Source organism: Gossypium arboreum, chromosome 5 (assembly GCF_025698485.1).
Source record: "Gossypium arboreum isolate Shixiya-1 chromosome 5, ASM2569848v2, whole genome shotgun sequence".
NCBI lineage: Eukaryota > Viridiplantae > Streptophyta > Magnoliopsida > Malvales > Malvaceae > Gossypium > Gossypium arboreum.
Window position 1 is genome coordinate 35,680,428 of NC_069074.1, and position 71,616 is coordinate 35,752,043.

Consider the following 71,616-nt stretch of genomic DNA (forward strand, 5'->3'; position numbering starts at 1 on the left):
CATTATCATCATTATTAACATATACATACACATGTGAATCTTTCATGTACATATTAGTATTTTCTATTACTATTACAAATATATTATTTCTTTGATTATATTATTAGAACATTATTTTTATTATAATTTCTTTATTGTAAGTATTATTGTATTTTTATTCTAATATTGTATTTTAATATTTTTCATTAATTGTATCGTTGTTTGCATTATTTACAAATTTCTATTGCAAATGATATTATTTTTTTAATTTCAATAAATAAGGTAACATATCGATTTCAACACTAAGTCGCTGATTTCATCGCTACGTTGGGTGGATATCATTGGCTCATGTTAAAAACGAGATGTCCTTCTAAAAAACCAAAAATTTCAAATTCTCGTATTTCAATTGGATCGCGATTAAATAATAAATTAAACTTGTATTTTTTAGAATTAAGACAACGCGTGTTTAACAATATACCAATTTTGGGTGTCGCGAGGGTGCTAATACCTTCCTCATGCGTAACCGACTCCCGAATCCTGTTTTTCTTTAGATTTTCGCGTAGACCCAAATTCGGCCTTCATTTTTGTTCAAAAAATAAATTTTCTTTAAAAAAAAAGAGAGGATTTATTAGGTGTCTGATCACACCTACAAAAAAGATCAGTGGCGACTCCTTTTCTCTTTAAAATCGAAATTCTGTTCTCAAATTTTCAAATAATCGCCTCAACTAGCGACCAAAGCGAAATTTTTACGTTGCAACAGCTGGCGACTCCACTGGGGACCTCTTTTTTTTAGAGTGGAGTCTAGAATTAAACGCGTGTTGTCAAAATTTTCAAAATTCCTTGTCAAATTAATATTTAGTCGTGATCATTAAATTTTGTTTTTGAAAAGTCATATATTTGCATCATGTCGTAAATATTCTTCTAACTTGTTTTGTCTTGTTGTTTTTCAGCTCTAAGTTTGTATGGTTTTAGTTTTTTAGTTTAGTTTTTAAATAAAACGTAAAGGTTTGTGAGTTTCTCCCCACACACCGTGCACTTGCATTTTTGCAAAACATGAGCTCTCTACCCGGGTTCCGTCCGCTTAAATGGAAGTAAACGCTATGCCTTCGTGAGTTAACTCGTCCCTCCGCACAGGCTAGTGAATACTTCCGGGTTACATACGATTTATGCTTCCGTGAGTTAACTTGTCCCTCCCCATAGGCATAAGTAAATGTAATCCCTCGAATTAAACTCATGAGCTTGTGATGGGCTACGACCGAGGCTTCGTACTAGTCTTAGTAGACGATAGTACGAACAATTCGAGTACCTATCTAAGACCGAAACCGCATATAGTGAACCATACGAGCAACTTATTTAGAGCCATGCCGAACTTCTGTCCGTTAATAGTCACCAAAATAAGTACACAGGAGAAACGCCTCTTACCTTTCATTTCTTTTACATTTATACTTTGCAAAGGAATCCGGTCTATTGGACCGGGTAACCTAATTTGTTAGATTCTCCATAGTTTTTTCTCTGTTCATATTTATTGTGATTACTAACCAAGGTTGTTTATTTTTATTTTTATGTTTCATCATGCATCATAGGCATCTTGATTAGGAAGGTGTTGATTAGAGATTGGTTGCCAAAAACGGGTTTCTAATGGAGGAGTCAATTACGCAAGTAACCGAGAAAAATGTCGTGGTTCGAGACTGGTTTTTGAAAACTCAGAAAGCGAAAGGGGACAGTTTAACGGAAGGATGTATCTCCAATCTTCCCAAGCAAGTAACTTCAAATGCTCGTCAGAATAACCTAAAGGATTTGACTCAAATTTGGAAACAGTGGGATTCAGACACTAGGGGCATCTTCACCGAAAACTACGGGGATATAGCACACTTGATTGCCGTCAACATAGACGAACAACTGATTCAAGCAATGGTTCGATTCTGGAATCCAGCTTACTAGTGTTTCACTTTCAATCAGGAAGATATGACTCCGACCATAGAAGAGTATGCTGCCTTGTTTCGCATTGACAATGTACAATTCAGCAAGATATATGTGAAAGTGTAACGTCTCCTAACCCTATACCGTCGCCAGAACAGGGTTACGAGACATTACCAGTCAGTACAGTCCAATTCTGGTCATTAATTAAAATAAATATTCATACTCATCCTAGTTTTAAGATGTCGTCCCTTTAATGGGCCCTCGTGGTCCAATATGAACAGTAAATTCAATTCGGGACTAATTTAGAATCACTACGAATTTTTAGTAAATTTCAAAAATTCATATTATATACTGTTGCCAACCATAATTTACTCATTTCATCAATACTTCTACAACCTAAATGACTTTCATAAAACATCCTAGGTATATGCCATTACCAATACTCAACATACTTTACCTCATTGAATTCGGGATCGGCCTGGGATGTTGATTCAACGGTCTAGCCTTAACTTAACCTACGCACGAAAACAAACCGTACGCTGAGTATACACTCAGTGGTATTTCTATAATCTGAACACTTAAACAATTATAAAACATATTAATTTATATATATTGAACTATTCAAACTCAATGAGAATTCAAACATTCACTTTCCAACCAATGTTTTAGTCTACTTTAAATTTCAAATCATTATTATTTTTCAATAGCAATTAATCAATCAGTAATGTTCATTAACACTCAGAATAATTATTTATTCAAGAATGATCGATTATTCGGTAACAATCAATTGTTCAATAATAACCAGTTATTCAGTATCGATCAATTGATCGGTTATCCAGTAACAGTCAATTATTCAGTAAAATAAGATATTCAGTAACTATAAAGTTATTCAGTAGCAGTCATTCATTCAGTGACAATCAGTTATTCAGTAATGATCAATTATTCAGTAATATTCAATTATTCAAGAATACTAATATCCAAGAGAATCAATTATCGATAATATCAATTATTCAAGAATAATCGGTTATTTTATATCTTTGTTTACCCTATTAACATGACTCGGACTCGACGGATACGAATCCAACCAACACACCAAGACGGCACATAGTGCCTCATCGGCAAGCCGAGCAATAATAATAACGAGAGCGATGACGGTACACGAGTACCTCATCGGAACAAATCCGAACAAGAATGAAGAATAAGAATATTCAACACAAAAGTGTTGAATCGGTAATAACGATAATAATATTCGACACACAAAGTGCCGAATCGATGTGATAATAGTAACTATATTCGACACACACGGTCAATCGGTAACAATAGCAGTAACAATATTCGACACACAAAGTGCCGAATTGGTAACAGTAACAGTAACCATATTCGACATATTCGACACACAAAGTGTCGAATCGGTAACAGTAGCAGTAACAATATTCGACACACAAAGTGCCGAATCGAATGATAGCGATGCGGTAATAATAAATTAGCACATAAGTGCCTAAAATACGGCACATAAAGTGCCCGATCGGTAAAGTCGATAAATCCCGTACTCTTCCAATCCTATGGCATGCCAATTATATCTGACTAGCCCGACAAGTTAATAGGAAATTTAATTCTTATTCTAATTTTACTTAATATTCATATTTACCCTTATTAACAAGACTCAGACTTTGGCGGATATACGGATTCCAACCAAACACACCAGTATGGCACTTAGTGCCTGAACACTTCCAAATCCTATGGCATGCCAACTATATCCGACTCAGTCCAACTAGTTAATAGGGTATTTATTTCAAATTCGCTTTCAATTCAATCACAATTTCTCATATTTCAATATCCAACCAATACACATTTTAATTAATCATAATTCCATTCCATTCAATTCAATTCAATTCAATTCAATTCAAATTCACTTTTCCACTTTCTAATCAGTATACAATTCAATACCAATATGTATTTCAGATATTCACATATAATCATACTTCGGTTCAATTCCAACCACTTTTCAATCTATACACAATTCACATGTTTACACATATTCATAATTTATTTTATTTTTATTCAATTCATATTTATTTATTTATTTATTGTCCAATCAAATTTAAAATCACTAATTCCTTTTGAATCAATATACATTTCAAATAATCACATTCAATTCAATTTGGTTCAATTCCATATCATCCAATCAAAGCCATTCCAATATTAACTTCTCATGTATTTTTATTTGTTTCACTTTTCCAATCAATTTACATTTTAATTTCAATTTCAATAACAATTCACATATATTCATAAATCAATTCAATATAATCAATATTCAATCCAATTCATATAATCATCTCAAAACACCTACTACATATATATATTAAATAATAAATCCAACAATTTAAGTATTAAGTTCGGATTATAAAAATACAAACCGTAATTTTTGAGCTAACTCCCGTTGACTTTGTCTTGTCCTTTCTTAGCTGAGATTTCCGGTACCACATTGACTACGAAATTAATACAATTCATAATCATTAATACATTACTAATTTATATCTTCAGTTACAGAATTCTAAATTAAGATCCGCTAATTTCTCCTGAAACTAGACTCACAAATATTCTTACCATAAAATTTTTAGAATTTTTCGTTTAGCCATTAAATACAGTTTATTCTTTAAATTCACCCCTATTCTGCTGTCTGATAGTTTCGATCCTTCTTCACTAAAAATTAATTATCTCAAAGTACAGAACTCGGATAATATTTCTGTTGATTTCTACTGAAAATAGACTCATTAGGGATTCTAAACATATGACTTTAAGCCTCTAATTATTTTTATTCAATTTTTGGTGATTTTCCAAAGTCAGAATAGGGGAACTCAAATTCATTCTGACCTTGTCTAACAAAACTCATTATATCTCATAATTTACAATTCAATTGCTTACACCGTTTCTTCTATAAGAAATTAGACTCAATAAGTTTTAATTAAATATTTTATTCATTCTCTAATTCAATTTATACAATTTTTTGTGATTTTTCAAACTTAAACTACTGCTGCTGTCCCAAACAGTCATAATACAAAATGTTGATTTTCTACTTTAATTTCAATTTAATCCTAACTAAATTCACTTACTTTTCTATCTTAATTCATACTTTATTTCTACTCAATTTTAACCAAACTTAGACATAATTATCTATTTTTCATCATAAAACCATAATTTTGAAATTCTTTCAGTTTAGTCCTTAAAGTATAAAACTTATGAATCACTTTACAATTCAATCCTTATTTCATTTCTAACTTGAATTTCTATCAATTTAGCCCTTAATTCATCTTTTTGTTCAACTTAATCAACACATAAAAATTTATTAACTTCCTAACTTTTGATATAATTCATGTAGTACTCTTTTCTAGAATTCCCTAAACATCAAAATTGCAAGAAAAGGGAACAAATTGACTTACCTAGTAAGGCTTAAGGCTTCAAAACCCCCAATTTTCCTTTTATTTTTCTTTCTGTTTCGTCTCCTTCTCTGTTTCTTTTTCCTTCTCTGTTTCTTTTTCTTTCTCTCTTTTCTTTTGTTTTACTTTATATATATATATATATATATATATAATATAATAACAATAATAATAATGACTTTATTAAATATCTACTTAATATCAAATATTTATTTTACACTTGGGCACACATATATTATTACATTTGTATTTCATCCTCACCATACACTTATAATTTTACATTTATTTATCATATAAATATATTATAATATAATTATTTATATAATAAATATCTTTCACTAAATAATAAATATCCATTTAATGTCAAATACATATATTACAAATGTATGTATTTTTTATTAATACATTTGTACCAAATCATTACCATACACTTGTCTTTATTTAATCTATTCATCATATAATATCAATTTAATAATAATGAATACATTAATTATTTACTTAAATAATAAGTAAATACATACATGTATTACAAATGTATGTATAATACTTATTACACATGTATTTTATTTTTGCCATACACTTGGCACTCCTTTGGCTTATTTACTTATTTAGTCCTTTCAATTTCTTTATCCTATAATTAAACTTTCACACTTCATTCAATTTAATCTTTTTTATCTAATTATCCTTTATTTAAGCTAATTTGCTTCATTAAACTTTAATTAATCACTCTTTTAACTTCGTAAATATTTTTAATAAATATTTAAAGATCTATTTTTCAAAAACGGAGATCCGGAAATGCACTTTTTCGATAACTGTAAAAATTCAGGTCATTACAGAAAGAGCCCAAACCAATGACCTTCAAGAAAAAGTTAGTGAGGTTGAAGGGAATGACTGATATGTGGGCTGAAAAACAAATAAAGAAAAAGAACGAAGTTAGTTGTGTTCTGTGGTTTTCTCTACGAGACTTAGTTCAAAACCATCCAGATATTGTGAAGAGGATGGATATGTTTGCTTTGGCCATTTATGGATTAATTGTCTTCCCAAAGGTTCTCGGGCATGTAGAAGTTGCGGTAGTGGATTTCTTCGAAAGATTAAAGCAAGGGATCAACCCCGTCCCGACTATCTTGGCGAAGACTTTTAGATCTCTAAGTTGTTGTAGGAGGAAAGGGGAATGATGTTTTGTCGGATGCGCGCAGTTACTTAATGTCTGGATTCTAAGCCATTTCTGGAAAGTGGAGCGCACACTTTTCCACATGTTTTCAAGAACATTTGCCCCATTGAAAGCTTGCCTTGAGAAAGAGTGGCCAAAGGATGTCACCGAATAGCATTGGGTTTCAGTTTTTCAGAACCTTCGCACCGAAGATATAACCTAGAGAGCACCATGGATCTGTCCTTCAGTTCTATTATACAAATGTGGAAGCCAAGAATAGGTGCCTTTACTAGGATTATGGGGAGGAATGTGATACGCTTCGTTAATGGTTCAAAGGCAGTTTGCTTCACGACAGTTCATACCCGCTACCGGAGGATTGGCACAATTAGAGTTTGCCTTTACGGGTGAAGGCTACATGAAAAGAGTCCGAGATACTACAAAGTCTTGGAAGGAAATTCACCTAATGGAATTAGCCCTTTATGATAATACTATTACTCAGGATTATGACTTATGTAGAAAACGATGAGTGAATAGTCAACAAATCTCACCGACGAGTTACACTTTCCAGAATCCCTTCTCAGAAGAAATGCCATCTGAGCTGGAAGTAGCAAGACATGAATTTGAACGTGAAAAAGCTAAGCTGTTACGAGATATCAATTCTCTTCAAGAGGAAAACTACCAGTTAAAGATTGATGTTCAAATTGAAAAATCTAAAACCGGGAAGGCTCAAAAAGATGCTGAGATCGTAAGAAACAATTTAAGCGATCTTCATTTAGAAAATAAGAAATTAAGAAGCACTATAAAAATAGTGGGTTGGGCAAATCATCGGCAGAATGGAAGGAAGAATTAAGCAACATCAAAGGTGGGATGGAATTCTGGAAAAGGAAAGCAAAGAAAGAAGAGAAAAAAGCTGCGCGTGCTATGATAGAGTTAAGGAAGAAGAATGCTGAGTATGAAACTGTGTCTGCAGAATTTGTGACTAATCAGTCTGAAAGTTAAAAACTAAGAAAAAAATATGAGATTTAAAAAATACACTGCAAGCTCAACAGCAACAATTAGATAATCTCCTAAAAGCCCTGGAAGAAAAGAATAGTCAATACGACAGAGACACTCACGCCTACGAAAGAGCTCTCCAAGAAAAGGAAATGCAACTCGACTTTTTGATCAATGAAATTCGCAAGGCGGCTATGCAAGCCATGCAATCATCAGATGAAGCTGAAGCTCTCAATTACCAATTCCCTCCGAGTCAAAGATCAAACATATCAGAATTCTTAGAACGAGTGAAGAAACAATGCGATGTGGCTAGAAAATTTATGTAACTGTTGAATCAAAGATAGTGAAACGTTTTGTAATAGACTCTTTTGATTAATGAAATGCCTAAGTAGGGGCCATCTTGGAATCAACACCAAATTCTTGCACATTCATTCATGACTAACATTTATTCGTCATTCATCCATTCATCTATTCATTGCATGTACATATCACCATAATCATTCACTGAGACTAAAACCGTATAATCCGCAGTTGCGACACTCTAAGTCTGGAATCACGCCATTCTTATAGGACGCGCCGGAAAGCAAGAATTATGGAAGCCGAGTTCAATGAGAGAATTGAAAGGATGGAAAGGACCCAAAGAGAATTGCAAGAGCAGTTGACTAAGTCACAATAGGAAGCAAGAGATCTAATGTTAAGATCTCGAGAGCAATCGCTCGAACAAAAAGATCAGATGACCAAAATGATGGAGATGATGACAGCTTTGGTCAAAGGAAAGGGACCTATGCAAAGCCTTGACACTATGGAGCCTTAGTCGAGAGTTAATCATGATCAGGATCCGCTCTATCCCCCAGGATTCACTCCACCTCATGCACATGTAATGCAAAGAGAATGTCCTTAAGGAGGACCTGCAAGCTTGGAGAAATGACCCGTACCCCCTACTCATTTAGGGCAAGGTATATTCGTATCAAACCTAGGATCTAATCCTACTGATCCCAATATTCCAGATTTAGATGATCCGATAGAAATATTCAGGTTGAAAATGGATGATCGTGATGCCCAGGACAAGTATAGGAGCTTGAAAGAAAGGCTCAATGCGATAGAAGGTGCTGAAACCTTCTCTGCACTAAGTGCCAAAGAGCTTAGTTTGGTGCCCGATCTGGTTCTGCCTCCAAAATTTAAAGTGCCAGATTTTGAAAAATATGATGGAACGAAATGTCCAAAGACGCATCTCGTCATGTCCGGAAGATTACTAGTTACGTAAATAAAGATAAATTGCTAATACACTGTTTCCAAAATAGCTTGGTCGGATCGGCCCTTCGATGGTATAATCAACTTAGTAGAGAAAGGATCTGATCATGGAAAGACTTGGCGTCAGCATTTTGTGAACAATACAAGCATGTATCTGACATGGTGCCTGATCGGCTAACTCTGCAGATGATGGAAAAGAAGCCGACGGTGACTTTTAGGCAATACACGCAAAGGTGAAGGGATATCTCGGCTCAAGTAGAACCCCTATTGACTAAAACTGAAATAACGGTCCTCTTCATCAACACTTTGAAAGCACCGTTTTATGATAAGTTGGTAGGAAGTGCCACGAAAAACTTCGCAGATATTGTCATATCCAGGGAACTTATAGAAAATGCCATCAAAAGTGGAATGATGGAAGGCTCCGAAAGCTCGAAAAGGGCAGCACCCATAAAGAAAAAAGAAGCAGAAACCCATATGGTGGGAATTGGGAGCCACCACACTTCTAATCTTTACCCAACCCAACCACGACCTAGATATCACCCGCCTCCAAACTTCTATTATCCTCCCCAAAACCCTTACTACTAAGCACCTCCTCCTTACCCCGTCTACGCCACAGATAACCAAAGACCATTTGCCATGTTCCTACCAAATACCAGGCCTGCTCAAAACCAACCCAAAAATGAACAAAGACCGGTAAAACCCAATTCTGAAAAACCTCAATTCACCCCTATCCCTGTGTCATACGGAAAGCTGTACCCAAAACTTATGGAAAAGCAATTAATATCCCCACATTATATGGTACCCTTGAAGCCTTCATACCCAAAATGGTACGATCCTAATGCCAGTTGCATGTACCACGCCAGAAACCAGGGGTATTCTACAGAAAATTGTCTAGCCTTTAAAAGGAGGGTTCAAGGTCTTATCGATGCAGGTATTTTACGATTTGATGGTGCTATAAATACGATTGGAAATCTGCTCCCTAACTATACCAAAGGGAACATGAGCGCGGTGACAAAAGAAGACAGGTGGCGTACCAAAAGTTGTGTTCCTGAAATAAAGACGCCGCTGCGAAAGATTTGGGAGGTAATTGTTAAAAAGGGGCTGTTCTGTCACCACAACAGAATTTTCAAAGAAGGAAATACAAAAAGTCAGTGTTTTTGTGATTTTCATGGGATCGAAGGGCTTGACATCCAGTCTTGTGAAGAATTCATAAAACTACTTCAAGACATGATGGACAACAAAGAAGTCGAGATCTTTAACAAAATGAAAGAGGTCAATGAAAAAGAAGTATGCGCTTCTGATAATCAATCATCAGGTCTCCCTTATAGTGCCTATCGACCATTGGTGATTTATTACGATACAAAAAAAGAACAAGTGAAACCAAAAATGATAATTGAAGTACCATCTCCTTTCCCTTACAAAGACAACAAGTCAGTACCATGGAAATATGATGTCAACATTATCATACCTGAAAGTGAAAAATCCAAGGTTACAGCCGAAAATGTTAGCGAAGTAGGACACTTCACCAGCAGCGAGAGATGTTATTCTAAATCGGTCGAACCAATAAAGAAGACTAATGACTCAAAGCAGAAAGGAAATGTACCGATGCATGAGGCCGAGGTCGAACTTGAGACTCCATCAGAACAAGAAGTTAAAAGGCCTGTGGATGAAGAAGAAGCACATGAATTCTTGAAGTTCATCAAGCATAGTAAATATAACGTCGTGGAACAGTTAAGCAAACAACCGGCACAAATCTCAGTATTATCCCTACTGTTGAATTCAAAACCACATCGGAATGCTTTGCTGAAAGTGTTAAATCAAGCTTACGTGGCAAGCAATATATCTATCGAAAAACTTGATAGGTGGGTGAATAACCTGAACGCGGATAATTTTATTTCTTTCAGTGATGACGAAATACCACTAAATAGTAGGGGCTCCGTAAAAGCATTGCATATCACAACCCGTTGTAAGGATTATATAATACCAAAGGGTCAGCACTCAATGTCATGCCTTTGGCCACGCTTTCTAGAAGTCCAATTGATATATCTTATCTGAGGCCTTGTCAATCTACAGTAAGAGCATTCGATGGGACAAGACGAGAAGTCATGGGAAAAATTAAAATTCCTCTAGAAGTGGGCCCCTATATATATGACATCGAGTTTCAGGTCATAGACATCACGCCTTCATATAATTGCCTTTCAGGAAGACCTTGGATCCACTCTGTTGGGGCAGTTCCTTCATCTTTCCATCAAAAAGTGAAGTTTATCATGGATGGTCTTTTGGTCACTGTCGTGGGTGAGGAAGACATTGTCGCATCTATCTCTGCTGAGACGCCATACCTCGAAGCAAGCAAGGATGCAGTAGAATGTTCCTTCCGTTCCTTCGAATTCATCAATATTACGTTCGTTGCTGAAGGAAATAAGATTCCCATGCCTAAGCTGTCAAGGAATGCCTAGATAGGAATTAAGCTGACTGTGGGAAAGGGAGCCCGAGCGAAGAAAGGTTTGGGAAGATATCAGTAAGGGATAGTTAGAGCTCTAAAACTAGTGCCCCATAAGGCTCGATATGGTTTAGGGTTCCAGCCGGATATACAACAGAGAAGAAAACAGTTACATAAAGATCGAGAAAGACGGATTGTAATAGTCTTAAACTGAGAATTGGAATGGGAGCCCATAACGTACCCTCCTTTGTCAAAAACATTTACATCTGTAGGAATGATATACCCCAGGCAAGATAATCCATGAAGCACACTGTTATTAATTGAAAGGGGTCTTCAGAATGTCAGTATAAATGTCATTGACAAAGGAAATGGTATAATTAAAAATGTTTCAATGATACGCCATTGTCCTCCTAGATTCGTTTTGAACAATTGGACTGCTGTGGATCTCCTTGTAGTTTCTAAGTCTTCTCCAGAGTAATGTTTAATGTTAACACTCTTTTTTTTTTGTGTCCCTAAGTAATAGTAGGGATTCTTTTGTAAGAGCTTATGATTTGCTCTTTATTATTTAAATGAATATTAATGGAAATGCATTTTGTCATGATCTTTTCATTCTCATTAACTTCATAATTTTTCCCTCTTCTCATAGCCTGTCATTGCATATACCTCACATCATACCATTATGCTTGTTGGTTCCAATATTTTGATGCTCCTCTATAGCTTTCTTTTTCATTCAACTTTCAGATGCTCAAATATCAATAATATGAACAAACCCGTTACAAATCTTGAAATCGATTTCGATAAAGCTATTTGTTCAGGAGAGTTCAAAGCTGAGGAAAATGTTGAAGACTATATCTTGTCGCCTAACTTACTAAGAATGGTAGAACAAGAAGATAAACAGATTCTACCTCATCAAGAATCTGTTGAGATAGTAAACTTGAAAAATGAAGAAAAGAGGCAAGAAGTGAAGATTGAGACCTCCATTTCAGATAACACCAAACATGATTTGATCGCTTTGCTTCATGAGTACAAAGATGTATTTGCATGGTCGTATCAAGACATGCCAAGATTGGATGATGATGTAGTGGTCCATGGACTCCCACTGAAACCAGAATGCAAACCCATTCAACGAAAGCTAAGACGAATGAGACCTGAAATACTGTTAAAGATAAAAGAAGAAGTCAATAAACAATTCCATGTTGGCTTCCTACAAGTCTCCAAGTACCCACAATGGGTAGCTAACATAGTCCCAGTACCAAAGAAATACGGCAAGGTACGAATGTATATAGATTATCGTGATCTGAATCGAGCAAGTCCTAAAGATAATTTTCCTTTGCCACACATTGATACATTGGTGGATAACACAGCCAAACATTCATTATTTTCGTTCATGGATAGATTCTTGAGTTATAATCAGATAAAGATGGCTCTTGAGGATATGGAGAAAACTACTTTCGTAATGATGTGGGGAACATTTTGTTATAAGATGATACCGTTCGGATTAAAGAACGCTGGGGCAACATATCAGAGGGCCATGGTGATGCTGTTTCATGACATGATGCACAAAGAAATAGAAGTCTACATCGATGATATGATCGCCAAATCCAAGGGGGAAAGAGAGCATGTTGGGAACCTCAGGAAGTTGTTCGAAAGACTAAGAAAGATCCAGCTGAAGCTTAATCCAGCCAAGTGTACGTTTGGGGCTACCTCAGGAAAATTGCTAGGCTTTATCGTCAGCGAGAGAGGCATTGAAGTTGATCTAGATAAGATAAAAGCCGTACAAGAACTACCACTTCCGCGGATACAAAAAGAAGTCAGAGGATTTTTAGGGAGGTTGAACTACATCACTCGATTCATTGCTCAACTTACCAACCAGTATGACCTAATTTATTGACTTCTTCGAAAACATAATCTGGGAGAATGGAACGAGGAGTGCTAAGTGGCTTTTGAGAAGATAAAACAGTATTTGTCTAGTCCCCCAGTGCTAATACCGCCAACTTCAGGAAGATCGTTAATATTGTACCTGACTATTTTCGAATGGGGCAACATGATGAGTCAGGGAAAAGAGAAAATGCGATTTACTATCTTAGTAAAAAGTTCATAGAGTATGAGGCAAAGTACTCATCAATTGAAAAATTCTGTTGCGCTTTGGTTTGGGTAGTTCGGAGGCTCAGGCAATATATGTTGTATCATACGACATGGTTAATTTTGAAGCTAGACCCAATAAAGTATATGATGGAATCACCTGCATTCTCAGGAAGAATGGCACGATGGCAAATCCTACTATCATAGTACGACATCGTCTATGTAAGTCAAAAGTCGATAAAAGGGAGCGCAATAGCTGACTTCTTAGCAACTCGAACAAAGGAGGAATAAGAGTCATTGAGATTTAATTTCCCTGATGAAGACTTGATGTGCATTATGGGAAAAGAATGTGAGTCATCCAAAGAGAAGTCATGGAAGATGAGCTTTGATGGTGCATCGAATACATTAGGGCATGGGATTGGAGTAGTCTTAGTATCACCAGAAGGGAACCATTATCCGTTCACTGCCAGACTGAATTTCTTCTGTACCAATAACATAGCAGAATATGAAGCCTGTATCATGGGACTTCATGCAGCTATTGAACGAAACGTCAAAATCCTAGAGGTGTACGAGGATTCAGCGATGGTGATATACCAAATCCGTGGAGATTGGGAAGTGAAAGATTCAAAATTAGTTAAATACAGCAATCCAGTGGCAGGACTGATTAAAGAATTCAAAGAAATAACTTTTAATTACTTCCCACAAGAAGAAAACCAAATGGCGCCCTGGCCATTTTGGCTTCAATGTTCAAAGCGAACAGAGAAACAGAAATAATGTTTCTTCAAATGAGCATATATGAAGTCCCTGCACATTATTTCAGCATTGAAAAAGAGCCAGATGGACGACCATGGTTCCATGATATCTTAGAATATGTCAAGAATCAAAAGTATCCCGAACAAGCAAATGAGAAAGATAAAAGAACAATCAGAAGAATGGTAGTAGGATTTGTTTTTTATGGGGACATTCTATACAAAAGAGGAAAAGATCAAGTGTTTTTGAGATGCGTGGATGCTGTTGAAGCCAGAAAAATACTTGAAGATGTCCATGAGGGAATTTGTGGGACACATGCCAATGGTTTCACTATGGCCAGGAAGATTATGAGACTCGGTTAGTACTGGCTGACGATGGAAAGTGACTGCATTAGTTTTGCATGAAAATGCCACAAATGTCAAATTTATGGTGATAAAATTCATGTAGCCCCTTCGCCCTTCATTTCATGACTTCTCCGTGGCCTTTTTCTATGTGGGGCATGGATGTTATAGGGCCAATTTCCCCAAAAACTTCTAATGGACACCGATTCATTTTTGTAGTGATAGATTACTTCACGAAATGGATAGAAGCAACTTCATTTGCTAATGTGACGAAGATTGCAATTTGCAGGTTCTTAAAAAAAGAAATCATTTGTCGATATGGTTTGCCTAAAAGAATCATTTTAGATAACGCCTTGAATTTGAACAACAAGATGATGAAGGAAGTGTGTGAACCATTTCAAATAAAGCATCATAACTCATCACCCTATCGCCCGAAAATGAATGGAGCAGTTGAAGCGGCCAATAAGAATATTAAGAAGATTATTGGGAAAATGACCGAGACATATAAAGACTGGCATGAGAAGCTACCATTCGCTTTGTATGCATATCGCACATCTGTGTGGACATCTACGGGAGCAACTCCTTTCTCTCTGGTCTATGGAATGGAAGCTGTGCTACCCATTGAAGTTGAGATCCCTTCTCTACGAGTCTTAATGGAGTCGAAACTAGAGGAAGTAGAGTGGATTCGAGCTCGATATGACCAGTTAAACCTTATCAAAGAAAAACATTTGAAGGCAATCTGTCATGGACAGATGTACCAGAAAATAATGATCGCGGCCCATGACAAGAAAGTACGGCCAAGAGAATTCCACGAAGGAGAACTCATGCTGAGAAAAATTCTCCCAATACAAAAGGACTTCCGAGGAAAATGAGCACCAAATTGGGAAGGACCATATGTCGTAAAGAAGGCTTTCTCAAGTGGGGCTTTGATTCTCACTGAGATGGATGGGAAAGAGTTACCTAACCCAATGAACTCAGATGCTGTAAAGAAATATTATGCCTAAAAAAAAGGAACAAGGTGAAAACCCGCAAAGGGCGTATTGATAAACAAAAAGGATTAGGATGAAAACCTAAGAGGGCGTCCTAATGAAGCAAACCTGGGCTTAAAGAGCAAGGCGATTTGAACTGTGGGTCAAACGGCAAGGCTATAGTATTTAAAGCATCTCTGAAAGCTCGAAATCTTCTACGTAAGAAGCCATGTTCGAAAAGATTCTTGATTAAGTAACGTGGAAGAGATCATGCGTTGAATATCTAGAGCATTTGTATTTACTGAATGTGATCCCCTTTTCTTTATGACACTTTTTTTACTATCTTTGTTTAACTTTTACAAACCCCTTGGGTCATTACGTGCTTGTCAACAAAGTGTGTAAGAAAAGTCCCCTAGTATTTCGAGGTTCTTATTTTTCGGCGGACTTGATGCTTTTGTCGTTCGACGAATTCGACGTTATTCTTGGTTTGGATTGGTTGACCATGCCCGATGCGGTTGTAAATTGCAAAAGCAAGACTATCGATCTGAGGTGCCCGAATAACGAGATAATTCGGGTTGAGTCTACGGACTTAAAGGGGTTGCCACCGTAATATCGCAATGTTGGCCCGAAATATGTACGAAAAGGGTGCGAAGCGTACCTTGCGTATGTGCTCGATGACAAGGAGTCAGAAAAGAAACCCGAATCTGTGCCAGTGGTTTGTGAATACCCGGATGTTTTTCCTGAAGAATTGCCGGGTTTACCACCTGTTCGGGAATTAGAGTTTGGCATCGAATTGGTACCGGTACCACTCAATTTCGATAGCTCCGTATCGTATGGCACCAACGAATTAAAGGAGTTGAAAGCTCGATTGCAAGAATTGGTGGATAGAGGTTTTGCTCGTCCGAGTTTTTCACCTTGGGGTGCGCCAGTGTTGTTTGTGAAAAAGAAGGATGGAACCATGAGGCTGTGCATCGACTATCGTCAGCTTAATAAAGCGACGATAAAGAACAAATATCCGTTATCACAGATCGACGATTTGTTCGATCAAGCGAAGGAGCCTCGGTGTTCTCGAAAATAGATTTGAGATCGGGCTATTATCGCCATGAATTTGAGATTGGACGTACCCAAGACTGCCTTCAGAACAAGATATGGTCACTACGAGTTCCTAGTGATGCCGTTTGGGCTTACAAATGCCCTTGCGGTATTTATGGATTTGATGAATCGAATCTTCAGACCATGTTTGGATCGGTTCGTAGTCGTGTTCATTGATGACATCTTGGTCTATTCAAGAAATGAGACCGAACATCTTGAACACCGAGGTTAGTCTGCAAATTTTCTTGGATAAGCAATTATATGCTAAGTTCAGCAAGTGTGAGTTACGGTTAGAGAGGTTAGCTTTCGGGGCATGTGGTATCTGCATCGGGTATTCGAGTCGACCCGAATAAAATTTCAGCCATACTTAATTGGAAGCCTTCGAGAAATATTACTGAGGTTCGGAGCTTTTTGGGGCTTACCGGTTATTACCGACGATTTGTAAAAGGTTTCTCAACGATAGCCACGCCAATGACAAAGCTACTCCAAAAGGATGTTAAGTTCGAATGGACGGAGAAATGTCAGAAAAGTTTCGATCAACTGAAAACTTATTTGACTGAAGCCCCAATTCTAGTGCAACCCGAATCGGGCAAAGAGTTTGTCATTTATAGTGACGCATCCCTACTTGGGTTGGGTTGCGTATTGATGCAAGAAGGGCGAGTTGTGGCCTATGCGTCGAGACAATTAAAGCCACATGAGAAAAATTATCCGACCCATGATCTCGAATTGGCTGCCATCGTATTCGCCTTAAAGATATGGCGACATTACTTATTTGGTGAGAAGTGCCATGTGTATTCGGATCACAAAAGTCTCAAATATTTGATGACCCAAAGAGACTTAAATCTGCGACAAAGACATTGGCTCGAGTTGTTAAAAGATTATGAGCTCGTCATTGATTATCACCCGGGAAAGGCTAATGTGGTTGCGGATGCCTTAAGCCGGAAACCACTGTTTGTTTTACGAGCGATGAATGTACACTTGTCTATCTTACCCGACAATGTGTTAGTAGCCGAATTAAAGGCCAAACCATTGTTGGCTCATCAAATTCGGGAAGCTCAGAAAGTTGATGAGGAGTTGCTTGCAAAACGAGCTGAGTGTGTTCTGAACAAGGAATCGGATTTTCAAATTGATGATGACGATTGTTTGAGGTTCAGAAGTCATCTGTGTGTTCCAAAGAATTCGGAACTTATTTTGATAATTCTGAACGAAGCCCATTGTAGCCGAATGGCAATCCACCCGGGGAGTACGAAGATGTACAACGATTTGAAACGTCGACTTTGGTGGCATGGTATGAAACGAGACATCTCCGACTTTGTTTCGAGATGTTTAATATGTCAACAAGTGAAAGCGAAACATCAAGTGCCTTCAGGATTACTTCAGCCGATCACGATACCCGAGTGGAAATGGGATCGAGTCACAATGGACTTTGTACCCGGACTGCCATTGTCAGTGAGTAAGAAGGATGCGATTTGGGTCGTTGTAGATAGACTGACTAAGTCGGCTCACTTTATCCCCATACGTACGGATTTTTCAATGGACAAACTAGCCGAATTGTACGTTTCTCAGATTGTGAGATTACACGGGGTGCCTATTTCCATCGTGTCAGATAGAGATCCGAGATTTACCTCGCGATTTTGGAAGAAGTTGCAAGAAGCTTTGGGTACCAAGTTGCATTTCAGCACCACCTTTCACCCCCAAATCGATGGTCTATCCGAGCGGATAATTCAAATACTTGAGGATATATTGAGATGTTGCATCCTCGAGTTCAGTGGTTCATGGGAACGGTATTTGCCTTTGATTGAATTCGCTTACAACAATAGTTTTCAATCAAGTATTAGGATGGCACCTTACGAGGCTTTGTACGGTCGTAAATGCCGTACACCATTGTTTTGGTGAGCTTGGTGAAAGCAAAATTTTCGGGTGGATTTGATTAGAGATTTGAATGAAAGTGAAAGTAATCCGTGAAAGTCTGAAGATAGCCTCTGATCGTCAGAAGTCGTACGCGGATCTGAAACGTAAAGACATCGAGTATCAGGTGAGAGATAAAGTGTTTCTCAAGGATTCACCTTGGAAAAAGATACTCAGATTCGGCCGTAAGGGCAAGTTGAGCCCGAGGTTCATTGGGCCATATGAGATATCCGAGCGAGTCGGTCCAGTGGCATATCGTCTGATTTTGCCCCCTGAACTCGAAAAGATTCACGACATCTTTCATGTTTCGATGCTTCAACGCTATAGATCTGATCCATCGCACGTGATTAGTCCATCAGAGGTTGAAATTCAAGCCAATATGAGTTATGAGGAAGAACCGATTCGTATCCTGACACGTGAAGTGAAAGAGTTGCGAAATAAGCGGGTTCCGCTAGTGAAAGTGTTATGGCTCAAACACGGGATGGAAGAAGCTACTTGGGAAAACGAGATCTCTATGAAGGAGCGATACCCAACCCTATTTACCGGTAAGATTTTCGGGGACGAAAATTTCTTAAGTGGGGGAGAGTTGTGACATTAAAATTGACCCTAGCGGGAAGTGGTTTGGGACCGCTAAACTGAGTCACCGAAATGTTTGAATGTAAAATTTATTGTCTAGAATATGTAATTATGAATGTGTGAAAATTTCAAGTTCCGATTTAGCCGATTGCATGTGAATTCAGTTAGTAGGACTTGTGTGACACTTTTGAAAAGTGAAAGGCTAATCTATAAGGACCTAATAGTGCATGTAGTCAAAGGGGAGGACTTGCATGTCAAATTTCCCCCCCAAGATGTAGTGGCCGGCCATGACAAGGAATCATGGGCTAAACATGTCATGAAACATGTTTTGTTAGGCATTAGGGAGAAATGATAAACAAATAAGCATGGGTAATAAAGAAAGAAAAGAAAAAAATGTGAGTGTGAGTGTGAAACCCCATTGCCGTGTATTGTAGATGAAAAAAAGAAAAAAATTGTTTATCCAACCTTGCATTCTCTCTTGACCGAAAATACTAGAGGAAGGAAGAAATTTTGCTTTCACCGAGCTCAGTCCAAAACAATGGTGTACGGCATTTACGACCGTACAAAGCCTCGTAAGGTGCCATCCTAATACTTGATTGAAAACTATTGTTGTAAGCGAATTCAATCAAAGGCAAATACCGTTCCCATGAACCACTGAACTCGAGGATGCAACATCTCAACATATCCTCAAGTATTTGAATTATCCGCTCGGATTGACCATCGGTTTGGGGGTGAAAGGCGGTGCTGAAATGCAACTTGGTACCCAAAGCTTCTTGCAACTTCTTCCAAAATCGCGAGGTAAATCTCGGATCTCTATCCTACACGATGAAAATAGGCACCCCGTGTAATCTCACAATCTGAGAAACGTACAATTCGGCTAGTTTGTCCATTGAAAAATCCGTACGTACGGGGATAAAGTGAGCCGACTTAGTCAGTCTATCTACAACGACCCAAATCGCATCCTTCTTACTCACTGACAATGGCAGTCCGGATACAAAGTCCATTGTGACTCGATCCCATTTCCACTCGGGTATCGTGATCGGCTGAAGTAATCCTGAAGGCACTTGATGTTCCGCTTTCACTTGTTGACATATTAAACATCTCGAAACAAAGTCGGAGATGTCTCGTTTCATACCATGCCACCAAAGTCGACGTTTCAAATCGTTGTACATCTTCGTACTCCCCGGGTGGATTGCTATCCGGCTACAATGGGCTTCGTTCAGAATTATCGAAATAAGTTCCGAATTCTTTGGAACACACAGACGACTTCTGAACCTCAAACAATCGTCATCATCAATTTGAAACTCCGATTCCTTGTTCAGAACACACTCAGCTCGTTTTGCAAGCAACTCCTCATCAACTTTCTGAGCTTCCCGAATTTGATGAGCCAACAATGGTTTGGCCTTTAATTCGGCTACTAACACATTGTCGGGTAAGATAGACAAGTGTACATTCATCGCTCGTAAAGCAAACAGTGATTTCCGGCTTAAGGCATCCGCAACCACATTAGCCTTTCCCGGGTGATAATCAATGACGAGCTCATAATCTTTTAACAACTCGAGCCAACGTCTTTGTCGCAGATTTAAGTCTCTTTGGGTCATCAAATATTTGAGACTTTTGTGATCCGAATACACATGGCACTTCTCACCAAATAAGTAATGTCGCCATATCTTTAAGGCGAATACGATGGCAGCCAATTCGAGATCATGGGTCGGATAATTTTTCTTATGTGGCTTTAATTACTAGAGGAAGAAAGAAATTTTGCTTTCACCGAGCTCAGTCCAAAACAATGGTGTACGGCATTTACGACCGTACAAAGCCTCGTAAGGTGCCATCCTAATACTAGAGGATGGAAGAAATTTTGCTTCATGTTTGTTTTGGAAGAGGATTAGGGAGAGGTTGGCTAAACTTGCATCAAGATTAAGGTATGTTTGAGATTGTGCCATGAAATTCATGCATGTTTTTAGTTGCTAGCTTGATGTTCTTGGTATCCCATGGTTCAAATCTTTGCAATGTCATGGGAATGAAATTCGGCCAAAGTAAATGTGGTGTAAATGCCATTGCATGCTAAATATCAAGCTTGATAATGATACATGTGATAGGGGGGATTGAGGACTCTTAGATTTTCTTTTAGCATTTTCGAATGAGATGCTAAGTTCTTTGTTTAATCATGACCAAAATTATGGTGTTGTGATGTATTCGGCCATGGTACATCCATAAGTGTGATTTATGCTCATTGCATGGAAAGTAAGATTTGTGTTTTGAAATTTTGTTCGTGTTTAGTTACAATCAACTTGAGATTCGGCTCTAGCATATATATATGTATATATGTTGTACATGATGTATTGGTATGACATATATACTATTTCAAGGTGTATATTTGCTTGTGATGATGTTTCGATCATGAAGGAAATGATAGATGTGTATTGAGTTACATTATGGAATGCATTAGTTAGTAAAATGTATGCTGTTTTTTTTGGTGTGGTATAAAGTGTATAATTGGCCTCAACATGGACATGCATATTCGGCCACATGAGGGGAAATTGGTGTGCATGCACTCGGTTAGAGGCAAGCATATTGATGCCTATTCTTGGCTTAGAAAATTCGGCTAAGAGGAATATTAACTAATGTGTTGAGTTCGATTCATGATTTTGTACATATGCGACTTTGATGCCTAATGAGTATATATATATATTGGCTAGGCATCTTGAATTCCTCTTTCGATGCTCAAATGATAAAACCAATTTATTTGTTAAATTAAGCTCAAGAGCAAAGGGGAGTTAAATCCGATAAGGGGAAGGAAAAAGTCGTCGAATAGCCGTCGAAATCGTTCGACCACGTCCGATTTAAGTTCTTGAGTAATAGAGCTTAAATTCTGAAATGATTAGATCATGTTTAAAGCAAATTAAAATCATGCTCTTTGTGTGTGGCTATTGAGCCGAAATTGCAAGTGTAAAAAGTGCCTTGTGTTTGAGTTTTGCTATTGAAAATGAAATACGAATGTGTCATAATTTATTGATAATCGTGCTCGGTTATTCGAATGATGTCCGGGCTAAGTCCCGAAGGCTTTGTGCTAAGTGACTATATCCGGACTAGGATCCGAAGGCATTCGTGCGAGTTAATAAATCCGGGCTAATCCCGAAGGCTTTGTGCAAGTTACTAAACCCGGGTTAAGTCCCGAAGGTATTCGTGCAAATCGCTATAACCGGGCTTCGTCCCGAAGGCATTTGAGCGAGTCTTTATATCCGGTTAAATTCCGAAGGTACGTGATTCTAGAATAAGCAATCTTGCTGTAAAATTTCAGTTAATGCGCTTGAGAAAAATTCCAGCAATGAGGTATGTTCATATGAGCTTGAATCAGTTGATTCCCTTCGAATAATATTTGCTCAGTCGAGTAATGAGTTTCCGGTATGTGACTAAGGTGATCCCTTATGTATGATCATAGGGGTTGAAATGTGAAATGAGTATGATATTGAGAGTTTGTACATATGAAATTATCCGTTAGCTTTATGAATGCTGAGTTTTTGTTGTGCTGGAATTTCTTGCTCAAACTTACTAAGCATAAATTGCTTACTCTGTTTCCTCTGTTTCTCTGTCTTATAGATTTTGCTCGTTAGCTATCGGATTCGGGATCCTTGAAGTCGAAGTCATCCACACTATCAAAGCCTCCATTTTGGTATAATTTTGGTTGAACTTTGAAATGGCATGTATAGGACTACCCTCGGTTGTTTTCAAGTGTTTTTGTGATGTATATGTGTACGGCCATGCGAAAATGGTTCGTAAAAGTGGAGTACGGAATTAGACCATTTGTGGTTTGTAATTTATATGGTTTCATGATGATATTATGGATTGGAATGGGAGTGTTGGTTATTACATGATCAGCCATTGGAATGGCTAAATATGATCATAGGTGGACCTATGTATGACTAGACTATAGTTGGTCCATGGAAACTACAAAATAGGTACGGCCTACCTTAAAAACAGATGCTGCCAGTTGCAGCGATGTGGATGTGAAAAATCACCAAAATTTTTAGGAAGGGTATTAAATTGTGAATAAATTATGTAAACGAACCTTGACGAGTCTATTTTCATATGAAAGTAACGAAACGATCATATGAACAGTATATCGAGAGATATTAAAGTTCTCGTGAGACAGGGCCAGAACGGTTTCTGGGTCCCCTAACGCGACTTTGAAAATTTACTATAAATTATCCAGAAAGAATTAGAAGTCATGCCTTATATTTGAAGATTCCATTTTGAGTCTAGTTTCATTAGAAACAAACGACACCAGTATTAAAGCCCTGTACAGAGAGATATTCAAGTTGTAACACGCGAAGGTCAGCGTAGTCGACCCCTGTAACATGGGTGACTTTAACTAATAAACTGTACCAATTGGCCTGACCAAAAATTCTAGAAATAAATCCATGGATGGATATATGAGTCTAAATTCAGGGAAAATTTACGGAATCAGTTTCCGAGTTTTGAAACTCAAGATATGATTTTTAAGGCGACGGTGACGCATTTTTCCAGCCTGTCTGGAAATGCCAAATTGGTCGGTACTTTAAGAGGATTTGTCTCGTTAACCCCTCGTGTCCGACACCGGCGATGGTCTCGGGTTCGGGGTGTTACATTTTTGTTTGTTACCTTCGAAATAAATAAATGAGAGGTATCTTTTTTGTACCTACCTGACCATTTTCATGCATCTCATTGTATGGTTTATTTGAATAATAAATAGTAAAATGACATACTCTAAACAAAAGAAAGGTTGAGCATTACTCGGATGAGAATTCGATAAGTACGAGGCCTCAAAGTAAGGACAAAGTTCAACAGGGGGCAAAAGAGTGATATCTGAGAAACACAGATTACTCGTAAAGTTGGAGAATAAGTACAAAGCCTGAAGAGAAAGTCAAGAATCGAAGTAATGAATGCAGATCACCACAAAAATCGTGACGAAAAGAGATATGTGACAAACAAATCCAAGGCGCATAGCATAATCATGTAGGCATACAAGCATTTAAGACAAGCATGTGCATATCATGATAACATCATGCATGATGTATACAGGTACTCTAGCAGAGTGAGAGGTTTTGATGATATTTATACTGGATCAAGGAAAAAGACATCTGAAGTTCCATCAGATGATATGTTTTGGTATCCTGATATTTTTATTTCTGTTTTTCAAAACAATCAACTCATATTGCGAGAGGTGAGTTGAGCCTCGGGTCACGCACCGAGGTATTTTCAATTTCTATTTTTCAAAAAAATCAACTCATATTGCGAGAGGTGAGTTGACCCTTGGGCCACATACCGAGATATTTTCAATTTCTGTTTTCTAATTTCTGCTTTTCAAGAAAATCAACTCATATTGCGAGAGGTGAGTTGAGCCTCGGGTCACATGCTGAGGTATCTTTAATTCCTATTTTTCAAAAAATTAACTCATATTGCGAGAGGTGAGTTGAGCCTCGGGTCACACGCTGAGGTATTTTTAGTCTTTATTTTTCAAAAAAAAATCAACTCATATTGCGAGAGGTGAGTTGAGCCTCGGGTCACACGCTGAGGTATTTTTAGTCTCTGTTTTTCAAAAAAATCAACTCATATTGTGATAGGTGAGTTGAGCCTCGGGTCACACACTGATGTATTTTTAATTTTTTTTACTTTTTTTCAAAAATTAACTCATAATCCGAGAGATGAGTTGAACGTCAATTTGTATGCCGAGCTATTTTCGATGTTTGTTTTTATAAAGAATAATTATTAGAGCTAATCGAATATATAGATTTTGCTTCCCTGAAGTTGCAGTGAAGCAGGTTGAAATTACAAGTCTTATCTCCATGAAGTTGTAGTGGAACCCTGAAGTTGTAGTGGAGCGGACCGAAAGTATTAGACCTTATCTCCCTGAAGTTGCAGTGAAGCAGCGAAGTAGATCGAAGCTAAGAACCTCATACCCCTAAAGAAGCGAGCAAAGTGAAGCTACGAGTCATATCTTTGAAGTGGCGGAAATGTGGATCAAAGCTATAAGATGTGGTGGATTGGAACGAAGCTACCTAAAGAAGATGAGTGCCAAAGAAGTTAATACTCAATAAGACCGGGCAAAATTGGCCTTTTTTTATGTCTTGCTCTATTCCCGTTACACGATAATGAGCAAAGAGGGGCAGCTGTTGTAGGCCAATTTTGACCTCATGCATAAAACCCACACCCATTTTAAACCCATTTAACCCAATACATTAAAACCCAATACAATTACCCCAAAAACTAAAAGCCCAATCAGCCAAACCCAACAACACCTAATCCTAGCCCAAACAAATACAAAACAAAAAAAAGAAAAGAAAAATCAGAATTTTCAAACCCTAGGTGCGCCGCACCTAGGGCCTTCTGCCCTCAACCTCCCTCTACCACCACCACTGTGGCCACCATCCTTTTGCACCTGCAAAAAATAAAGAAAGAAGTGACAGCAATAATAAAAATTTCTTGTAAAATGGCTATATAAAAGCCTAGAAATCGGTTTGTAAAAAAAAAAAGATTTTTGGAAATAAAAACAAATTTATAGGAAGCATTGAATATAAAGAAAAAAGATAGATTCAAATATCAAACGGAAATCTCCATAACAAATTCGGAGAAGAAGCAAGATCTACAAAGAAAAGGTTGCCTTTTTTCTTTTTATCTTGTTTTCTTTTTTTCCAAGCTATTCATAAACGCATGTATATTTTCTCAATTTTTCCTCAAAAAAAATCAGTAGAATATAAAGAATAAAAAAAATATATATATATACCTTTTTGAAATTTTCGGCCACCGTGCGCGGTGGCCGGCGACGGACGACAACGGAGGTGCGGTGGCCCACCTAGCCGAATTTTGGGTTTACCCAGAGAGAGAGGGGAGAGCCTTCAAACTTTTTTTTTTTTAAAAAAACACCAAAAAATGAAAATTTTAGAAAAAAAATTGAATTTATAAGCTTCATGAAACGACGTCGTTTTGGACTTGAACCCCAGTGCCAAAACGACGTCGTTTTATCCCTTTGCCCATGCACCGACTCGATTCGACCCGACTCGCCTCAGGATCCGCGTGTTTTCAAAAGAGGGGCTAATTCCGCTTTTAGCCCCTCCGCTTTTTATCGCTTTGAAATTAGATTTTTTTCATTATTTATAATTTAGCCCTGTAATTTATTTTGCTCTGCAATTTGGTCCCCCGTGCTGCTCTGCGTTTTGAGGGGAAGTAGTAATTTTTGTTTTGGTCCTTTCAGATTACGCGCGTGTTGCATTTTGATCCTTTTCCCTTTATTTCTTTTAAATTTGCCCCAAAACTCTGTTTTTAGTTCAATTTTAGTCCTTTCTTGTTTATTTTATTTTCTTTATTAAATATTATTATTATTATTATTATTATTATTATTATTATTATTATTATTATTATTATTATTATTATTATTATCACTATTATTATTATTATTATTATTATTATTATTAGTGTATATTTTTATTGTATATGTATATGTATATATATTTATATATAGTATTATTTTTATTACTTTATTTTAATATTTTTATTATATTTGCTTTTTTGTATTTCATATTATTATTATTATTATTATTATTATTATTATTATTATTATTATTATTATTATTATTATTATTATTATATATTAATGTATATTTTGATTGTATATGTATATGTATATATATTTATATATAGTATTACTTTTATTACTTTTTTAATATTTTTATTATATTTGCTTCTTCTTTTTTGTATTTCAATATGATCACTATTATTATTATTATTATTATTATTATTATTATTATTATTATTATTATATATTAATGTATATTTTTATTGTATATGTATATGTATATATATTTATATATAGTATTATTTTTATTACTTTATTTTAATACTTTTATTATATTTGCTTTTTTGTATTTCAATATGATTACTATTATTATTATCATTATTATATATTAGAGTATATTTTTTATTATATATGTATATGTATATATATTTATATATAGTATTATTTTTATTACTTTGTTTTAATATTTTTATTATATTGGCTTTTGTATTTCAATATTATTACTATTATTATTATATATTAGTGTATACTTTTTCTTATATACGTATACGTATATGTATATTTATCTATAGTATTATTTTTTATTATTTTATTTTAATATTTTTATTATATTTGCTTTTTGTATTTCAATATTATTACTATTATCTAGAGGTGATCATGGGCCGAGCGGCCGGGTTCGGGCAGACCCAAATAAAATTTTAGGCCCGTCTACTAGGCTCGGGCCGGCCCGCCTGTAAATATGGGCCTAAAATTTTGCCCAAGCCTGGCCGAAATAAAATTACTAAGCCGAGCTCGGCCCGGCCCGGCCCATATTAATTTTTTTTCTTATTTCATTAAATAAAAAATTTAAAAATATAATAAATCAAATATATTTAAAATATTAAAATAAATATTAAAATAAATAAAATAATACTAAAACAATTTTAAAACAATACACAAATTAACAATATAATAAAAATAGTTATATTAAAATTTAAAATAATTAAAAATAAAATAAAAAATTATATATTAATATATAATTGGTCTGGGCAGGCCGGGCCCGGCCAAAAACTCTTACTCGAGGCCCGGCCCGCTTTTTAAACGGGCCTCGTTTTTGCCCAAGCCCATTTTTCGGCCTATATTTTTACCCAAACCCTCCCATTTTTTAGGCGGGCCTTGGCCGGGCAGCCAAACCCATGATCACTCTACTATTATCATTATTATTATTAATATTAGTGTATATTTTATTATATATGTATGTATACGTATATATATTTATACATAGTACTATTTTTAATTACTTTATTTTAACGTTATTATTATATTATATTTTCTTTTTTTGTATTTCATTATTATTGCTAGTTTTATTATCATTATCATTATTATTAACATATACATACACATGTGAATCTTTCATGTACATATTAGTATTTTCTATTATTATTACAAATATATTATTTCTTTGTTTATATTATTAGAACATTATTTTTATTATAATTTCTTTATTGTGAGTATTATTGTATTTTTATTCTAATATTGTATTTTAATATTTTTCATTAATTGTATCATTGTTTGCATTATTTATAAATTTTATTGCAAATGATATTATTATTTTTAATTTCAATAAATAAGGCAACGTATCGATTTCAACACTAAATCGCTGATTTCATTGCTATGTTAGGTGGATATCATTGGCTAGTGTTAAAAACGAGATGTCCTTCTAAAAAACTAAAAATTTCAAATTCTCGTATTTCAATTGGATCACGATTAAATATTAAATTAAACTTGTATTTTTGAGAATTAAGACAACGCGTGTTTAACAAGATACCAATTTTGGGCGTCGCGAGGGTGCTAATACCTTCCTCGTGCGTAACCGACTCCCGAACCCTATTTTTCTCTGGATTTTCGCGTAAACCCAAATTCGACCTTCATTTTTGTTCAAAAATAAATTTTCTTTTTAAAAAAAAAAAGAGGATTTATTAGGTGTCCGATCTCACCTAGAAAAAAGATTGGTGGTGACTCATTTTCTCTTTAAAACCTGAATTCTGTTCTCAAATTTTCAAATAATCACCTCAACTAGCGACCAAAGCAAAATTTTTACGTCGGAACACAACCATTATGATTTCTTAATAAAGCGTAGAGCCAAAAAATTTTCTTTTTCAATCCTATTACATTGGTTCCAAACGTAAGGAAGGTAGTGGATTCCATCCATTTTTACTATTGAGTTCTGACATGGTTAATAGAGTAATTATATAGTAAAATTTAATTTCACAATTTTGATAGTTTATATATTCATAAATTTTAAAGGATTAAATTAAATTTTTATCATTTGAGGGTAAATTATAATTTTATTATTATTAATTTAAAATTTTATAAATTATAAAAGGTTTAAATAGAAAATTTTCTATTTTAGGGTGTACCTCGTGCTAAAGTAACAATATTTAAAAATTAAAAAGTCCTAAAAGCAAATAAATTTTTATACTTATTTAACAATCGAAAGAATTTTTATATTTATTTACAATTTTAAAATAATTATTTTGTTTCATTTTTTTCTATTACATGGAAATCCACGTTTGCAATAAGGACAACTAAACGTGCCGCATCATATTCACCTTACTTTAGTCGCGACAGTAAACGGTTGGGTAGCATTTTTGTAAACACATGAAACATTAGTGGCATATTTGTAAGTTTCAAAAGGTTGATTGCAAACATTCATGTTAAAAAAAAATTAGTGGCATCTAGTGTAATTTTTTTATTTCAAAATGTTACTTAAATAAAATTTTTAAAAATAATTAATAATGTTAATAATTAAATTTGAATTTTAGAATTTAAAAATAAAGAATTAAATTTTAAAAATAAAAATATAGAAACTAATTCTAAATTTGTAAGGAGTGTATTACTTATAAAATATTTTTCCTTAAAAAAAGGAAAAAAAAACACACACACAGAGGAAAAAAGAAACCCAATTTAACATATTATTTATTATATGTTCCCGACAAACTTATGAAAATAATTATTCTCGGTTACCAACAAACTTGCCTGCTGAAAACCGTTAATCAAGCAATCAGAAGTTAACAATTATCAACAAATTAACACTTTATTTCTCCATCTTTCATCTTCTCCTTCAATTCTTACCTTCGAGTACCAGACATGGCGGGTGCCTCAGTTGGTGGAGCTTTTCTCTCGGCAGCTCTTCAGGTTCTGTTCGATAGAATGGCTTCTCAAGGATTCCTGGATTTCATTAGGGGAAAGAAACTGGAAAAGGGATTGGTGAAGAAACTGAAGCCAACGTTGATGTCTGTTAAGGCTGTGCTGGATGATGCTGAAGACAAACAGATTACCAATCCAAATGTCAAAGATTGGGTTTCTGAGCTTAAAGATTCTGTTTATGACGCAGAGGACCTGGTCGATGAAATTGCTACTGAAGCACTTCGAACCAGGTTGGAAGCTGAGGATGAAATTGCTTCAACGAAGGTAATTCGCGTTGTTTCGTCTTTCAATCCTTTCAGTAGAGGCATGGAATCTAAGCTAGAAGATGTTCTTGAGAGGTTAGAATCTCTAGTCAAGCAAAAAGAAATTCTGGGTTTGAAAGAATATTGTAGAGGGGAGAAGGCATTTCAGAGACCTCCTGCAACTTCTTTAGTGGATGAATCTGGTGTTTATGGTAGAGACAATGAAAAAGAAGCAATAATGAAGTTGTTGTGCTTAGAAAATGCTAACGGAAATCAGCTGGATGTGATACCTATAGTGGGCATGGGCGGGGTTGGTAAAACCACCCTAGCACAATTGGTCTACAATGACAAGAGAGTGGATGAATGGTTTGACATCAAAGCATGGGTGTGTGTTTCTGACGAATTTGATGCTTTCAGGGTAACCAAAACCATTCTTGAAGAGATCACTTCTATCTGTGATAGTAGTCAGAATCTAAATCAGCTTCAACTTAAACTAAAAGAGAAGCTGTTGGGAAAGAAGTTCCTATTTGTATTGGATGATGTTTGGAATGAGAAATATGTTGATTGGGAAGAGTTGAGAAGTCCTTTCTGTTTCGGGGGGAAAAACAGCAAGATTGTTGTAACTACTCGCAATGAAAGTGTAGCATCCATTATGAGGACAGTTCCACCTTATCATCTTAATATCTTATCCGATGAAGATTGCTGGGAGTTATTTGCAAAACATGCATTTGTTGATACAAGCCCGAGCATGCATCCAAATTTGACAGCAACCGGTGAAGCAATGGTCAAAAGATGCAGAGGCCTCCCCCTTGCAGCAAAAGCACTTGGAGGTCTTCTACGGTGTAACCTGGATGTTGATGAATGGAATAAAATATCAACCAGCAACCTGTGGGACATTACAGATGGTATCCTTCCTGCACTAAGGTTAAGTTATTATTATCTTCCTTCACATTTGAAGCGTTGCTTTGCATATTGTTCACTTTTTCCAAAAGACTATGAGTTCAAGAAAGAAGAACTCGTCCGATTGTGGATGGCTGAAGATCTTTTATTGAATTTCAAGTCAAAAGAAGAGATGGAAGAACAAGGTAAAGAGTACTTCAAAGATTTAGCATCAAGATCTTTTTTTCACCAGTTAAGCTTAGATAAATCTTGTTTTGTCATGCACGATCTAATTAGTGATTTAGCTAAATCTGTAGCTGGGGAGTTCTTCTGCAGATTGGAAGGTTGTGATAATTTATGTGAAATAAATCAGAAGGCACGTCATTTATCCAATGTCCAAGAAAATTATGATGTGAGAAAGAAATTTGAGACTTTACCTAAAGCCAAAGGGCTGCGCACATTCCTAAGCTTAAAGTCTTTGCCTTGGCATTCTTATGTTACCAACAAGGTAATGCATGATTTGTTGTCGAAATCAAGGTTGCGGGTACTTTCTTTGGCTAAATATTGTAATATCAATGAAATACCCAAAGAAATTAGTAAGTTGAAGCATCTGCGAAGTTTGGATCTGTCAGGATCTTCAATTAAAAGTGTGCCTAATTCTTTAAGTACGTTGTATAATCTGCAAATGTTAACTTTGTTTCGTTGTAGCAACCTTGTTGAACTGCCTAAAGATATGGGGAGATTGATCAACATGTATTATCTCAATATCAGGGGAACAATGTTAGCAAGGATGCCAAAAGGAATAGGCAAGTTGAAAGATCTTCGAACATTAACAAATTTTGTTTTAGGTGAGCAAAATGGTTCAAGCATCGAAGAGTTGGGAAAGCTCAAGCACCTACATGGACAACTTGCCATTTCAGGTCTAAAAAATGTTGCATGTGCTAGGGATGCCAAAAGTGTCAATTTGAAGGACAAGATGAATCTTAAGGAGCTGGAATTTATATGGAAGAAGCATACTTATGGTAGTGAAGTACTTGGACAATTTGAGGCTGATAAAGAAGTTCTTCAACAACTGGAGCCTCATACAAACTTGGAGCATCTTGTAATTGGTTTTTATAGAGGCACAAGATTTCCAGAATGGGTGGGACATTCTTCATTCTTAAATGTAGTATCTGTGCACTTAAGAGGTTGCAAATTTTGCCACTCCATGCCACCGCTTGGGCAATTATCATCATTGAAATCTCTCTCCATTTCTGAATTTAGTGCGGTAGTAAAAGTCGGTGATGAGTTCTATGGGAGTGATCATGCTTTGACTAAACCATTTGGTTCTCTTGAAAATCTGAGATTTGAGGATATGCCGGAGTGGGAAGAGTGGTTTTGTTTCAAAGTTGAAGCTTTCTGCCTTCTCCAAGAGCTTAGCATAATAGATTGTCCCAAGCTAACTAAGAATATACCGAAACACCTCCGGTCTTTAACGAAACTGGAGATTAGAAATTGCGAGAATCTTCAAAGCTTGCTTCCAAGGACAACAAGCATTCGCCAACTTAATTTACGGAGATGTGATGCACTGCGATTGGAGCCATTGCCTTGTGGGCTTCAAAAGTTGCAAATTCGAGATTTGAATATTGATGATTCCATGTTGGAGAAGATGGTGCAACACTGCAGTCATCTAAAAAAGTTAGCTATGTTGGATTGTTCTAAACTCAAAATCCTTCCTGAAGGTAAGCTACCTATCACTCTGAAAGAATTGAACATTGAAAGGTGTCCTGTCTTGGATTGTTCAAAGATCCTCTTGTATACAGCTCTTGAATCCTTGATGATAGAAGGCAAGTGTCATAAACTGGAGTCTTTCCCATTAGGATCAATGCCTATGCTAAATTATGTTTCTATTTGGGAATGTGAAGACTTGAAGTCAATCTGTGCATCAAATGGCTCTCACCAGCGTCTCTCACGTCTCAACTATCTGCATATCTACCATTGCACTAATTTTACATCTTTGGAAATTGAAGATGAATTATCTGCCACCAATTTGACCTCGCTTACACTTTGGCATTGCATGACTTTAAAGTCATTGCCTGAGCAAATGCGCTCCCTTTTCCCATCCCTTGAGCACCTGTCAATACGATATTGTCCAGAGATAGAGTCATTTCCAGAAGAGGGTTTATCCTCCAAATTAAAAACTATTGAAATCGGAAGAACTGACAAGCTAATTGCTAGCATGATGAGGAGAGCATGGGGTTTGCGAACACTCCCTTCACTTAGAGGTTTTGAACTCTCAGGTGCAGAATTAGAGATGGAGTCTTTTCCAGATGAACATATGTTGCCATCTTCTATAGCATCTCTCACCATCTCTGATCTTCCAGATCTAAAGTTTTTGGACAATAAGGCCTTTCAACACTTCACCTCTCTTTTTGAGTTGATTATCGACAGCTGTCCAAAGCTCCAATCCATGCCGGAAAAGAGTCTCCTTACCTCTCTTTCTTATTTGTCCATTAACAATTGCCCCTTGCTGAGAAAACGTTTCAAAAAGAAGAAAGGCAAAGATTGGCCCAAGGTTTCCCACATCCCTGTCATTCACAATCATGGAGAGCTCATCATATAGCAAGACTCAGAAGCTGTGTGTCATAAATGTATCCCTGTGCCATTATTAAAGCAGCCAAACTCAGGTACACCATTTTCTTTTCTTTTCACTACTTATTGTAGTGTTTTACTTAATTATTTTTCCTTTCAGAAATTCTTAACCGTTGAATACTGTATTCTCATCCTAGTTAACTTTTTTTGACTTTGTTATACTATTTGCTGTGAATTGCACGTGTTGTTTATTTTTACATTTCTTTTCTCCCACAAACACAGTTTTGTTGTCAGTATTGCAATAATTATCTTATTGTTGTAGTAATTTCATGATTTTGTTCCAGAATTTGATCAGTTCAGCTTCATGCTGTTAAAAAATTTTCCGCTTTACTATAATTACCTGATCAAGAGGTTCCCAATATCTAGTGGCAGCAGCTGTTGTGTTTTGATCTGCCTCCAAAAATGCACTGCTTTCTGTGAATAATTGTAATTCAAAGAGATCCTACAATAGCTTTTATCATCCGGCAAGTGTTACTAGGATGATCACGTCTTGTTGGCAGCCTCCAGGCGTTGATATGTTGATTTTTAATTCGGATGTCTTTTCCATTGGTAATCAGGGCATGCAGATTGTGGTGGGTTCTCACGAACCATGAGGGGGTTTTCTTTGCAGTGTTCTCGTACCCCTTTGGGATTTGCAATGCTGATGAAGCTGAAGTTGGGGCAATCAGGGCATCAAGGTTGATTGATGCTTAATTTTCCTGCAAATTGTTTTCTAGCCAGCCTGCACCCTTCGTTTGCAAATTTAATTCATGATTCCCCTGCAAATGAAGTTCCATTTACATGACAATGCAGGATCTCAAGTTTCAGTCCCAGAAGTACCTGCAAAAAAAATTTCAATGCTTCGAAGGTTTGGCATCAAGCTCTGTGTACTTGGTTTCGAAGAGGTGCAATGATGAAGTGGTTAAATTTCAACTTTACAAAGAATAAGGATTTCCGAGCAAAGGCTTACATTGTTCGTACACATTGATTGGGATTTATACTAATCCGAGCACTGTTCGTTTTTCTTGAAGTAATTATTTTTGACACTGGAATCCATTGTATATTGAGATGATAGGTTATGATCAAGCATTTGGATGGCAAAGAAAACAACTACTAACCATTGGTGTCTATGTGTTGCAATTGGATATTCCAATTTTGTATTTATATAAATTATGATATATTAATCATTTGTATCATATAAATATAATGGCATTCCGTACTCTTCTTTTCTTCAAGGTGTCATTTCATATGCTAGGTTTTAATTATTTTCATATCATTTCATCTTTTGTGGACACATTATAATTTTTGTGTAGTTTCCAATCAAGTTTCTGTTACAAAATATGATGAATTAATATATCGATCAATTTTTTTTGCTTTTACTTTCTTGACTTTGCTGCAAAATTCAAGCAAATTTGATGCTTTCTTTTTCATTAATTTATATATAAAAACAAAGTCAAATAAATTCATAGCTTTAACACCGAAAGCAAGTAAAGCACAATGGCTTACAACTATTAACTTTATTTCTCTTAATTTAAAGTGAAGTCGGGTTAACCCTGCTATTTCTTTTACTTTATATTCTCCACATTCATAAACTTCGAATAATGATATATAAATAGTATAGTAAATTTGAAAAGTAGTAAAAATTAATATGATTAGCGAAAATAATTCTCTCAAATGATAAAGTATTGTGTATTTTTAGGACCCTTACAAAGATTAAAGAGGTCCTGAAAAAGAAAGTAATGATATTTTATTTATGAACATTTTTATGTAATTTTTGATTAAAAGTTAAAATATATTGTATTCTTTTATCAGAACAAGTTTTTATACTCTTTATACATTTTGAAATTTATTCCAATATTTATATTTTCAAGAATTTAGTTTTTTATTTTTTGAATTTAAAATTTTAAGTTTAATACTTAATACCATTAAAATTCTTCTTCTAAGTTTGATAAGTTTGATGGTGTGATATCTTGAAATTTAAAAAAATCTACTCTATAATTATGTAATAAAAAAACATATTTAACAAAAATTTTCAGGATGTTAACATTTTTAAATTTACATTAACATTTTAATTAAAATTAACTAATAATATCATAAAAGTTGAGATTATGAAGAAAAAATTTTAAATATAAAGATTCATCTCAAATTTCATGTAAATTGGATCACAGGTCATTTTACAAGTCCCGTTTGCAGTGATGAAGTTCTTTCATCTTTATTGAAATTAAAGTATTTCAAGTTAAAGCATTCCCCCTCTCATCTTCATCTCATATTCTCACTCTTGCTCTCCTCTTTTCTATTTGCTTTCACTTTCACTTACTTTCTTCTGTTTCAAATCCTTCATCTCTGCAACTTTCTTCACTTTGAGTTTACGCACTTTCTTTTCCATTATTTGCAATTACTTCCTTTTCATCTTCCTTTAAACCTTTCTTTGCAAAAAAAAAAAAAAAATGGCTATGGTGGGTGAAGCTTTTCTCTCTGCTTCCATTGAGGTGCTGCTTGATAGGATTGTTTCTGGAGATGTTCTGAGGCTTATCAAAGGAAAGAAACTTGAACCTGTGCTGCTGAAGAAACTGAAGCCAACCTTGATGTCGGTGAAAGCAGTGTTGGATGATGCTGAAAATAAGCAGATTACCAACCCAAGTGTCAAAAGTTGGACTGATGAACTCAAAGATGCTGTTTATGATGCCGAGGACCTCCTGGACGAGATCTCTACTGAAGCTCTTCGGAACAAGATCGAACCCGAATATCGAACTACTGCTATGAAGAAGGTTAGTAGCTTTCTCTCTTCTTCCAATCCTTTCAAAGATGGGATGCAGTCCAAGTTGGAGGAGATCCTTGGGAGACTAGACTACCTACTCAACCAAAAACAGATTCTGGGTCTGAAAGAAAACTATAAAGGAGAAAAGGCATTTCAAAGAAGGCCTGCAACTTCTTTGGTTGACGAGTCTGATGTTTATGGCAGAGATGATGAAAAAGAAGAAATAATGAAGTTGTTGGATCCTCAAAATCTGTCTGAAAATCAGATAGCTGTGGTTCCCATTGTGGGTATGGGCGGGCTTGGCAAAACCACCCTTGCCCAATTGATCTACAACGACCCCAGAGTGGATAAATGGTTTGACCGCAAAGCATGGGTGTGTGTTTCAGAGGAATTTGATGCTTTCAATGTAACCAAAACCATTCTTGAAGAGATGAAATGTAGCTGTGATGGAAACCAGAACTTAAATCAGCTTCAACTTAAACTCAAAGAGCAGCTGTCGGGAAAGAAATATCTAATCATTTTGGATGATGTTTGGAACAAGAATTATGTTCATTGGAAAGAGCTTGCAAGTCCCTTCACTTCTGGGGCCAAGAATAGCAAGATTATTGTAACAACACGTGATGAAAACGTTGCAGCAATCATGAGGAACGTGATAAGAACTCAAAGAGAATACAATAGAGAAACGTAGAAGAGGGAAGAATTAAGAAGAGAAAATGAGAGAGAGAGAGAGAGAGAGAGAGAGATATCAAAGAAACTGCTCAATATTTTTCATAACCGTTTCCCACACACAATCTATGCTTTAAAAGAAGATAGCAGCTAAAGAGGACGTGGCACCAGCAGTTGTGCAAAATGCCCCGTTTCAATAAAACTATACGCACCGTTTCACTAAACAATCCAAACAGAAATTAACGTCGTTTTCCTAATCATTATTTTGCCCCATAACAAATACCGCCACCAAGAGAAAATCCTTGTCCTCAAGGATGGAATTGAGGAAACTTTGTCTGTAGCATGGACAGAGACTCCCATGTAGCGTCTTCTGGAAAAGAGTCGACCCATTCCACTAAGACCTCTGTCACTGCTTGATTACCCTTTTTTACAATCCTTCTGTCCACAATCCGCACAGGTTCCTTTTGCATGGCGCCATGATGATCATGTAAAGGTAGCTGAGTTTGAGCTGGCTTAGAACCGATATGTTTCTTCAATTGCGACACATGGAAGGTAGGGTGTATGCGAGAACCCGGAGGTAACTGTAGAGTGTAAGCTACAGCTCCTACTTTCTTGAGCACCGGAAAAGGTCCAAAATACTTGGGGGATAATTTCTGATTAAGCACCTTGCGCACTGTTTGCTGTCTGTAAGGTTGTAGGCGTAAGTACACGAGATCACCAACACTGAAACTCCTTTCTGAGCGATGCCTGTCAGCAAAATGCTTCATACGAGCACAAGCCCTCTTCAAATGGAAATGCAACAACTTCCTGGCAGCCTCCTTTGCCTGCAGACTGCGGTCTACTACAGCTACGAATAAGACCCCAGCTAAGTAAGGCATATGGGTGGGGGGTGGTTGGCTGTAAATTGCTTCATATGGAGTAAGTTGGATAGAAGAATGAAAAGAAGAATTGTACCACCATTCAGCAAGAGGAAGCCACTGAGACCACTGCGAGGGTGTTTCACCAGTCATACATCGTAAGTAATTTTCGAGGCACCTATTCAAGACCTCCGTCTGACCATCTGTTTGAGGGTGGTAGGCCGTGGACAATAAGAGTTTGGTTCCCACCTGTCGAAATAACTCCTGCCAGAAGGTGCTAACAAAAATTTTGTCCCTATCGGAGATGATGGCGTCGAGCATACCATGAAGCTTATAGACATTGTTGAGGAATTCTTGAGCCACTTCCTTTGCTGTATAGGGATGAGATAGAGCCACAAAATGTCCATATTTAGTCAGATGATCTACCACCACTAATATAGAATTTTTCCTGTTCGAATTCGGTAAGCCCTTAATAAAGTCTAAACTAATGACAAACCATGCTCGGTCGGGAACTGGTAACGGCTGTAAAAGTCCCGGATAAACTACTGTTTCACCCTTGCAGCGCTGACAAACTAGGCATTCTCGAATCCATTGTTTAACATTGGTGGTAAGACCTTTCCAATATAACAACCCAGTTAAACGCTTCCTAGTGGCATGTATTCTGAGTGTCCGCCTACAGCACTCGCATGGAAGTGCTTAAACAATTCATGTCGAAGCTGACAGTCCTTTCCAACAACAATTTTCCCTCGCCTGCGCAAAAAGCGGCCATCCCATGAAAATTTTTGGTGCTGAGTGCCTGAATGTTGAACCTCTTGTATTATTCTTTTAAGCTTATCATCAGCCTCATATGAACGTTGCACTTGAACTAACAAGTCCGAGATAACAGAACTCGTTGACAACTGAAAGAGTTGGCCCTGGTCTCGTTGAGGTTGTCTAGATAGTGCATCAGCGGCTCCATTATTAATTCCCATCCTGTATGAAACCTCAAAGTCGTAGCGCAGCATCTTAGCCATCCAACGTTGCTGAAAAGGAGTGACAGCCACTTGATTCGACAGAAATCGTAGACTCTGATGATCCGTACGTATCTTGAAATGTCGTCCTACCAAGTAAGCATGCCATTGTCTCACGGCTAACAAAACAGCCAACATTTCTTTCTCATAAATTGATAAAGCCTGGTGCCGAATTCCTAAGGCTTTACTGAAATATGCCACTGGTCTCCCTTGCTGTTGCAACACAGCTCCAACCCCCGTCGCACAAGCATCAGTATCAACAGTAAATTCGAGCTGGAAATTTGGAAGCACTAAAACCCTTGATAAGAACTCAAAGAGAATACAACAGAGAAACGTAGAAGAGGGAAGAATTAAGAAGAGAAAATGAGAGAGAGAGAGAGATCAAAGAAACTGCTCAATATTTTTCATAACCGTTTCCCACACACAATCTATGCTTTAAAAAAAGATAGCAGCTAAAAAGGACGTGGCACCAGCAGTTGTGCAAAACGCCCAGTTTCAATAAAACTATACGCACCGTTTCACTAAACAATCCAAACAGAAATTAACGTCGTTTTCCTAATCATTATCTTACCCCATAACAGAACGTTCCAACTTATCGTTTAGATGTGTTATCAGATGATGATTGTTGGAAGTTATTTGCAAAGCATGCATTTGATGGTTCAAGCCCCACCAAGCATCCAGATCTGATGGCAATCGGGGAAGCAATTGTTAAAAGATGTGGCGGTCTCCCTTTGGCTGCAAAAGCTCTTGGAGGCCTTCTGCGTTGCAAACCAGATGCTAATGAGTGGAAGAAAATTTTACATAGCAATTTTTGGGACATTCCAAATGATGCAACTAATATTCTTCCAGCGTTAACATTGAGTTACCATTATCTTCCTTCGCATTTGAAGCGATGTTTTGCTTATTGTTCAATTTTCCCTAAAGATTACGAATTTGAAAAGGAAGAACTTATTCAATTATGGATGGCTGAAGGTCTTTTAGAGCTTCCCAAAGACAATGGAGATCTGGAAGAACGGGGTACCGAGTACTTCAAAGATTTAAGATTGAGGTCATTCTTTCAACAATCTAAAGGAAAGAAATCTTGTTTTGTCATGCATGATCTAATTAGTGACTTGGCTAAATCTGTAACCGGAGAGTTCATTTGCAGATTGGAAGGTAGTGGCGGTGGTTCTTGTGTAATAACCGAAAGGACCCGTCATTTGTCTAATGTCCAAGAAGAATATGATGTGCGACAAAAATTTCAGAGTTTAGCTAAAGCAAAGGGTCTGCGTACTTTCTTAAATACAAAGCCAGTCTGGTACTGCTCATTTGTCAGTGATGTGCTAATGCATGATTTGATGGTGAAATCAAGCTTACGAGTGCTTTCATTGGCTGAGTATAGAAATATCAAGAATTTGCCAGAAGATATTGGTAATCTGAAGCATCTACGAAATTTGAATCTCTCAAGAACTAAAATTAAAAAGTTGCCAAACTCTTTGTGTACATTGTATAATTTGCAAGCATTAAAATTGCGTGGATGCAGGGACCTTGATGAGCTGCCGAGAGACATGGAGAGATTGATCAACATGCTATATCTTGATATCAAGGGAACAAAGTTAGCAAGGATGCCAGAAGAAATGGGTAGGTTGAAAGATCTTCAAATAGTAACAGATTTTGTTTTAGGCTGTCAAACTGGATCAAGAATTAATGAGTTGGGAAAACTCAAGCATTTACGTGGAAGACTTTCCATTTCAGGACTAAAAAATGTTGCAAGTGCCATGGATGCCAAAGATGCCAATTTGAAGGATAAGGTGGACCTTAAAAAGTTGAAGTTGAGATGGGGTAAAGATGATGATATTGATGGTGATTCAAGGCATGATAGAGAAGTACTTGAACAACTAAAGCCTCATACAAATTTAGAGCATCTTGTTATTCAAAGTTACAAAGGTACGAGATTTCCGGAATGGGTGGGGCATTCTTCCTTCTCAAATATAGTATCTTTGGGGTTACATGCTTGTAAATTTTGCATATCCTTACCGCCGCTTGGCCAATTATCATCTTTGAATTCTCTCTCCATTTCCGGTTTGAGTGGAGTGTTAATAGTTGGTGATGAGTTCTACGGGAATGGACAAGCTTCAACTAAACCATTTCAATCTCTTGAAATGCTAAGCTTTAAGAATATGGCCGAGTGGGAGGAATGGTATTGTTGGAGTGATGATGCTTTCCCTCTTCTACAAGAGCTATCCATTAGAGATTGTCCAAAACTAACTAAGTCTCTTCCCAAACACCTCCCTTGTTTGAAGAAACTGGAGATTGAAGATTGTGAGAAGCTTGGAGGCTTGCTTCCAACGGCACCAAGCATTTTGGAACTTGAGTTACAGAAATGCAAAGCATTGCAGTTGGAGCCATTGGCTTGTGGGCTTCGGGAGTTGGACATCGATTACTCGGATATGGATAATTCCGTATTGGAACAAATGTTGCAACGATGCACACTTCTTGAAAAGTTATGTTTGTCGGGTTGTTCAGAAATTAGATCCCTTCCTGAAGTTAGGGTGCCCATCACGCTGAAGCGATTTAGCATCTTTTCATGTGAAAACTTGGAATCTTTCCCATTAGGATCGTTGCCTATGGTAAAGCATGTTAATATTTGGGGATGTGAAGACTTGAAGTTTATCAGTGCAGCTTCAGAGGGCTCTCACCACCAGCATCTCCATTATTTGGATATACGGTTTTGCCAAAATTTGATATCTTTTCAAATTGAAGATGGATTATCTGTCACCAATTTGACCCGACTTTGGCTTTTTAGTTGCGGAAGTTTAAAGTCATTGCCAGAGCAAATGCAGTCCGTCTTTCTATCCCTGGAGGTTTTGGAAATAGATGATTGTCCAGAAATAGAGAGGGTTCCAAAAGAGGGTTTGCCCTCCAAATTAAAAGAAATTAGAATCTCATGGAGTGATAAACTAATTGAGAGCTTGATTAGGAAAAGGGAATGGAGTTTGCATACACTCCCTTCTCTTACATCTTTAAATATTTGGGATTCAGAAGTAGAAATGGAGTGTTTTCCAGATGAACATCTGCTTCCCTCTTCTCTTACATCTCTCGATATCTCTAGTCTTCGAAATCTAAAGAGTTTAGGGTATAAGGGGTTTCAACACCTCACCTCTCTTTGCAATTTGTCAATCTACAATTGTCCCAAGCTCCAATCCATGCCGCCAAACATGCTCCCTCCCTCTCTTTCTCGTTTGTGCATTAAAAATTGTCCTTCGCTGAAGGAACATTGTGAAAAGGATAAAGGTAAAGATTGGGCCAACATTTCCCACATCCCTGTCATTGTAATTGATGAACAAGTCATCATATAGAAGGGGCAGTGACTGAGAAAACAAATGTTCTGACGCAGGTATTTCCATTCATTTTTTACTTTCATGACAAATGTATTTTTATTTTTATTTTAAAAAGAATTAGATCTGCAAAATATGTTGAACTTAAGGAAACATGTTTTGATAGTCATCCAAATGAAGGCTTTTTGTTTGGACATTAATTGGATCATCTTAGAATCCAAAAGGTAATTAAGGTTATTATTATTATGGGGAAGTTGGGATCATAAATGTGGGTGATTGGATAATTTCCAATCGCAGCTTTGCGTGAATGAGCTTCAACTTGGTTGTAAAATGTAAAGGGATTTTTAGTTGAATCATTTTGGCTTTCAACTACTGCCCATGTTTACTCCCACCTTATTTTATTTCTCTTAAATGTTTTTGAACACACTCTTAACATACAGCAGGCTCAAATTTCTTCTGACAATCTTGTGTTAGCTACCATGATCCGCAATCATGCCATCAACCTCAAATTCCCCATATTCAGAAATAGAGATGGAGTGTTTTCCAGATGAACATCTGCTTCCCTCTTCACTTATATCTCTCAGGATCTCTGATCTTCCAAATCTAAAGAGTTTGAAGTATAAGGGGTTTCAACACCTCACCTCCTTTTGCAATTTGTATATCTCACTGCCCCAACCTCCACTCCATGCCGCCAAACATGTTCCCTCCCTCTCTTTCTCGTTTGTACATTAAGAGATGTCCATTGCTGAAGGAACGTCGTGAAAAGGAGAAAGGTAAAGACTGGCCCAATATTTCCCACCTCCCTTTATTTGAATTGACGGTCAACTCATTATATAGAAGGGGCAGTGACTGAGAAAACAAATGTCCTGCCGCAGGTATTCCATTCATTTTCATTGACCCTCATCCTTTCTTTTTCTTCACTAATTTATTTCTTGATTCCTTTACTTTCATTACAAAAGTACTTTTTCCTTTTTTTCTACAGACAGAAACTTAAGAAATGAATAAGTAGATGGAACTTGGGATCATAAATGTGGGTGATTTGTGGGTTAATTTCCATTTCCATCTTTCTGTAAATTGGAGTTCATGGATTCTGATTTGACTGCATTTTGAGGGACTATTTCGCGATATGCACAAGGTAAAAAGGTCGAGATTTTGCTCAGAATCATCATGGCCATAAAGATATGGATAGCTAGCTACCTGATTCAATTTGGTAATTTTCATGCAATACATTTTGTGTATGTCAATTAAAAGCACTTTTTCTTCACCATTTTTAAACATTTCTTGTTTTTGTCAACCTTGTATGCATTGCTAGGTGAGCTTGAACTTTGTATGGTTGGGATAATAAATATTGATGCTTCTCTCATTAGTTTCCATAATACAGAAACAGAGTCATTTGCGAAATGGCAGACCTGCAATCAATGATCTTCAATGGTTGTGCATTGTGTTCTTGAGCTGATAAAGAAGCTTTGAAATCAGTACATCAATGGTTCCTCGGATTTTCGAGCACTATAAAGGTCAATAACAACAAGAACTGCGGTTAGTTTCCAGGCTATCCAACAGAATGCATGAAAACAGATATTGAAATGCTTTTCTGATGCATATTGTTTTTCCTTTCAGCAATCTTGTGTTAGCTACTCTGATCCACAATCATGACAGGCATCAACCTCAAATTTCTTGGAATCTTCCTGAAGACTTTCTATCAATGCGTTTCTTGTAGTGTTCTAAGCTAAAAAGTTGAAGTCCTTTGTTTCAACTTTTATAATGGATTAGAAATTTTATCTGTCAATAATTGATTATCATATATCATAACATGATCTTCTCATTCACAATCACCTCTTTGTTAACTCCTAACATTATTCTCTTCTTTACGTGATATATGCTATTTAGTATGTTTTTCCTTTTGAATTCATATGGCATACAAAGGTTGAGTTGTGCATTTTTTCCCCCTTTACTCAAAAAATGCAAATTAGACCCTAAATTCATATGGTGCATTTTCTCTATAATCTAATGTATAAGGACTAATTTGCTCATTTTTTCAGTAGAGGAAACAAACTACAAAACTTAGATTTAGGTTGGGAGAGACTGATGAACTTGGTCTCAAAGCTTCAGGTCTTTTCTCTTTCAAATGCTTACATGTTCATACTACCTATATTACTTGGGCTCAAGTATGAAACTGTGAATACAGGTACGTGTCTGACACGGGTATGCTCTATTATTTTCCTCAGATTTTCATATATTTAGAGAATCATTGAAGGATCATATTCCCGTATTTGTGTACAGATATGCATCTAATGTTGGACATGGTTTCTTGAAGAACGGAAGCAACTTAGATTTGAGGTATATCTCATCACTTGCTTCCTGGTGATTGAAGACATCGATGCAAATTTCAGTGTATTAGTACTATTTATTTGAGTTCCGTATTGGATCTAACATGAAAGTTTGCTTCGTCTTGAAGGTTTTGCGCCATGAAAATGTCAACTGGTCTTCTGCTGGCTTCAGCAGGGGGTTGAATGTCTTTGTAACAAGTTGGTCGAATTTTTGGATTGTGAAAGCAACATGGAGGATGATCTTATATTGTTAACTCTTCACATCGGTTTATGATTCGAAGATTGTTCTTTTCAGAACTGTCCAAGGTCCATAACAATCACCATCCACCTTCAAAAGACCATGCCAGTGCCAAGCAAGTCTTTTTCGAACATTAAAGAGCTATTTTATTCGGGCTCAAATGTAATTGTCGGATATGAATACATGCCCAATCAAGAAAAAAGGTGGAAGAAAGTCCATTTCAAACACATTGTATTGCAGATTTTGAAACTGAATTGCTAATGTGATTGAATTTCAGATGTCTATTCTGGGTTCTTATTCCATACACACAATTTTGCTAGCAATTTCAGTCTCTGTTTAATTGTTAATTTCTTGTAAGCTTATGCCTAAATTAGTCTCCAAAAAGTAGTTGACATGGTTGGAGGTTTTAAGAACATACGAAACCATAACATACATCTACATCTCCAGACTGAAATGCCCAGTCTCGGATGTGGATTTGTTATATGTACTATATCAATATATTCAAGTTTGGGGTTTTTTCTTCATTTATTTGAAGAATATTGAAGAATATATTTATACGGATAAAAACAGCTGCTCTCCAACAGAAACAGACAAAAGAAAAGCCCAATCTGACAGCAGGAAAACAGTGCAATTCAATGTTGATTAATGTCTGCCCAATCTAACATAGGACCCCACGACCTCTAAAGCCTGTTTAAAATATCATTTCCTGAAAAATCCTGAAACAGGGTTTTAAATTTTATAGATTCACAAATAAAACAAACAATTCCTTTCTTGCAATGACTTCTCAATCATTCACCTTAAGCTTCTCTCCATCTCTTAAGACTCTGATAAATTCCAATTTTTCAGGAGACTGTTTACCTTGTTTCTCAGTATCCTTCTCGAAAAAAACCCCTTGTTCAAGCTTTGGGTTTTGTTTGAAGAGAAAAATATTGGGTTTTAATGAGAAAATTAATGGGTTTGGAGGGAACTTTGGGATCTTTAGTGCTTGGAGAGAAGAGGGGCAATTGGAGGAGTTGGATGATGCGCCATTGACAGTTGAATTACAGCAAATTTGCAGTGAGAGTCAGTTCGATAGAGTCATTGCAGAAGCTCAACAACTTGAGGAGTCTTTGATTATACTGTGGTATGTATATTTCTGGGTTGTTTATAATATGGTTTCTTGGGTTTGTTTTGATTTGGTACGAATTTGTCTACTTTTTGTTGTTTGTTGAATCGGAGAAAGTCAAATTTTCCCAGGAAAATGTCGATGCTTGAAAGTTTTTGTTGAGAATCTGATTTATTCATTAAATCAATTCTTATTCCCATTTAATGTGAGTATTTAGATAAATCTTTTCCCAACCCTTAAACTTCATCCGCCATATTTAAACTTATGGTATCTCCAGTTCCAAACATGGATTTTTCCCATTTAATGAGATTGATCAACATTATGTGGTTTGTTTACAAAGAACGTGAAGGGGAAATAACTAGATTGCTCCCACCCTTCATTCTTGAATTGCCCTGTGATCCTTAAAATACATAGAAGTACATTAAAAAGTTGAATATAGATGCATGCATACCTTTGTACAACTACACATACCCTTATTGGACACTTGCACTCCAATCCGTGTAATATAAAAAATAGATTAAAGTTGGAGATATTCTGCCATTCCTGTCCTGGTAACGTGGCTTAATGTAGATGAGACTGAAAAACAAGTAGAGCTTTTTGGTTGTTTGCTATTGATTCAAGTTGGCTGGAAAATTTTATTGCTATATTCAACCTTAAATTCTCATCTATGATGTTACTTACACCTAGATGAAGAATACGTTAACTTGGACTCAGTGTGAACGTTAGATACAGGTATATGTTCAACTTTCTTTATGCTTCAAGTTTTTTCCATGTATTTGAAGGATCCTTGTTGGCTCATATTCCTTACCAATATCCATAGGTGTCAAATATGGGTGTTCAAAACAGATAATTTAAGAAAGATAAAGAGTTGGAAGGTATTATTGTTTCAAAGCTTAATTGTTATTTTGAAAACTACCAATACAGAATGTTGAGTTGAATTAATGTACAAAAAGCTTCTCCTCTTTGCAGAATGCAGATCAACATATTTTAGCACTTGATTTTCTTAGTAATGTATCAAGTTTGATCGTAAAACAAAGTGATTTGAACTTGTAGGATGGCAAGCTGGTGCAGAAAGTGTATATATTTGAAACCAAAATTGGAAAAGTTGGCAGCTGATTACTATCCAAGGTCAGCTAAATTCCATTTTAAATCAGCAACACTATTAATCTGATCTATCGCAACGAACCTAGTGTAGCTTCCTTGTTTCTCAAATCATTTTGGTGTATGTTACTTGAACTCTATTTTTCATGAAATATCTTTGTCCAATGTACATTCAAACGTGGATATGGGGATATAGCTCTCCAAGGACATTCTAAAAACCCTCCAAATATGTGGAAAAACCTAGAAAAATGCTGAACATATCCATATAGGACATTTTATATCCGACACTTGCCCCCGAGTTTGAGTAACATAGATTCAGGTATAGTTACTATTCTGTTCCTGCACATGTATTTGGATGTATAATTATTAACTTACCTGTAAAAAGGAGTATACTTGTAGATTTTTGGCATAAGCTGATAAATACCTTGATCAACTTCATCCATCTCCTTGTTAAATTCAGTATCTTGTATAAGTATTTAAATCTCCCTGTTCTGCCTTTAATTTGAAGTTAGTTAGGGGAGCCGAATCTTTTCTGACCATTCATTTGGACCAGGGTCTCTCTCGCCTCATTTAGTGAAACAAGTTGCTTTCTAATTGTTCCAGAGAACTAGCAAACCAAAAAGTTCATTCTTAGTTTGCAACTAATTTGGAGGAATTCAGCATCTCATGATCTCATGATGTTCATTCACACGGCTTATTTCTTCTAATCCTTGTTACCACATATGATCGATGATGAAGTTGAGCAACAACTTATCCAGATTCATATAAATTAAGGGTTCAGATTGTGAGCCCTTGACTTGTTTAAGCACAGCTTTGCATTGCTTCCTTCATGTGGAACATCAGGCCATGAACTGATCCTTCTCCTTAGATAGTCCGCAAAAGCTTGCAATTAGTCCATCTTTCTGGCTTGTTGATTAATCCGGAGATGTCTTTCCCATTAAAGTACAAGGAGCAGAGTGGGAATCTCGTAGTGCCTAACTTTGAAGTTTAAACTTTTGATTTATGAATTTGTTGCATGCTGTTGCCTCTGAACTTTGCAGTATTTTCTAGGCTACTTAAATGCTTCAATTCATCAGTTCCTTTTTTTTTTTTTTTCAATTTTCCTTTTGTTTGTTGCTTCTACATCCCCAGATGATCCAATGGCTAAAAATTTATGCCGGAATTCTGCAATCTCATATGTATAAAAAATAGTCCTTATCATGTAGGTTTTGTTTCTTGTCTGAAGTTGTTCATGTATGAAATCGAACAAGCTAGCTTGGTGATTAAGGACGTTAATCTCCTTTTGAATGGTTCTTGCAGATTGCGATTTTACTGTGTAGATGTCAATACTGTTCCGCACAACCTTGTTGCTCGGGCCGGAGTCACTGTAAGTGTCACATAACTCTGACATCTGTCAGCTCAATAATTATGTTTTGAACTGTCTGTTGTCAATACAACTATGTTTTCTGTAGTTAAAACACCGAAAAATCACTCAAATCTTTGGCGTAATGTAACAATACAAAAAAGCAATTGCCTGTAATCTTGAAAGTCACAGTTGCCAAACTTGTTCTTCAATCCTTTGGGTAGAATAGCATTAGATTCTAAAGTCATGTATCCTACAACCTCTATTACTCTGACTTCATTTTTTCCTTTGAAATGCTCGTCTCATTTCTGGATATAGATATGGGATATGATTCTCCAAGGACCCCTAAAATACATGGAAAAACTTAGAAGAAACTGCACACACCTATATAATACATACATGTACCCAACATTCACACCCAAGTCCGAATGATATAGCCTACAACCGTTTTTATATGAGCTCTTAAACAGAGATAGAAAAGCATCTAACATTTGAAAACTCATGTTACGAAGACAGCGATCATACCCTTGAATGTTCATGGCATTTTCTTGTTTCAACACTTACCCACTATGAGTTCAAAGGATCTCTTCTAATACATGCATGATTTGTTTTATTAACAAAAATTATGAAATTATGATTAGACTGAACTGATTACTCCTTTATGCATGTTTCGATTCATCAACAACTCTGCAGAAAATGCCAACGATACAGGTTAGTATCAATTCCTTAATAAATCAAAATTTCTACCTTGATTTCTATGTTATCAAAAAACCCGTGTCCAGCACATATATGGATACAGGTACGAGGATATGACCTACAAAAGCCCTCCAAATACATAAAAAACTCGAAACAAAAATTGAACATACTTATCTCAGATATATGCATCTGACATTGCACCCGAATTCAGGTCACATTTATTTTCCTAGAGATCCGCCTTGGCACTTTAGCAAAGTAACATTCAGCTGAACTTTAAGATAGTTTGATTTGCTTGCAGTCTTGAATACATTGGTTTTTAATCTAATAATGGTGTTTATTACAGTTATGGAGAGATAGCAAGAAACAGGCTGAGGTGATTGGTGGCCACAAAGCATATTTGGTTGTTAATGAAGTACGCCAAATGATCGAAAACGAATGTACCGCATGAGTGATAGCACTCCTTTTTAAAGAAAAATTGAGTGTACGTTACATACCTTATCTGGTACTCATTTCTGAATCCGAGTAACATAGGAAAAATTTTGATCATATACTTCAATTTATTTCTCTTTTAATGTCTTCAAATATAATGCCATGAATTGCTTGTGATTATAAGGATGCCATGAATTCCTCAGAGACTTAAAATCTGCAGATTCGCCTTTGAAACTTTTTGTTCTAGCAAAAGCAGTATACAGGTTTACATTGTGTTTTGTTTTTGTACTAGTACGTAACGATATCAATGTGTTCTGTTGTAATATTTTTGGTTTATCAATGTGGATAATATATATAAATGCTGATAGACTTCAATTACATGCATATAAATCGAATATAAATTTTAAAATTATTATTAATTAATTAAAAATATAATATTTTATCTCTAAATATAATTATGAAAAACAAAATTGTTTAAATAAAAAGATTAAAATTGTCTAAATATCAAATCTAGTATCAACCAAGATCAATATATATTGATACAGGCCTATATTGACCAAAAGAGAGACTAAACATTCCAAAACAATCGAAATGCACTAAAATTTTGATAGAAAAAGGACTTTAAATTAGTTGATAACGATTGAGGATTAGGATTAGGATTAAAGAGAAGCATGCTAAATGGGTACCAAAAGTTATGATACACGTGCTCAGAAAGTTAAAACCATAAATACGTAGTTATGAGCATCTTGTCATGTGGAATTTTAAGACAAAGAAATTAAAATCACAAATGGAAGATGGTATGGTATTTTTGTTTTATCAAAAGCACCGTACGGGGTTCCATTGTGCCGTACACATTGTCGAGAAAAATTTTAAACTCCCTACAAATGAAGGCCTAGTCATGTATTCATTGTCAATACCAAATTTACAATCTACATGTATGTAAGGTAGCTGATTATTTCGTTAATGATATATAATAAAGGCAATGGTAATGATGTATTTTTTTGGTTGAACATTACAATCATTTAAAACCTGGTTTAAAATCGATAAAAATCCTCATAAAATATAAACATTATCTTAACATAAATATGATACATTATTAAATGTACGGTGTTAATCGTATCCAAACATGACCCTGTCGTATTACTTACAAAATTTTCATTATATTAAACATTTCATGTTCAAGTCCAAAATACGTTAACATTCCTCAAATTCAAATACTAGTAAAAATAAATAAATGAATAAATAGAAAGAATCACGACAAACTTACAATCAGGATGCTATTAAACTACTAGCCTATCACCAATTTGAAAAATTAGAAAATAATGGAATAAATGAGTCTGGAAAGGTCATTTATAAATATATATATTTATATTGCATGTACAAGGAAAGAATTGAGGTACCTTTCTCCAAGGGAAACCAACTCTTTGAAAGAGACCAAAGATAAAAGGATCCTTTGAAAAGAGGTTTAGGGTTAAATTTATGGCCACCCAGATTAGCAGTTCTCCTAGCTTCAAAGCATCCACCATTTCTTCTTTTTCTTACTCTCTAACATCGGCAGTTCTGGATGTAAAAAAAGCAACATTTGTGTCAATACAAATATGCATCACAATTCAGTACAACATGATCTTTTCCAAAGATAAAGAACGAATTTGTAATTGGAAAATAAGTCCTATGTTATTTGGACCCAGATGAATCTTGGATACAAGTATTGGTACAAGTATGCTCACCTTTTTTGGAAGGTTTTCAATATATTTGGAGGCTTATGCCCAGCACTCAGGTTATAAATATGTCGGGCATAAGTCAGACATGGATATCTCAAAATATGAAGAGTCTGGATAACATTGCATAAGTCTATTTGGAGAAACAAAAAGCCCATGTTCGCTTCTCAAAGGAGTTGAATTATGTTGTTTTTTCTTTTTATACCAGATTCATGTTATGATGTTGACTCCAAGGATTCACCAAAATTATACAGATATTTTCAGGGTTATGTTTTCAGTTTTCATCTATATATTAAGTTTAAATTAAGAATAGCAACTGATTTTGAACAAATGTATGTTGCTGTGTTTACTGTTTACCTTCTTCAGGATAAATTGAATTGTAATGCACCTCAGCCCAGAAACTCAAGAAAATAACTGCAAAAAATCACAAATTATAAACAAGCAAAATTGAAGCAAGTATCAAATCAAGTACATGACATAAAAATATCCAGAAAAACCATATTAGAGAAATATAGCATTATGTAATTTAATTCGGCAAGGTGCAGAGTTCCATAACCAGCTAATCTCCATCTAATCTAATGGCAGAAATGTCTAAAAAACTACATGGTACTATGATTTCCAGCAACTGCAGAAAAGTCGAAAACATATTTTATACAAATTCAAGCCTGGGGAATGCAAATTGATGATCAATTTGGACCGTGATAACTGATATGAGAATGAAAGTCTTGCAAAACTCTAACCACATCAGAAGTCCATCCACTTCTCAATAATTGGGAAACATAAACTACATAAAATTAATTTTATGCAAAGATCAAGAGCATCCAAGAATTCAACAACCTACAACGTTCACAGGCTTAGAAAGTATGGGTATACTTTTCTTTTACACATCTGAATTTTGGCTTTTTTAGTTTTCTACTGCATAAAATTTTGTATGTGCATTAAACAAGAATTGCAACTTGAGTTCAGCTTTGAAATTTTAAAATCTAATGATATACCTGAACATCTTACCTATAAGTAATGTGATCAAATATTATTGCTACTTCTCCAATATTAGACCCAAGAAAAAGAAAAGGATATAAAGCATCAAGATCTTACTTCGTTCAGACTTTTGATCATGTGGAAGGATCTCAATGTAACATGTATCCTTGAATGATGTTAATACAAATATCTTTACGCCATACTGCAATTATACAGAAAGTTTACATTAGTTATCTATTAAACGGTCCAAATCAGAATAAGCAAAACATGCTATTGCAAAAATGATGCGAGATGTGAAATGTTAAGTCTTAATTTTATTTATATATATATATATATATCTGTAAGAATCACTCTTCATAGACACTTGTCAAGCATCCCATGCATGAACCTAACTATTTCACTTCATAATTAGTAAATGCCTTGGGAAAAAAAAAAAACCACTCAATCCTCCGTTATTTTCTAAAAAAGAACTTGAAATTGATTGATAAAAAAATATTATTACACTATGAGCTATATTATCACCCAATCCTAATAGCCTTAAAATCTAACAAATTGAAATGAGTTTCACATTGATTATAAAGTGTATGTCTAGCATGGGTATGTGTTGGACTCAAGTACGTTCATTTTTTTCCAAGATCCCATGTATTTGGAGAGTCCTTGGAGGACGGACAGGGCATTTCAAGAAAAATGAGAACTTAGAGCAGCATATCCACAAATTTGGGACCATTTCCATGTTTTTAGGCAATATGAACAAAACATTGCCCTCAGATAATTTTCCAACCATTGGAAAGCATAAAACTCATTATGGTAACAAAGTTCACCAGCACAGGTAAAGCTACATGTTAATACTTCTTTAAGAACCTAAACATGCATATATGGTAAGTATTTCATAAAAAATACTGTAAAAGGAAAATTCAGTTTCATATTCTAGCAAAGTTTAAGCCCAACAGTTGTACAAAAGTAACGGTCTACATTCAAACTCTTGCAGTTCAACAAACTGGGGTAAAGAATTAAAGTATAATCATGTTAGAAATTGAAGAGTTTGGTCATTGGCATACCAAATCTGCAGCTGCTTGCAATGTAACGTGATCACCCCATTCACCATTCCTGCTTCATCAATGTAAATAACTATAATAAGCATGAAAGTATTCATAGAAAGTTTTTTAATAATAAAATAGCACTGAAAGAAATTTTTTACTTGTTCATTTTCTTCAAATAGTCGCCATAAGCCATTGGAACATAACCCTCATACATCTCTGAATTCGATTTAAGCTAATGAAATCGACATATCATGAGGGAAAAAAAAAAGCATAAGACCAACAAATTGAACTATACACCAAAGAACAAAATTAGCTGGCTAAAGTGGAACTTATAAAAAGGCCAACCAACCTGGTAAACAACTTGCTGCCTCACAAACTTGTGGTCATCTTGAGAACGGTAAAGTTGATCTGATAAAGAGCGAAACTGGAACATGTAAAATAAGAGAAGTTAGTTAATGAACTGACAAAGAGGTATAATGAAAATTACAAGTGAGGCTCTGTGGCCAACAACTTCACTTTTGTAAAAGATCAGCATCAATCACAGAATTGAGATATAGGCCCTAAACAATGTATCACTATTTCATAACTAAAATTGGCAAAAGAGCATATCATTTCAATTGGGAATTACACACAAACCAAATGAAACCAAGAACTGTAAACTGATTCCTCTAGTTATACACTCGCATGCACACACACATATATGTTTCCATGTGTTCTAGTTTGTTAGATGTATGATCTAAATTCTCAGTAACTAACAACCAGAAGAACCACCATAGATATCGTCAAGGATTCAAAGAACATACAGAACTCTTCAACCTAGTAGAAAAGAATCAGAGGAAGACAAAAGAAAGTGATGTTTCCCCATTTTCATTATTTTAGAAGTCTGTACAAATTCAGGGTCAAACTGTTCCCATTTGAATACGTCCATTAACTTGTGAACAGTAAAGTGATTGCTAGAAGACATGATTTCCACCATCCTGAAATAATACTATGCAGACACTATAGAACTAGCATGAAGATTATAAACAGTAAAGTGTCTCAACACATTCATGGTATTAGCACAAAACTTTTTCAATAGTACCTTCATCCAATGTGTTTATGCCTAATTAGTGCGGCTTCCAACCAATGTGTTAGTATCTATATCTCACGAATTCAGAAGAGAAAATACTTGTGCATATGACGTATCTTTTTATTAGAGAAATAAAGTAAAAACCAACCTGACAGTTACCATCACCTTGAACCTTATTCTCAACCAGACCATACAACTGCAACCTGAATGATAAAATAATTAGTCCTAAATTTAAAATGCTACTAAAATCAAACATTCACAAGAAGGAAGAATAGAACCAAATAACATTACTGCAAAAGTATTTCTTTTGAGAAAAGGGAGAAGTGGAGATGCATTTTGGTAAAACAACTGAATGAGATAACAATTTGGCTAAAGATACCGTTGAAAAATGGTTGAGGAAAGGGAAAAAAGAGCAATTACTTTACCAAAATGGATCCCAATACAAGAGTTCAACTATTTTACAAATTTACAAGAAAAAACTCCTAAACAAGTAATTTATCACTGTACTTTGAAAAAGAAAAAAGGAATAAGGTGCAAGCCCCCCAAAAAAAAAAACCAGTGGAGAACTAGGGTGATAAGGTTAATTGCCACAAAATAACAGAATAAAAAAAATAGACCAAGATGCCATTAGCTATATAAAGGAAAATTTCAAGCCAAACCTATCAAGCAGCCTTTGATGATCAGATGTCTCTTCATCAACTGATGGTATTACTCCATTAATTTTAGGTACATGCTGCACAATGCAAATCACCAAGTTAGGAATGTCAATTCTTATCCAACTCATTGTTATTGGGTTAAAGGTCAAGAAATCACATCCATATGCACAAATAGAATTTTGCCTTTATTAGTTACATCCATATAAGGTAGTGGCAAACCTTGAAACACCTCAAGCAGTGCCAACTTACTAAACACTACTAATGCTAAATTAATGTGAAGAAAATATATCAAAGGAGTTAAATTCAGCATGTGATAAACAGAAATCTTTCCATTCCCAAAGTATTGTGTACCAAAAGCATAAACCAACTCAACTAAATTTCATGACATTCATCATAAAGTTTGGTAATAAATTCGCAAAACTGATCAATTAAATTAAACATGTTAAGCACATACTTTTTTTTCAATGCGGAGGGAGAAAAAGAAACATGGGCAAATCCTAACTAAAAACACAATGACTTCATCAAAATTATGATAAAGATAAAATCAACTAGATATTGAAAGCAAATTATGTGGCAAGTGATGCTGCCACTACCATGCAGTGGAACTTCAGTTAAAAAATAACAAGAAAATCCTTCAAATCCTAATAAATAACACAACTTTCCAAGACTCGTACTCACAGGAATAGCAACCATGTCATTCAACCTCTTCTCTACTTGACCATCAAGATCAGATGACTGATCTATTATATCAACACGCAACATATCTTCACCAAGAGAAATTTTGTCACCCATGCTGGAGGTGCCACTTTGTTCACATCTACTTAGGATAGAATCATCTAAATCGCACTTCCCCTGATTAACTTCATTTCCGTGTCCCTGGTTATGATCTATGGTTTTTTGGTCATCTTCATTATCTACACAATTCAACACTTTTACATTAATAAAAGCCAATATAATAATTAAGTCAGAATGGCAACTTCAGAAGTTCCACTACCAGGACTATGTTGCCTTCCTGTAAGGCCAACCCAATCTTGAGTAAGAATGGAATCTTGGTTAGGATTGTTAAATCCGGATGCCTCTGCAGCAGCAACTCGTGAAAGTTCCTCTTGAAGCGCATGTGCAATAACCGCATCATTCTCTACATTTACAAGTTCAGGTTCATGATAACCCTCTCTAATATACCCAGTTTGGCTACTGTCTTTTTCATACTGAGTAACACTTCCACTGGCACCAGAGTGGCTGAATACACAAACTTGTAGGTCTTGGAGACCCCATCGAACAACATCAGGATCTATATCACATGTAAGCATTATTAAAACCTATAAGAGAACAGCGTCCACTTTCCTAACTGAATTTGTATACTCCCCAAAAGAAATTCTGCAGACAATAACATAAAGTAAATTAATCATAATTAGCACATGATAATATAAACCATCCCAAATAATAATAACAATAACAATAATAACAATATGCAAAATGTCCAAAGAAACTAACTTAGTAATTTCTTAACATAGACTCGAGAAGCACAAATAACCTAAACCCAGAAAAAGCAATCATTGCGTGCAAGAACAAAAAACCCTAAAGAAATAAAAACACAAAACCAATTTCGGAACTCCAAACTCTAAATTCTTAAAAGGGAATCAATGAAAATTAATGTATACAATTAATCTTAATCTCAACATTTAATCTTTTTCATCATGTCTTTGTATTTGACTATTTTAATCTCATTCGAATAAGAATTGTGATGAATTACACTTTAATAATAATTAATGAATTCTTAAGTCCAGATTTATGTCTCCATTTCAATAGTATCACAATATAGAAATTACAATATAATCTAATTAATATATATAAATATATATTTTTACAAATAAGAGATTTTGGATTTAGATTCTTTTCATTTCTCACAGTCTCACTAATCATTCTTTTCCCCACATCTTTATACTACAAGTTCTACAATTAAAAGAGACAAATCAATTCCACCATATTTTCTAATATCCTTCTCAATCCGATTCTTTCACAGATTATTGAATTAAATACCATTAGTTTTGCCTACATATCTCTAAATATAGCATGCTTCAAAGGTTCCAAACTTCAATCTTTCTTTTCTCATTCCAAACAAAAACTCATTTAATGTTCTAGGTTTCTATCAAATTTACGAAAACTTCCAATATCGGAAACTTTAAGGGATAATTTTTAAAAAGAAGAAAGAAAAAAAAGGAACTGAACAATGAATGAACAAAGAATCAGAAAAAAAAATGGTGAAATTGGGGATTAAAAATAGAATCTTGAAATAAAAAACGAAATGAAATTTAATCTGAAAAAAAAGAAAAAGATAAGTAAATAATTAAAAAATACCTGAAATAAAATGATAGAAGCAAATGAAGAGAAACGTAAGCATGGAGGAGAAGCCGAAGCCAAAGTTAAGACCTTTTATACTTATCTTCTTTTGGAGCTTTACCGACCCGACATCGCTCCGACTTATTATTTTATTAACGATTTCTTTTTTAAAATAATTATTAATCAAGCAAACTCAAATCCCAAGTTAATATGTTGTAGACAGTAAATATAAATAAATTTAACAATGTAAATTTTGATATTACTCACTGTAGTACATATAAATTGAGGATTTTGTATTTTATTTTAATTTAATTATTTTTATTTTGTATTTTTGAATTTTAAATTTTAGTTTTAAATAAATTATATTTATTAAATTCATTAAAATAAATAGTCTTTATTAAATTCATTAAATTAAGTTACATTGTTTTTAAATTTTGATATAGTAAATTTATTATCACATATGTAATATCGTGTCATATCAACTTATTATTTATAAATATTACTCAAAAATAAAAATGGTAATAAAATTGACAACTGTTGTTTGCATTAAAATTAAAATATTGAAATTGAAAAATATAATGAGTAAAAATTATCCAATTGAAGAGTATGGAGTGAATTTATAACATTACATATAATATAGTAGTAATAGTAGAATTTAGTCAAATGGACTACTACCATTTGGTTAGAATTAAAAATTCAAAAGAGTATAGGGAATGAAATTAACCAATTCAAAAAAATACAAAAACTAAATTTGATCAAATTAAAGTATACGAACTAAATCCACAACTTATGCAAACTACATGGTCTAATAGCAGAATTCGACTATTTTGAAAAACAAAGATATCAGCTAACACAACAATTAAGAGGACATGGATTTGTGTGTGCTTAAACATATTTTTCTGCTTATGAGATTGTAAAAAATAGAACGTCAGTAATGACAATATATCGCAAAGAAAAAAGAAATAAAAATAAAGAACATACAGAATTTTACGTGGAAACCCTTTCGGGAAAAAACCACAGGCAAATGAGAAAAAAATTCATTATGTCGAATTCGAATGATTATAAGAGGAGTTTCGACTACATCTATTTATATGTTGAAAAAACCTAATTCTAATCAAAGTCAAATAGATTATGCTAATAAATGTTAAATATATTTTACTCATAAATACTAAATCTTCTAGAAAGAAAATATATTTTGTTTAACTTGACTTGCAATCAATCTCTTAGAATTTGGGTCACATAACTCTAACAATCTCTACCTTGACATGAATTCTCAATGAACAAGTTCTTCACCTCTTCCATAAAACCCCTTAGGGTTTAACTTCAACAATAAACACCAACCAAGTCTAAGCAATGCTCAAACTTAGTTATAGGAAGTGACTTAGTAATCATATCTACAAAATTTCATGAGTACTAATTTTTCTCACAACAATATCACCACGAGCAATAATATCACAAACAAAATGATATTGAACATCAATGTGTTTTGTTCTCTCATGAAACATTTGATCTTTTTTAAGGAAGATAGCACTCTGACTGTCACAAAATACTGTATTGATTTAAAGGTCTTCATTGAGTTCACTAAAGAGCCCCTTCAACCAAATGACTTCTTTACAAGCCTCAGTAATCGCAATGTATTTAGGACACCCAAAAATCTTTAAATCTGAATAGTTAGTAGGATTACCAGACCATACCTTTTGTGGAGTCTTTTTCTCAATAGTAACGGATAGAGACCGGTTGATCAAAAAACATGCAGTAGAGGTTGCTTCGGCCTAAAATGACTTTGGTAAGTTGGCATTTGACAACATACATCGAACATTCTCTATGATCGTTCTGTTCATTCGTTCTTTAATGCCTTTTTGTTATGGAGTATGATGAACTGTCAAGTGTCTCATGATCCCTTCTGACATGCACAGTTTATTAAACTCGTCAGAATAGAACTCTAAGCCATTGTCTGTGCAGAGGTAGTTTATTTATTTTCCCGTTTGTCTTTCAATCATAGTTTTCCAAGACTTAAATGCGAAAACACATCACTTTTCTGCTTCAAGAAGAATGCCCATACTTTTCTAGAAAAATCATTAATAAAAGATAGCATATAATTAGCTCCACCTCTCGAAAGCACTCTGGATGGGCCCCACAGATAACAATGAATATACTCCAATGTTCCCTTCGTGTTATAGATTCCTCTAGTGAATCTAACTCTCTTTTGCTTCCCAAAAACACAATGCTCACAGAACTTTAGTTTGCAAATTCCTTGCCCATCAAGAAGTCTTTTTTTGCTTAATTCTGTCATGCCATTCTCACTCATATGCCCTAGGCACATATGCCAAAGTTTAGTAATATCATCATCTGACGAGGAAGAGGAAGCGACAGCTACATCACTAGTAATAGAACCCTGCAAAACATATAACTTGGCAGTTTTTCTCTGCCCTTTCATCACAACAAGAGAACCTTTGGAAATCTTCAAAACCCCACTTTTAGCTATGTATCTGTACCCTTTTGAATCAAGAGTACTCAATGAAATTAAATTTATCTCCAATTGTTGAACATGTTGCATGTCACTAAGTGTTCTAACAACTCCATCAAACATCTTAACTTTAATCGTTCCAACACCTCTAATTTTACACGAAGCATTATTTCCCATCAAAACAACACATTCAGACACTATTTCATAAGTTGTAAACCAATCCCGATTAGGACTCATATGGAAGGTGCAGCCCTAATCAATGATCCACTCATCGCTCACTTTAGAATTGTTTATAGAAGCAACTAGAAGTTTACAATCGTTGTAGTCTTCTACAACATCAGTTTTACTAGATTTTTCTGGTTGTTTTCCCTTTTGATTCGCAGCCTCCCTTTTGATCTTGTTCTGTAACTTATAGCACTTAGATTTAATGTGCCCTTTTTTCTTGCAAAAGTTACAAGTTTTACCTCTGTTTGAAGACTTTGATTTACCTTTAAACTTACCGCAAGGATTTCGTTCTTGTGTCCTTCCACGATTATTATCAGCATTTCGATCTTGTCCCCCGTGAACAATGAGACCCTCTCCCTAAGAGTCGGGTTTAACTATAAAATGCTTCATCTTATCATACGAGGTTAAAGAATTATAAACCTTATCAACTATGAGAGACTCGCAGCTATATAAAATTGTGTCTCTAAAGGTTGAATAAGATAGAGGCAATGAACAAAGTAGAATCAACCCTAGATCTTCTTTATCATACTGAACCTCCATGGCCTCCAAGTTTGAAAGAATTTCTTTAAACACTGTTAAGTATTCGTGCACAAACGCACCTTCCTTCAAACGATGAGCATAAAGACGCTACTTCATATACAACTTGTTGGTTAGAGTTTTCGACATACATATTTGTTCTAACCTCATCCATAATGCAGCGGCGATCTTCTCCTTCATCACATCTTGCAAAATTTTATTAGACAAATGCTGATGTAATTGTGCTAACGCCTTTCAATCCTTACGCTTCTTCTCTTCATGCATTAATGTCGAAGGCATCTTATCTATCTCTTGCAGGGCATCCTTCAGATCCATTTGCGCAAGAACTACTTGCATCTTAATCTGCCACAACGTAAATCTGGTGTTGCAATCCAACAGCGGAATTTCATACTTCAAAGATATCATTACCGTAGTCGAGATGAACAACCCAGAAGCTCTGATACCACTTTGTAAAAAATAGAATGTCGGTAATGACAATATATCGCAAAAAAAAAGAGAAATAAAAATAAAGAACACACCAAATTTTACGTGGAAACCCTTTCGAGAAAAAAAACCACGAACAGAGGAGAATAAAATTTACTATGTCAAATTCGAATGATTACAGAAGGAGTTTCGACTACATCTATTTATAGGTTGAAAAAACCAAATTCTAATCAAATTCAAATATATTATGCTAATAAATGCTAAATATATTATACTCATAAATACTAAATCTTCTAGAAAGAAAATATTTTTGTTTAACTTGACTTGCAAGCAATCTCTTAAAATTTGAGTCATACAACTCTAACAAAGATTATAGATAAAAATAAACATTTATTAAAAATTAAGAAATACATTTTAATATTTTTCTTTTATTTTGATTTTTCGAGAAATCTATAGTTTAAAGTGAGTATCTTAATATAATAATGATACTACTGTATAGATATAATAATTGTTAATTGAATATTAGCTCAATTGATATATGTAGCAATTTAAAATTTTAAAGTGATGATTTGAGCTTGATTTAAGAATTTATTAAATAATCTAATAATTGTATAAAAAAACTTCTCTTTAAATTTTTTCATTATAAATTTTAAAATATTTAAGAAAAATAATTATTAAATATGTTTGAAGTGTTATTATTTGTTTGATCTAATAAGTTGGACTTGTTAGGGTCAAGCATTATGCAAATTTTTTAAATCAATCTAACTCAGATTGAACTTTTTAATTAATAATAAAATATTTTATTCCATTTTAAATTGATTTTTAATAGTATATTAAAATTAATATATAAATAAATTTTAATTTATTTTAATAGCAAAACCAACAATTACTAGATAATAGTTATATAGTTGTATACAAACATATCGGCAATCTAATAGGAGTAAATTTCAACATGACATTTTAAATTTGAATAATTTGATAGGTTTAATTAAAATTAAAATGAATATGAGCCATGATATTTTTTAAGTAAAATCCGATTCTTTTGGAATTATTATTTAATTAATAAATTTTTTATTTAAATTTAATCATAAGATATAATTATAAAATTTGGCTTAATGCACATTTTAGTCTATAAAACATATTGTTTTTTCACTTTGATCGTTAATGTTTTATTGTTAGTCCATTCAACATTTAAGAAAAAAGCTGGTTAGGATATCCGGTCTGTAATGAGTATCATCATTTGAAAAAAAAACCTAAAATCTCTTTAAAATATATATAAAAAACATAATTGTTTTAAATTTTTAAAAAATCAGAAAAATTATTAGAAATTGTAAAATATTATTAGAAATAGCAAAAATGTTATTGGATAATTAAAATTATTATTTAAATATTTTGAAAAAAATTATCTAAATTGATCATCTAAAAATCTACCAATTATTGAATTATAAAACAGTTATCATAGGTGGTATCCTTCAAAGAGATAATGATCTTATATTCAAGCTCTAGTAAATGTTGTTTGCAAAATTTTAAAACATTTTTAACTTTTAGTAATTTTTATATTTTATATTTTTTTTGTATTTTGATATTTTAAAGGATTTTTAGTTTTTGAGATGAAGGTGTCACAATGGTGTCATTATTTGCACATGCCAACATATGATTTGACTAAAATTTTAACATCCAAAGAATTGAATCAGGAATCCTTAATAACATTAAGGATTGAATTGAGCCTAAAAAAAGTTTAAGAACTAAAGTGATAAAAATGATATATTTCAGGTAGTAAATTTGTGCATTAAACCTAAAAGTTGTATAGTATTTTAATATATTTTAAATTGTAAAAAAAAAGAGAGGAGATTTTCAAACTTAAGAGATAAAATCTAAAATAATAAAATTGAGTAGACAAACCTAATCCAATCCGAAGGAAAACAATAAAAAAGAGAAGGTTGAAAACTAACAATACGTTAAATATTAGGAAATGGGTAAATAAAATGCAAAAAACAACATGCCATTGCCAACAACTTCCTACTTAATTATTGTCGTATTCCCTTCTTCAGAGAGAATTTTAAGGTATTTGTATTCCACCATTACATATAATATATAAAGAGAGAGGGTGTGTGTGCGTGTGGACGATTGTCAAGCGATAATGAAAATGGGTCCATGTCTTGTTTGCCATTTGCTTCCATATTGAATGTTGTTGTCAAGAGAAAGGAAACTTAGGAGTGAAGGTTGAAATTTCCCAAGCTACAAACAAATGCATTCCATACTTTTTTAACTTATCAGAGATGATGTATGCAAATCTAGGTGTGGACTCCTTACTGGCTTCACTATTGTTACAGGTCAAAATCAGGGAATTTTGTCCAAAATAAAAAAGAAAAGTCAAAATCAGACAATTTTGTCAAAAGAAAATCATATTGGAAAAAGTAATAGGGACTTCTAAACTTCAAATTTTGAAATTATTGTGGGAAACATTTTGTCTCAATTATAATACTAAATTTTATTTCGATATTGAGTAGAATGTTTTGTTTCAATTATAAATCCTACCAATTGATTTTGTTCGTATTGATCAAAATATAATATACCCACTAGTAAAAAGATAATTTTAAAATATATTATAATTTTAAATTAAATTTTTATTATTTATTTGTACAAAAATATTTTAAAAATTAATTTTTATTTTTTATTTTTGGGTTTGTGGATAGATTATTTGTATAGTTGAGATGATATTATTATTTAATTTATAGAATTTTTTTATTTGTTTAATGATGAATTGTATTTATCAAATTTATTAAATAATATTTTACATAATTGATGAATTTTATTATAATATATATATATATATATATAATGATATTTGTACTGATGCCACCAATATTTTTAAAATATTTTCTTTCCTTCAATCAAAATTTTAAAATGTCATGAATTTAATATTTGAGATTTATTTAATTTTATTATTTGATATTTGTAAATATTATATATATATATATATATATATATATATATAAAATTCTTCAAAAATAAGAATAAATTTGATATGGTGCATCAAAATAGACGGATATCAATACCAGTAGAAAAATAATTTAGCTATCAATACAATACTAACTATCTTCATCAGAATACCATTCAAACTTTTAACTATTTTCATTACAATACTAACTATCTTCATTTGAATACCATTCAAACTTTAACTATTTTCATCTGAATACCATTCAAACTTGAACAAAGTGAAATTATTTTATGTATCCTCCTTATCACATAATCCCTATCAATTGAAAATAAACATATCATATTGTGTTAGTCCAACTGTCCATATAATGTGAAAAAAAAAGATGGATGTGTTTATTTTTAATTGGTAGAGACCATAAATAATGCGATAAGGATGATTCATAAAATAATTTTTATTCAGTACACTTGTGGCTAAAAATAAAAACTCCAACACAAACTAGCATCAATTTAAAAAAAAAAAATTTGTCTAAAGCTCGATCCTCGGAAAGTAATTCGAAACACAAATTGTGTTTGCTACAATTTCAGAATTCTGGTGAAGAAAAAAGATTAGGCAAACATGGATCATACAACTAAGTTAGAAATGTACCATCTGGGGCATAAACTAAACATTATATTTCAGTCTCAGAATGATTTTAACATTTTTTTTTCTAGTTGGCCAATTCACACTATTGAATAACAGAAATGCAACCTAACAACTGACAACTGTTTCACTGCTTCATTGGACAGGCATTCATTCTCAGTAGGTTAATGGCCGGAGTGATCTGACAAGTGTTCGAGTTCAATATCGAGTTTCTATTCTTCAATGGTGTTTCCTCCTTCATCTAACTGTTTTTCTTGTTCTTGTTGCTCTGAAATGCACAATAGTTGACACCATTAAACCATTTAGTATACAACTATATATGAAAGCTAAAACAATGAAAAGACAAGTAAATAAACACCAAGTTTCCTTTTTTATATTCTTTTCATACAGTACAATCGCAATAAATGTAAGCTAATATTACTTGGACTTAGGTGTAAGTGGTGGACACAAGTAAGCATCCGACACAGATGTGTTCAATTTTTTCTAAGGTTTTACTTGAAATTGGAAAGTCATATCCCCATATCTATGTCAAATGTGTCCAAAATAAGTGTCAGCTAATATATGTAACAGAAATAGTTTAATTTGCTTACCCATAAGTTTGAAAATAGCCTTCTGTGTGCGCCTTTCAAGCTTATCGAGCTTCTTCTGCACATCCCTTCGAAGATCCCAGTTCGGTTTCTTGGGAGCAATGTTGACAAATGGATCCTACACCAATCCACGTTTAGAACAAGTAGAAAGGAAAGCAGTTTTCGGTTAAATGAGATATTGAAGATAAACAAGCACCTCTTTTTCTTCAGATGCTGGAGGTTCTGCTGCAACAGGGTCTTCAAATTTCGGCAGCACTGGGGGAGCAACCTTTCCCTCCTGAAGCTGTTTATCATGAGGTACATAATTTCGAAACTTCATACTGGGGTTACTGCAGAACAAAAAAATACAAGCAAGGCATACGTGTTAATGATCAAAATTATCAGTGAAATAACCACAGGCAAACATCCATCTAAACAGACATTGTGTATTTGTAATATTTTCAAATCACTAAGCTAGAAAAAAGATCCCGCCTTTCTTAGAATCCCGGGGGGTGAACCAAGGACTGTACCCCCTTTGCAGAATTTCTCATGAAGTGGAACAAATAGTAAGAAATAGGATCAGATTTATAACATCAAACCCCTCCAAAACCCCAACTTATTCAGTTTCTGCAAATTGAGAGCATAAGATGGAAAGGATAATTATCATAATATATTATCCTTTTCTTTTCATTTTTTATTATGACAGGGAATATGGAAAGGTGAAAGGATAGGGAACCTTTCAATCCAATGGTTAGGTTGCACAACATTCTTACCCATAAGCTATAATACTCGGACTTAGATGTAAGTGTTGGATATAAGAATGTTTCTAACATAGGTATGGTCAGAATTTTCTAAGTTTTTCCCTGTATTTGGAGGATTTTTGGAGGTCATACCTCCATATTCCACATCAAACACAAGTATAGGATATTGGTACTTCAAGAAAAATGAAGAGAGAGAGTAACATAGCCCATAAGTAAAATGTTTTCATGCATGACTTGGAAAAGGGTATAGCTTCATAGGAAAGAACAAGTTAAAGTCCCTCCATTCCTTCCCTATCCTTACCCGAACAAGCGCAGTGCAATCTTTTTCAGATAATCCAAATAAATGAAACCTTGGCTTCTTCTGTCCCCACTTCCCTACTGTTCCTCCTTTACATCTGCTTTATTTTCCCTTCTAATTCTCAACATTAGGTTAGGGCAATTCTAGTAGGTGTGTATTGACTATTAAATTCAAGAAAGTAATTTTCAGCAATTTTAACTTCATATTCATACTGACCATTCTTGCATTCTAAAACATCGATATTTCAAGAGAATGGAAATCTATTATGTACCAATTTCCATGCCCTAACACTATTTTAGCGCCAAATTGGGGGGAATGGGAATTGGCATGGCAAAGTCACGCTAGGCATACAAAAGACACAAGTTACACACGTTAATTTTTGAAAATTTCAGTTCAAGGGAAGCAAATAGACAACCATTGAAATATAAATTCTGCGAGTCATTTTCAAAAACCTAAAATTTATTTGGATGTATAGGAAGGTTGGAAACGGAAGAGAATCAAGGAAGAACAGTGCCCTTCTATTTCAAGAATGTTATTGGAAGGGAATGAATAAAAAGGGTTACCTGTCCCATTTAATACCTAAAAATCCTACATATGTCCAACTTACAAAAGTTGAGATTATTTGAAGGAATAGGATCATTGCCTTATTCACTTATTCTCCTTTTGACATAAATGACTGTGCTCGATTGCGAATGAAAGAAAAGCGGAAGGATAGGAAACTTTTCTCCAAAAGTTGAGTTAAACAACCTCATTCCTACTACCTTAGAATGGATGGTCACTGGATTAAAAAGTCCACTAATCCACATGCTACTTAACAAGCAAAGCCTCTTTATAAACAGACAAGATTACTGGTCTTTTCTACCAAAGGTCTATCTTACCTTCCTCTTTGCTTTTCTAGTTCTCAAAAGGACACCCAAAAGCAGCAGGCAGGCACTTAATATGGAAGTAATTTTTCACACCAAGTCCTATTTGGTGTTGTAAGCAAGTCAAGCAAGTGATCAATCAGAAACCCAGTATCTTAATACTTGAATTAAACAACTCTTAAGGCTCAAAGAAATATGAGAATCCAACATAATCAAGCCGAATGAAGTGGAAAAATCTCTTAAGGCTCGAGTTTCTAACATAATGTTTCTACTCAGCTTGAGCCTTTTAAAACCCTAGGTACATCAGTTAATTATAATTATGATTCATGCTATTTCTATACCCTTGGCGCAAAACAGCCAGATTTTTACAAGATAAACAGAACCCCATCATGAACCCAACTATTAAAACATAATCCATAAAAAAAAGAATGAAAAAATTTCTGGGTTGGAAATTAAACAAAAGATGTAAACTTCTACGAGTCATTCGTATACCCATAGTGCAAAACAGCCATATATCTTCACGAGATAAACAAAAGCCATTGTTAAACCAATAATTAAAACATAATTCATCTTAATTTTATGCTTAAAAAAGAAGAAAACAGAAAATTATAAAAATAAATAAAAGATGTAAGCTTTTGAACTTACTTTTCTTCATTAGTATCATCCGTTTGATTCTCAGAAGCTTGAGAAGAATCTTCATCTGGGGCATTCAACAGCTCCTGAGCTGCTTTAAGAGCTTTAAGCCTCTCTCGACGTGACGCAGCTGCTTGTTCTATCGATTCCTCTTCGGTAGCCATATCCGCTGGTTTGAGTTGAGGCGATTCAAGTCGAGTTGGGGTTTCTCTGTTTTAAATAGGATTTGCGTGATTTAAACTTCGGGCAAATTTTATTGGGCTTTTTTATACAAATCCGAATAGTAAAACCCAGTGTTTGAATCTGAATTTTCCTTTAGTTCAACATCTCCCAAGGTTTTTTTGTTTTGTTTTTAAATTGGATAAACTATACCCAACAGTCCTTAAATTTATTTAAAATTATATTTCAATCATCAAACTTTCAAATCTTACAAAATTATCACTAAAATTATCAGGTTGTTTTAAAATGATCACCAAATCGTTAGATGTGTCAATGGGTAGCATGTATTTGATGTGGCACGATAAATATGACACATATTTTCCACTTGTTTTATCACATAATTATATTATATTTATTATAGAGATAATATACTTTTTTGGTTCTTGAATTGGATAATTAGGTCCACTTAGGTATTTATATTTTTTTTTCACTTTGGGTACTTGAATTTGACAACTAGATCCATTTTGGTCCCTACATTTAAATTCCGTCAATATTTGATAATGTGACTAGTGTTTTTGGAACATAATTGGATTCATTGGCTAAATCGATTCAATCATGGTTTAGTAATTAGAACATTGCATGTGATACTCTAAAATTGCACTAAGTCATCACTAAAAAATTTATATATATATATATATATATTTTTTTTAATTTTCAAGTGATGATGTGTCACAATCTCATAGTGTCATATCATCAAATTTTTATATTTTTCAACCAAATGAATTTAGTTGTCAAATCAGGTGTCAAAATGGATAAAAAATTATAAGTATCAAAGTAGACCTAATTGCTAAATTCAGAGAAAAATAATATAAACCCTTTAATATATTATTTGTTTAAATTGATTATTGTATCTCATTAATTTTTATGTTTATTTATTTGTTAAAATATTTATATATTCATTTACCATTTCTTTTTCAATTAGTTCATTGAATTAAAAAGTCTTAACCTCATTAACCTTAACTTTTTCTTTTAATGAGGAATATAAAGGTTCATTTGTATACAGAGTTTAGGAAGTGTTAAATTGTGTTGATTACGTTTAGTTTTATGGTTTATTGAAGAATCTGCGTGTTGCTTTAAGGGTAAATCTGTTGAATCTTGGTTTTTTTTTTTTTTTTTTTTACTTTCGATTGGTTCAACAAAGGCTTTGATATTTACATGATAAATTTTAAGATATTTTTTGAGTTTGAGTTTTGTTGATATTTTGAATCAACAGATATGGAAATTTAAGGGAGATAGCTTTAATCCAGCAATCATGAAGAAAACTATTCATCTTCTTAAGATGTTTGTAAATCTTATTATATAGGGTCCAACCTCGAATTTGATCATTTTAATTATAATTATATTATAGAGATATAAAGAAAGCTAGAGATATACTGGAGATGTCTGGTAGAGAGAATAAAGTTTTTTTTTTTTTTGAAGCATGGCTTATTAAAGAAAGCTCGCAAGGAACAGAGAAATGGGAACTCTAAAAAAGTGCATTTTCCAAAATACCTTGAAATTTCTGTTTATTTATTGACATATGTGATTGATGGATTGTGTAGAAATGGAGATCCCAAGGAGATGGATGCTCCTCTTCTCAGCTCTTGGATCAGAATTCTGGTCCAAAGTATCAACAAGTTTAAAATGATATTATTATGTTTTGTGAAATGATGTTGAATTTGTAGGTATATTTGTCTATTTTGATTTTTTTTTTTAAATTTCATTTACAATTGTCTAACTAAAACATGGTTCTGTATCTGATATTTGAATAAACATTTGGTTTGTAATATATTGGATTATAATTTTTAATTTTTATTTTTGTAGTTTGTAAATCCATTTTGATTTTGGATCTTTTAGGATTTTTTATATATATTTGTTCATGTGCATAATATAAATATATATGACATTTGAATAAACATGTGAAACTACGGATATGATTTGTTTGATATGAAGATTTTATTTGAGTTGTAAAAATAATATAAAAATACACATTGGTCTATGATTATTATTATGTAAAACATATGATTATAGTGAAAAACAGTAGCATGACATGGTTGCTATCTGCTTAGTCGATACAAAACTATTACGTGGATCATGCATGTTCCATATTTGTCATTATGGTTTTTGCCATGTGAAATGTATTTTTCTTATGAAATGTTGCATGCCTTGTTATCACTTGTCGGCGTAGGGTTTAAATTAAAAATTTTGATATAATATTAATATTAAATAATATTTGAATATCACTTCTTTAATTAAGACACTTTATTTGAAGATAAAATGTTGGATGATTTTTACTATTATAATTAATCATGATAGATGTTGACGCAAGTCTCAATAAAGAAATAGTTAAAGAAAGAGAATATGATTGTGTAAAAGAGGTCGATTCACCAAATAAGTAGAGAGTTAAAGAAATACAAAAATAAGAAGGCTGAAGGCTAATAATAAGGACACAAGGTTGCTAGTGAGGAAGAAGATTTTTTTTTTCTTATCGTCTTGGATAGTATTTATAAGAGGTACCTCTTATTTGGTAGTGGTGATGTGACAAAATAGTTATCATCATGGAGTGAATGTGCATAGTGGGACACATTCTATTGTTTCATTTGAAGGAGTACAAGTTATATTCAGGTAAGTAAAGTGTTCACATTGATAAACAAGTAGCCAAACCATGATAAGCAATAAGCCTAATAAAAGGGGATGTTCCCTCTATCAACAAGTAATCTCACAACATGTGGTTAATTTAAGAGATTGAACAGTTAAGAACGGCTCAGTTAGTAAGAGGTGGAAAACCGTCTTCAAACATCTACCTGATGCCTTTTGGGAGTGTCACGTGTCCAACCCGAGTGAGGATGAATACCGGATAACTTATAGGAATGATATTGCTTAGTAACATATTAGCGTTTGAAATATGTGACAAGTTACATTTACCTGATCCACCGAATACCGGGAACTATTAGGCTTTTAAGAGGTGATGATGATGTTCTACTTATGGTAAATAGCATGCTGAGGGATAATTGCATCCACATTTATGTAGAGGAAAAACCTATATCCTAGAAACATACAAGCATGAAAATAGACATACAACCCTATAATGATCCTCAAATACATTAAAAAAATGAATAACCAATAAATGTTGGATGCAATGTGTCTATCCACCTTTGGATCACAACACAACCGTAGCCAACACTGTCCCGAACCCGATTAACTTATCTCAAGAAAACCTTTACAATGGTTTTTACCAAGACAGTAATTTACAGGTTTCAACGAAATTGAAACAACGACTTCTTAAGTCTTAACAAGTTGTCACAATCTTTGGCCACATCAAACACCCTTTATCCCCAGGTATTAGATCCAACAGCCTTCTTCTTAAGCTCTCTGTTTTCGACAATTCAAAATTGGTGTTTAGATTTGAACTCTTTAAATCCGGTTGGGGGCTCACCATTTCAGCTGATTCAACAATCCCATCCACCATTTCCAGAACTTCACTCATTTTGGGTCGCAATTTAGCTTGGCGTGTCAAGCATTTATTGGCCACTGCTGCAAGTTTATGAGCCGACTTGAGCGAATACTTGCCATCAAGCCTAGGGTCAATGATCAACCTGAACTTTTTTATATTGGAGATGTGTGGTCGCACCCATTCCAAGAGCTTTTCCTCACCTTTGGGACGGTTCCGATCCAACGGACGCCTACCGGTTATGAGTTCATAGAGGAAAACTCCATAGCTCCAAACATCACTTTTGATTGTAAGGCGTCCTGTTTGAATGTATTCAGGTGCTGCATATCCGATGGTTCCTACAACCTGCTCATAATAGAACACAAATTTATACATTCCATGGCATTTAAAGTATTGTAACAACCATACATACTAACAAAAGATTGCTTAGGGTGGATCAGCTCTTTCGAGAGAAGTCTTCGAAGTGTCGTCCACTAGGTAGCCGACCTGACCCCCAACAACTGAAGGAATTGTCCCCTGAGGAGGGTTTTTGTCCCCAGCCTCTGTAGAGAGCACTTATTAGGTGGTTGTACACTCACGTAGAGTCGAGGCGCCCCTCTCCATGA

At 34.7% G+C, this 71,616-nt stretch overlaps 7 protein-coding genes across 12 annotated transcripts in view; 4 read left to right on the forward strand and 3 right to left on the reverse strand.

Moving 5' to 3' along the window:
* The first annotated feature begins 29,353 nt into the window (after positions 1-29,353).
* Positions 29,354-34,569, forward strand: LOC108450479 (putative disease resistance protein At3g14460). Of its 2 annotated transcripts, XM_017748126.2 has the most exons (3): positions 29,354-33,418; positions 33,941-34,060; positions 34,176-34,569. In XM_017748126.2, exon 1 carries the CDS (start codon positions 29,572-29,574, stop codon positions 33,352-33,354), a length of 3,783 nt encoding a protein of 1,260 aa, XP_017603615.1. In that variant the 5' UTR covers positions 29,354-29,571; the 3' UTR covers positions 33,355-33,418; positions 33,941-34,060; positions 34,176-34,569. The 2 variants fall into 2 exon arrangements, with proteins under 2 accessions (XP_017603615.1, XP_017603616.1); XM_017748127.2 differs by lacking the exons at positions 33,941-34,060; positions 34,176-34,569 and adding an exon at positions 33,668-33,914.
* Positions 34,570-35,527: 958 nt separating this feature from the next.
* On the forward strand, positions 35,528-36,988 carry LOC128292935 (putative disease resistance RPP13-like protein 1). Its single transcript, XM_053027929.1, has one exon. It carries the CDS (start codon positions 35,810-35,812, stop codon positions 36,806-36,808), a length of 999 nt encoding a protein of 332 aa, XP_052883889.1. The 5' UTR covers positions 35,528-35,809; the 3' UTR covers positions 36,809-36,988.
* Positions 36,989-38,847: 1,859 nt separating this feature from the next.
* On the forward strand, positions 38,848-43,802 carry LOC108452815 (putative disease resistance protein At3g14460). The gene is made up of 6 exons (XM_053027540.1): positions 38,848-38,856; positions 39,235-42,029; positions 42,414-42,845; positions 42,953-43,180; positions 43,352-43,506; positions 43,588-43,802. Exons 1-2 carry the CDS (start codon positions 38,848-38,850, stop codon positions 41,989-41,991), a joined length of 2,766 nt encoding a protein of 921 aa, XP_052883500.1. The 3' UTR covers positions 41,992-42,029; positions 42,414-42,845; positions 42,953-43,180; positions 43,352-43,506; positions 43,588-43,802.
* A 1,387-nt stretch (positions 43,803-45,189) lies between these two features.
* Positions 45,190-49,391, forward strand: LOC108450685 (thioredoxin-like 3-2, chloroplastic). Of its 4 annotated transcripts, XM_053027931.1 has the most exons (6): positions 45,191-45,658; positions 46,694-46,768; positions 48,041-48,107; positions 48,777-48,794; positions 48,991-49,034; positions 49,123-49,391. In XM_053027931.1, exons 1-6 carry the CDS (start codon positions 45,312-45,314, stop codon positions 49,154-49,156), a joined length of 585 nt encoding a protein of 194 aa, XP_052883891.1. In that variant the 5' UTR covers positions 45,191-45,311; the 3' UTR covers positions 49,157-49,391. The 4 variants fall into 4 exon arrangements, with proteins under 4 accessions (XP_052883890.1, XP_052883891.1, XP_017603906.1 ...); XM_053027930.1 differs by lacking the exon at positions 48,991-49,034 and having other exon boundaries at positions 45,190-45,658; positions 48,777-48,882; XM_017748416.2 differs by lacking the exon at positions 48,991-49,034 and having other exon boundaries at positions 45,202-45,658.
* A 957-nt stretch (positions 49,392-50,348) lies between these two features.
* LOC108450165 (OVARIAN TUMOR DOMAIN-containing deubiquitinating enzyme 9) lies at positions 50,349-57,166 on the reverse strand. The gene is made up of 11 exons (XM_017747673.2): positions 57,028-57,166; positions 55,664-56,046; positions 55,348-55,583; positions 54,673-54,746; positions 54,162-54,216; positions 53,294-53,368; positions 53,103-53,176; positions 52,963-53,011; positions 52,022-52,106; positions 51,284-51,340; positions 50,349-50,768 (listed from the first exon to the last, which is right to left on the reverse strand). The coding sequence occupies exons 2-11, from the start codon at positions 55,977-55,979 to the stop codon at positions 50,719-50,721; spliced, it is 1,071 nt and encodes a 356-aa protein (XP_017603162.1). The 5' UTR covers positions 55,980-56,046; positions 57,028-57,166; the 3' UTR covers positions 50,349-50,718.
* Positions 57,167-64,107: 6,941 nt separating this feature from the next.
* Positions 64,108-67,691, reverse strand: LOC108450434 (uncharacterized). Its single transcript, XM_017748057.2, has 4 exons — positions 67,375-67,691; positions 65,025-65,157; positions 64,832-64,946; positions 64,108-64,509 (listed from the first exon to the last, which is right to left on the reverse strand). The coding sequence occupies exons 1-4, from the start codon at positions 67,524-67,526 to the stop codon at positions 64,454-64,456; spliced, it is 456 nt and encodes a 151-aa protein (XP_017603546.1). The 5' UTR covers positions 67,527-67,691; the 3' UTR covers positions 64,108-64,453.
* Positions 67,692-70,630: 2,939 nt separating this feature from the next.
* Positions 70,631-71,616, reverse strand: part of LOC108451961 (serine/threonine-protein kinase PCRK1-like) — a 3,231-nt gene continuing 2,245 nt past the window's right edge. For both annotated transcript variants that reach the window (XM_017749677.2, XM_053028743.1), the window contains exon 5: positions 70,631-71,356. In XM_017749677.2, coding sequence (XP_017605166.1) covers positions 70,850-71,356 — 507 coding nt within the window. In that variant the 3' untranslated portion in view covers positions 70,631-70,849. The remainder of the gene's footprint in view (positions 71,357-71,616) is intronic.

What these genes read in the sequence shown, in the direction of transcription:
- LOC128292935 (XM_053027929.1), top strand. Translation starts at nt 35,810, where the DNA reads ATGGCTATGGTGGGTGAAGCTTTTCTCTCTGCTTCCATTGAGGTGCTG.
- LOC108450479 (XM_017748126.2), top strand. Translation starts at nt 29,572, where the DNA reads ATGGCGGGTGCCTCAGTTGGTGGAGCTTTTCTCTCGGCAGCTCTTCAG.
- LOC108450685 (XM_017748416.2), top strand. Translation starts at nt 45,312, where the DNA reads ATGACTTCTCAATCATTCACCTTAAGCTTCTCTCCATCTCTTAAGACT. An exon ending in GAGTCTTTGATTATACTGTG is followed by an intron (nt 45,659 to 46,693) that starts GTATGTATATTT and finishes TTGAACTTGTAG; the next exon opens with GATGGCAAGCTGGTGCAGAA. An exon ending in GCAGCTGATTACTATCCAAG is followed by an intron (nt 46,769 to 48,040) that starts GTCAGCTAAATT and finishes TGGTTCTTGCAG; the next exon opens with ATTGCGATTTTACTGTGTAG.
- LOC108450434 (XM_017748057.2), bottom strand. Translation starts at nt 67,526, where the DNA reads ATGGCTACCGAAGAGGAATCGATAGAACAAGCAGCTGCGTCACGTCGA. An exon ending in GATGATACTAATGAAGAAAA is followed by an intron (nt 65,158 to 67,374) that starts GTAAGTTCAAAA and finishes TTTGTTCTGCAG; the next exon opens with TAACCCCAGTATGAAGTTTC. An exon ending in CAGCATCTGAAGAAAAAGAG is followed by an intron (nt 64,947 to 65,024) that starts GTGCTTGTTTAT and finishes GGATTGGTGTAG; the next exon opens with GATCCATTTGTCAACATTGC.
- LOC108450165 (XM_017747673.2), bottom strand. Translation starts at nt 55,979, where the DNA reads ATGCTTACATGTGATATAGATCCTGATGTTGTTCGATGGGGTCTCCAA. An exon ending in AGGAAGGCAACATAGTCCTG is followed by an intron (nt 55,584 to 55,663) that starts GTAGTGGAACTT and finishes TGAATTGTGTAG; the next exon opens with ATAATGAAGATGACCAAAAA. An exon ending in AAGGTGATGGTAACTGTCAG is followed by an intron (nt 53,369 to 54,161) that starts GTTGGTTTTTAC and finishes TACATGTTCCAG; the next exon opens with TTTCGCTCTTTATCAGATCA.